Raw genomic sequence first — 72,089 nt, 5'->3', positions numbered from 1 at the left:
CTTTAAAGGATTAATTCAATTTATTGTCCCACATTCAGTCCATCACTGCCTCCAAGCATCGGTTCAACACCTCAACTGCCTCTCCTGATTCAGATGGAATAGAGAGGTAGAGCTGGGTGTCATCTGCATATTGATGACATCTCACTCCAAATCTGCTGATGGCAGCTCCCAGTGGCTTTCTAGAGATGTTTAATAACACTGGGGGCCAGATGGACCCCTGAGCAACACCACAGGATAATTCTCATGCACACGCACCTAAAAACACCATATTTAGTGGGAAAATCACTAGATTGACAACAGTGATGGTCAGAGGCAATATGCTTCTGAATACCAGTTGCTGGAAAGCTCAGCAGGGGAGAGTGCTCTTGTACTCAGGTCCTACTTGTGGGTTTCTCTGTTGGCTACTCTGAAATCAAGATGCTCAACTAGATGGGTCCTTGGCCTGATCTAGCAGGCTTTTCTTACTTCCTTATGCGAGGGAGAGAATATGACAGAGATACAGAGAGAATGAGAGGGAAGGAGGGGAAAGAGAGATAAATTCATTATTTTCATTCTAAGTGTAATTGAAAAATAAGGAAAAAACATCAAATAGCTTACTATTTTGAATGAATACTCTAAACTACCCTTCCCCAAACTGATACCTTCCAGGTGTTTTTGGACTTCAACTACTCTTTGCATCGTTGTTACAATTGGAGCTGCAGTATTTGCTCCACTTTTAAGTTTATCATTATCATCCTCACCATCATTTAAGTTACTACAAGAGGAGGCAGGGAGCAACCTATTGTGGGCAAAAAAAGCTGAGATGTTATTCTTGTTGTAGATGATGATGATGATTAATTCTACCACTCTTAGTGGTAGACTTATGCTTTCATACTCATTATTGTGTGTATGTCACCGAGGCACATTGTTTTTTAAAAAAGCTTGAAATTCTAAATAAACAATCTTTCCCACCTTCCACCCACTGAGTTTCTGAGAAACTGGGCCATATTTCACTTAAGCTAGAGTAATTAGTAATTTGTTTAATTGCTCAAACCCATTGGCCGCCGCAATATAGTACAAATACAAATGCATATACAGATATAAATTCAAAGTAAATATACTAGTGTTAAATTATAAAACAGAACATGACATAAATTGATTTTAAAAAAGGGGTCACCAGCCAACCTATATTTAAAAAATTTGAAAACATCAGAAGTCAGGACAGCTCCTGTGCCACCACTAATTGTTTTACATATTTGGCTCTGATTTTCCCCACGGCCAAAGCAAAGTTGGCCACTTGTTGCGTTAAAAAAATGTTGCTGCCGACTAGGAGGTTACATATTTGTTCCACAGGGGGCCTACTTGATATAGGATGAATAATGGAATGTAGATAGTGAGCAATGTCCTCAACTTCTCCCGATTTGCAGATACATAAGCGCAGGTGAATTGGGGTTTTGGCATATCTCCCTTCAAGCATAGCTGTGGGCATGGTTTGGAGGCGTAAAGCCATGAGAGATCTTCTCAATAGAGGTACAGTTAGAAAAGTAAGGTATTGCTCCATGATGATGGACGTTTTAAATCAAGGGTACCAAAATGAGGGGGATAATTGGGTGGAAGAGTAAAGGACCCATCTTTTGGAGTACAAATAGATTATTTCCTTCAATAGTTGTTTAGCTCGCATAGAGGGGTGGGAGGGTGGGAAATCTATGTTAATCCCATAAGCAGACAAAGTAGATTTAGTCCGGTTTAGCCAGGTGTTATAAGGAGGGATCTGTGATTGTTCAAGAAAACATTTCTTAGCGACACGGGAATCACTCATGCATGCAAGTCTTAGCCAATATGTGGCAAGGGCCACGTGAGCCAGGGATTCTATAGGGTAAAGGCCTGTCTCTAACCTTAAGAAGGATACAGGCGTGCCTTGTGGAATTGCCAAAATAAATTGGATAAAAGCATTTTGGACTTTCTCTAAGGGGGAGATGTTAGCATGTCCCCAAATCTCTGCACCATAGAGGAGCTGCGGAATTATTTTCTTGCGAAAAACCTCTACGGAAGAGGGTACCAGGCTTCCTCCTTTGAGTTTAAAGAAATGACACAGCAGTTGGGAAGAGTGGGCAACCTTCAACTAGAGTGTTATTCATACAGGCAATGCTACACCCATAGTCAATAGTATTGTTGTCTCCCTCATAGTGTGAATGTAATGAAGTAGGATTTATCTTTTGTTGTTCTAGACTTGTTTTAAAGTTTTAAGGTAAAGTGTGACTGTTAAAACAAATTCCCATTGCCTGGAGTCATCCATCTACAATAATAAAAGAAGGAGGTTGCTGGTTAGCAAAGAACCTTTTGTAATATTTTCCCCTGGTGGTTCTAGAATTCCTGTTCCTAAAATTCTCCCATGAAAGACCAGAATGGCTTGCCTTATATATACATACATCTATGTATGTATGTATAGAGATTAGATAGATAGATAGATAGATAGATAGATAGATAGATAGATAGATAGATAGATAGATAGATAGATAGATAGATAGATAGATAGATAGATAGATAGATAGATAGATATAAAGGAATAAGTCTGTTTCAGCAGCCATCAGGGAAATTAATCTAAAGTTTTGGGAAAAGATACACATAATTTATGTCTCTTAAATGGAAGAATTAAATAACAGTCCTTTAACACCACCTGGTGGAAATTTATGGAATATACCACTCATCATGAAATGCATAAATAACTTTCAAGTATAGCTAAAATGATATGGTTATTGTGATAACATACACTCAAATAATGACACGTAAAGGCTCAAGATACGTTTTGTAAACTCCAGTTGGGCAGGATTATAGATTTTGTTACTTTATGTTATGCTGTTATAGTGTATATAACCCCTCCTCCCCCTGGCTCTTGGGCAGGCAACATGGCCTGGACTTTGGCCAATTGGTCAGCAGCCTGATGGTACAAAGCATCTAGTGTCCCTGAAGCATGCCCATCCACATGCCCTACAAATACCTGGATATGTGGTAGTAGACTCTTGATTTTCCACCACAACTCTTGGCCCCACAAAGGGCAGTTCTGAATGCAAAATCCATCCTGCTTCCATTTAGGGAACCATGTTGTCAACCCTTTATACACTGCCCATTAATCAGTGTGTGTGTGTGTGTGTGTGTGTGTGTGTGTGTATATATGCCTCATCAGTATGCTGTTCCACTGCATACTCAGTCACCATCATCACTGCCATAAGTTCATGACTGGATTTTTCTTTCCCAGCTCTAAACAACGTGACCTGCTTTTTAGGATTGATGGCTGCAGCTCACCATATCCTTTCCCTGGTATTGGACTGACCCATCTGTGAACCAAGTTTCTCTGTATGTTACTTGAGCATATGGTGGAGCATCCCTCACCAGAGTGTCCCCTAATTCCAGCACAGGATCTTCCTGAATCTCTTCCCCTGTAGGTGCCAAAGCTAATACCTGCTCCTGGAGAGCACTCACTCTCTGGGAGCCTGGTTTTGCTCTTTCTGAAATATACCATTTCCATTTAACTATGGAGGCCTGCTGTGCAAGCCCACACATGAGCTGGCTGACTCATCTTTCACCCATGTCATCAGTGGGATGGAGGGCCTCAAAGTGACTGGGTCTTGCTCAGTCATTCTCTCAGTATCTACCAAGGCCCAATAGCATGCTAGCAGCTGTATCTCAAAAGGGGCTTAGTTAACATTGGGAAACCACCAGGACCAAATTCCCAGAGGCACTTGCTTGTCTTTGGGCCCTTTCTGCCACAAGCTCCACACTGCCACTTCAGAGATTGGAGACTCCTGCAATTGAAAAGGATGTCATTTAATGTAGGGTCCCAAGGGCAAAACAGCTGCCACTGCTGTTTTAGACCCAATTAAGGCACGTTGCTGCATCTCCCCCCACTCAAACTGAGCCGTCTTACATGTCACTTGGTAAATAGGCCACAGAATCTGGGCTAGATGGGGAATATGCTGCCTCCAAAAGCCGATCAGGCCAACCAAACATTGAGCCTCCACTTTGGATATTGTAGCCTGCAAGATAGCAGTTATATTGAGTACTTTCACAGGTCCTGCCCAAACTACCCCAGGAACTGCACCTGCTGTGCAGGCCCTGAATTTTCTTAGGATTGATCTCCCATCCTCCAGACCTCATGTGGTCAATTACAGTTGTTAACCCCTGATGCACCTCCTCTTCAGTGGGCCCAGATATGATGTCATCTATGCAATAATCCAGAAACAAGGCTGGGCTCAAAGCAATCTGTTTCAGATCCCTTGCCACTACACCATGGCACAAGGTAGGACTGTGCAGGTACTCCCAAGGAAGCACCTGAATTGTGTATTGTTGCCCCTCTCAGGTGAAATTAAATTGATCCTGAGAGGCAGGATCAATTGGGATTGAAAAGAAAGCTTTAGCCAAAACTATAACTGCATGCCAGACTCCAGCATTTTTCTCTATCTGTTCCAGCAAAGTTATCATATCTGGCATAGCTGCCACTAGGGGCAGGGCTTGTATGTTCAGCTGATAGAAATCCAGTGTGACCGTCCAAGTCTCATCCGGTTTCTTGAGGAGCCAAATGGGGGAGTTAAAAGGAGATACCTCTGGACTAATAACCCCCACTTGTAACAATTCTTGAATAGTTTCAGAAATTTCCTTGTGCCCCCCTGGTAACTGGTATCGCTTTACACTCATGGGCTTGTCAGGTGGGGGAATTTTCAAAGGGGTCAATTTGGTCCTTCCCACTATGATAGCTCAAACCTCAAATGTAAAGCAACCTATTGAAGTATAAAACTCCTGCCCCTTTAGAAAATCCATTCCAATAATATATTTTGGGACCTGGGAAAGCAGTACAGTGGTACAACTGGGGGACAAATGTCCTAACACCAAACACAAACGCACTTGGGTAATGTGCTCCTCTCCATCTCCATAAGCACTGATGTATTCTGTGGGCCTCTGGTGTTTATCTGGACAGCTATGAATTAAGGTCACTTCTGCCCCTGTATTTAGTGAAGCCATCACTTGCTGGGTGTTGTTCCTTGACCAGTAAATAGTTAATAGCATATGTGAGCATGGGTCTCCAGGGATGGCTGTCTTTATTAGCCTTACCACTGGAGGCTTATCACACCACTAATCCATAGTTTGGGGTATCCCCCACCCCCCTCTTTCGTTAGGCTGTAGGGGATGGAAATGTTCTTCTGGCAGGGCTATTGGGGTAGCACCCCTGTCCTGCTGTGCTTTCCCTCACTCCCCTTTTAACAGCACACTTTCCTTTCCACATCTAATACAAATCAGCTGTGGGAAGGCTATCTATGTCAGCTTTTAACACCCCACACTCTAGTAGGTCTGCAAACATTTGTCGCTGTGTTACCTTTTCCTTCTGAGGTGGACCCTGCACTGGTCACATGACAGTCATGGGTGTGGCCATCCTGCAGTCTCAAATGCACACACACACATACAGGCACAAACAACACATTTCTCAGCTGATCCATAGAGAACAGCTGAGGGGAGTTATCACACCTCTTTTTGCCACCACTGCAATATTTGATGGGGTTTTGTGAGGGGGGCTGAAAGAATTTTTAACTTTCATATGTTTTATATTGATACATGATTTGTATTTTTGATGTTTCTTGTCTTGTGAACTGCCCAGAGAGCTTCGGCTATGGGGCGGTCTATAAGTTTAATGAAATAAATAAATAAATTGTTTGAGGGGCTCAGCTTAAGTCCCCATGGGTGGGAATAACCACTTTTGTTCTAAATAATGGAATGTCCCCCCATCCTTCAGAGTGCAATAGATAGGACAGATATCAAACCAATACAGATTATTATTATACACATCACCAGCACAGTTTGAAGAATTAGATTTTTTTTTCAGAAATGTTTTATTTCATTTTTGGTATACAAATATAAACATTACATAATATATGACAAAAATATTTAATAAATAAAATAGAAAAAGGGGGTGTTCATGGAGAAAAATCAGGGAATATTAATGCAGTGTAATTTATGAGCAATTCAGTATAACGTGCAATTATATAGTATTCCAAACTATAAGAGGTTTGGTTAACAGTATTCACATCTTGTGCAAGATATTTCAGGATGCCAAAGCCAGTGCTCAATTAGAAACAATCCACTAATGCAGCATTCCTGACAGAGGGCCACCAGCCTTTCTCTAAAGACTTCCAAGATGCTTCTATATCAACCTTTGAGAAATTCTGTTTTACTGTGTAACAGCTCATGCTATTTGGAGCCTAAAGGTGCAGGGGCTACCTTCAGGATCAACACTCAGCTAAACATACCCAACTCTTTCAATCATTCCTCACAGGCCTTCCATTTTATATCATTAAAGCTGTATACAAAATTCATCTTTGCAGACTAAAACTAGAGAAAGTATTCAAAGAAAAGTGCCTAAACCCTAATAGCTTTGACATAGCATTTTTAATCTCTTTGTTTCTCATGCTGTAGATTATTGGATTTATCAAGGGTGGAACCATTGAATATATCATAGACAATGCCAAATCCAGAAGTGATGGAGTGTTAGAAGTAGGCTTGAGGTAAATAAAGGATCCAGTGGATACAGCTATGGAGAAAACAATGAGGTGAGGAAGGCATGTTGAGAAGGCTTTCTGCCTTCCTTCAATAGAGGGAATTCTCAGCACTGAGGTGAAGATGTGCACATAGGTTATAACAATGAAGATAAAACATCCTGACCCAATGACAACACTTAACACAACAGCTCCAATTTCAATTAGGTACAAGTCAGAGCAAGCCAGCTTAAGTAACTGTGGGATTTCACAGAAAAACTGATTGACAACATTGGAGCAAAAAGGGGATGCAAAGGTTCCTCCGGCATGTAACACCCCATAAAGAAAGCCGCTGATCCATACACTAGCAACCATTTGGATGCAGGCTTGCTTATTCATCAGCATCTCATATTGTAATGGATTGCAGATAGCAATGTAGCGATCATATGCCATGACTGTGAGAAGAGAGAAATCAGATGCTACAAAGAAAAGAAAGAAGAAGACTTGAGCAACACATCCGGAATAAGAAATGTGACGTGTGTTCATGAGGGAATTGGCCATGGATTTGGGGATAATGACCGAAACTTGACCCAGGTCCTGCATGGCCAAGTTCATCAGGAAGAAGTACATTGGGGTATGCAGGTGGTGGTCAAAGACAACTGCAGAGATGATGAGAAGATTTCCGGTAACTGTTGCCAGATAAAAAGCAAGGAACACAAAGAAGTGTAGAATTTGTAGCTCCTGAACCTCTGAGAATTCCAGCAGTAGAAATTCTGTCAGAGAGGACTGATTAACTATGCTTTGTACTTTTGCATCCATGTTGCCTGTGAAAGGAAGCAAAAGGGCAATTGTTACAATGAGACATTAATATTGTTTACCTGACTTCCATTATCTATCCTCTGGTAACTTCTTTGCTGGATTGGTGCAATGCATTATACATGGGGATGCCTTTGCAGATGGTTCAGAAACTGCAGCTGATGCAGAATTCGGTACCAGGCTGCTGACTGGGGCAAGATTGTCTGAACACATAACGCTAATCCTGGCACAACTGTATTTGCTACCATATAATCATAGAGTAGCAGAGGTGGAAGGGGCCTGTAAGGCCATCAAGTCAAACAGCCTGCTCAATGCAGGAATCCAACTTAAAGCATATCCAACAGGCGGCTGTCCAGCTGCATCTTGAATGCCTCCAATTAGTTTCTGACCCCTTTTTAAAGCTCAGGATCCCAATACTTCAAGGACAGCATCTCCCCACATGAGCCAAACTGTACCCTGTGTTATTCATCTGAGGACCTCCTCTGTGTCCACCCTCCAAGAGAGGTGCTGAGGGTGGTGACATGAGAACAGGTCTTCTCAGTGGTGACTCCCAGTTTATGGAATGCTCTTCCTAGGGAGGCATGCTTGGTACCATCGCTATCTGATGTCAGGCGCCAGCCAAATATAAATAAATAAATCCAAACCTTGTTCACCCAGGCATTGGACTTTAATTTTCTGCTTTCCTTTTAGTGGGGTGGCAGTTTGTGTATGTTTGTGTGTTTTAAAGTATGTTTGAGTGTCAATTTCTCCTAATGCAAACAACCTTGCATGCAACATTGCCTAATACACATTTGCAAAGCCATTTTTCCTAATATAATACATTTTTCTATGTTGTTTTCACTGATATGTGTATTTATATTCACACTGTATCCTACTATACTTGGCTGGAGAATTGCGCTGCAAATGTTGAAGAAAGTGTGAATTTTAAAATGCATGTGTTGTGGTTAGCATAGCATTCTAGAAACTGCAGATTTGGTAAGTTCACCTTTAAATGCAAACTGGATGGCATTTCTCCCTCATCTCTACGCCACAATAATGAATGCAAAAATGTCAGTAGTGAAATTCACATCCAATGCGACATCTCTACCCAATCATTTTCCTGCATTACCCTAAAAGTGTAAAAGTAATCTGCCTGCTAAAGTGTAAAGGCAAAAGGCCATTTCACAACATTAGAAACAGGTTGATGATGGGGAGAATTTGAGAGTGAGGATGAATGAAGAGAGATGCACTTGCCGGATTATCACTGACAAGGGCTGACTCACCACAGCCAGAACTGTTCATTTTATCATTCCACAAGTTAGGGGAGAGGATTTTACTTTGCTTCACTTTATTTTTTATCAAGCATAGGTGCATGTTCAAGCAACTGCCATAAGCTTAAAACATACTACTTCTGTGTATAGGATTGGGGAAACGCCTTAACACAGTGACAGGGCAGATGCTCACAGTACATAGAACAAGTCTACAGTTCAATCCCAGGCATCTCCATCCAGAACAGAGGGCTGACCAGTCTTCTAGGTGTAACACTGTCAAATATCCGACCTATCTCACTACCTCTATGTAAAGGGTCAGAGAAACACTCTTAATTTTTTCATACAGACTTCCATGGAACATGTCAGGCATGTCCAAGAAGGACTGGGAAAAGATCACTGTGTGACATCCTGGAGAGCTGCTGTCCTACAATATAGGTCAGCTTTTCTCAACCTGGTGACCGCCAGAGGTTTTGAATTACATCTCCTGGTCTCTAATTATTTATAATGCAGGCTGGTGCTGATTAGAGTAGTAGGCTAACACATCTGGAGGTTATCAGGTTTGGGAAGGCTGGTGTAGATAATATTGAGCTGGAGGTATGAATGACACATGACAATAACTGAACGTATTAAACGAGAGAGAAAATTTTGAAAGAAGGCTATGGTAAGAGATGAACAACTAAAGAAAAATGAAAGATGAGAAGGGAGCGGGTAGGAGTTTGAATTTGGTGAAACTGGCTCTTGTGATTGATACAAACAAAAAGTAACTAGGTTGGAATGGAAGGAAGGATTTTTAAATTGTTGTTATTTTTATTATTTAAATAAAATTATCATTGTTGTTATTTAAACAAATTTAGGCACCATGGGATAATGTGAAGTTATTCAGCAATCTGATATAAAAGCAATTCATGCATTCAGAGTATATCAGTCAATTCTTCAAGAGAATGTTACTAGGAATGTGCAAAACCCTCCTCTTGAACATTTAACTACTCATGTCAAAACCTTTAGGTATTTCCTTTACATTTCTCCCCTTAAAGCCCTTCATGTATCTTGACTGAGAAGGAACTCTAAATTCAGTTGAAAGTTCAATTTACATTAAATTTCATTGGCAGGTTTTAACATCAACTGTAGACGTCTGCGGTCAGAAATTCTACAACAGTCTTTCAATCCACATTGCAGTTCACCTGCTTATGTGAAAACATCTGAAAATATCCAGAAAACAGACAAATCACAAAAACTGAAACATTTTATATTGTGCCAAGTTCATGAATAGAAAGGGAACAGAGTGCCTATGTGGAGGAGAGAATATGACAAGAGAGATGGAGACAGGGGAATAGGGGATGAATGGAAATGAGAGATTCATACTTTTCATGAAAAGCACAATTGACAAAATAAGGGGGGAAAGCATTAAGTGGCTTACTATTTTTCTTCAATGATTTCTCTCTACTTCAGATTCTTTTTCTCCCCTAGTGAAGTTAGATGATTATATATCTGCTCAGCCATACATGTAATTTTAGGAAAAAATCCTCCTGCACTAGATCTATGAAGGAAATGAGAATTTGTCAACATGGGGAGGACATATATTAATAGCTCCTCTGTCTTCCTAGAGATTTGGTCTCACAGGAACACATCTCAGTGCTATAGCTGTACAAAAACAAAATTATCATTTGGTCATTTTGGCTAATACGATTAGGAAAGACTGTCAGTGCTTGAGTTCCTAAGAATGACTGAGCAGTGAAGAGTGGTATTTTTTTCCACTGTAGCTATATCAGCTGAATTCATTTACAAGCAATCCCTAGGGCATGAATAGCTCAAATTGACAATGTCAACAGTGAGCAGCCCCACATAAATGCATATGCAAGGATTGGTTCTGGTTAAACCCAGCATTGGCCATATAATACCAATAAACCTAAATGTTCTGCATGATTTTGGTGTGGACTGTCTTGCCACTCCAAACTCCTTTGGAATGAAATTTTAAAAAGATGGGGTAGAAAACATTTCTCCTATTGGCCTTAAAATTAAAATGCAGAGAAATTCACTAATAGGCAAAAAAACGATTGCAGTTTATGAACGCACTGATAGCCAACAGATATTTCTATCAACTTTAAAAAGCAGGGAAATTAGGCAGCTATAGTGAATGCACCAAGGGAGCACAAAACCTGACCTCTCTGAGATATTGTACTGCCCATCAAATTTGTACAAATACAAACAGAGTTTGGGTTCGTCTTTCACAGTCCAATCCACTTCCTGTATAGCTTGGAAGAAGTTGGTAACGTGTGCCTCTGAGCATATGGTGAGTGGTGGCAACACCTACCATCAGCCCAAATAACAGAAAGTAGACATGCACTGTGCTGATCTGATTTTAGCAAGGAGAAAGCAACAATATCAAGACAATAGGAACTCAGAGCATGGTGCAAGGTCAATAATAGAATTACAGGTACTCTGTGAACATGGCTGATTTTTAATTAATTTCAACCAATTATGAGACCACTGACAGAAAAATGTCCAGTAGGGATCTGGATTTTTTTTCTTGTTTTACACTCAGATTATCTCTGAGTGTTTTGTGTATCACTATGAAAACTTAAAGGGTTGTTAGGGAAGCACGTCTGAGGTCAGGACTATGAGTTTTGTAAGATTTCATTTTGAAATGAGTTTATGGGAAGCAGCAGAATGGCATGGGAGTATTTTCAACTTAACATGATGAAATGTGAAATATCCATGATGGCTAGAGTATACAGCCACTCTTGTGGCTGTATAATCCCAGTCTGCATCTATTTTGTAATTGTTTTTTAAGATGTTTTTAAAGCTTTCTTTTTTTTAAAAAAAGATATTTTGTTGTAATGTGTTTTGAAATATGTTTTGTTTTAATATATTTTACAATCTATTTTTAAGTGGTTTAAGATGTTTTAGAGTGTTTTAAGTGTTTAGTTTGCCAATCCTGGGCTCCTTCTGGGAGGAAGAGCGAGATACAAATTTAACAAACAAACAAACAACAACAATATATTAATAGCTTTTCTGTCTTCCTAGAGATTTGGTCTCACAGGAACACATCTCAGTGCTATAGCTGTACAGAAACAAAAGTAACTTTTGGTCATTTTGGCTAATATTTAAGTTGGGGTAGCACTTCTGCTGTGCTGCTTCCCTCACTCCCCTTTTAACAGCACACTTTCCTTTCCACATCTAATACAAATCAGCTGTGGGAAGGCTATCTATGTCAGCTTTTAACACCCCACACTCTAGTAGGTCTGCAAACATTTGTCGCTGTGTTACCTTTTCCTTCTGAGGTGGACCCTGCACTGGTCACATGGCAGTCATGGGTGTGGCCATCCTGCAGTCTCAAATGCACACACACACATACAGGGACAAACAATACATTTCTCAGCTGATCCATAGAGAACAGCTGAGGGGAGTTATCACACCTCTTTTTGCCACCACTGCAATATTTGATGGGGTTTTGTGAGGGGGGCTGAAAGAATTTTTAACTTTTATATGTTTTATATTGATACATGATTTGTATTTTTGATGTTTCTTGTCTTGTGAACTGCCCAGAGAGCTTCGGCTATGGGGCGGTCTATAAGTTTAATGAAATAAATATATTGTTTGAGGGGCTCAGCTTAAGTCCCCATGGGTGGGAATAACCACTTTTGTTCTAAATAATGGAATGTCCCCCCATCCTTCAGAGTGCAATAGATAGGACAGATATCAAACCAATACAGATTATTATTATACACATCACCAGCACAGTTTGAAGAATTAGATTTTTTTTTCAGAAATGTTTTATTTCATTTTTGGTATACAAATATAAACATTACATAATATATGACAAAAATATTTAATAAATAAAATAGAAAAAGGGGGTGTTCATGGAGAAAAATCAGGGAATATTAATGCAGTGTAATTTATGAGCAATTCAGTATAACGTGCAAATTATATAGTATTCCAAACTATAAGAGGTTTGGTTAACAGTATTCACATCTTGTGCAAGATATTTCAGGATGCCAAAGCCAGTGCTCAATTAGAAACAATCCACTAATGCAGCATTCCTGACAGAGGGCCACCAGCCTTTCTCTAAAGACTTCCAAGATGCTTCTATATCAACCTTTGAGAAATTCTGTTTTACTGTGTAACAGCTCATGCTATTTGGAGCCTAAAGGTGCAGGGGCTACCTTCAGGATCAACACTCAGCTAAACATACCCAACTCTTTCAATCATTCCTCACAGGCCTTCCATTTTATATCATTAAAGCTGTATACAAAATTCATCTTTGCAGACTAAAACTAGAGAAAGTATTCAAAGAAAAGTGCCTAAACCCTAATAGCTTTGACATAGCATTTTTAATCTCTTTGTTTCTCATGCTGTAGATTATTGGATTTATCAAGGGTGGAACCATTGAATATATCATAGACAATGCCAAATCCAGAAGTGATGGAGTGTTAGAAGTAGGCTTGAGGTAAATAAAGGATCCAGTGGATACAGCTATGGAGAAAACAATGAGGTGAGGAAGGCATGTTGAGAAGACTTTTTGCCTTCCTTCAATAGAGGAGATTCTCAGCACTGAGGTGAAGATGTGCACGTAGGTTATAACAATGAAGATAAAACATCCCAAGCCAATGACAGCACTTAACACAACAGCTCCAATTTCAATTAGGTACAAGTCAGAGCAAGCCAGCTTAAGTAACTGTGGGATTTCACAGAAAAACTGATTGACAACATTGGAGCAAAAAGGGGATGCAAAGGTTCCTCCGGCATGTAACACCCCATAAAGAAAGCCGCTGATCCATACACTAGCAACCATTTGGATGCAGGCTTGCTTATTCATCAGCATCTCATATTGTAATGGATTGCAGATAGCAATGTAGCGATCATATGCCATGACTGTGAGAAGAGAGAAATCAGATGCTACAAAGAAAAGAAAGAAGAAGACTTGAGCAACACATCCGGAATAAGAAATGTGACGTGTGTTCATGAGGGAATTGGCCATGGATTTGGGGATAATGACCGAAACTTGACCCAGGTCCTGCATGGCCAAGTTCATCAGGAAGAAGTACATTGGGGTATGCAGGTGGTGGTCAAAGACAACTGCAGAGATGATGAGAAGATTTCCGGTAACTGTTGCCAGATAAAAAGCAAGGAACACAAAGAAGTGTAGAATTTGTAGCTCCTGAACCTCTGAGAATTCCAGCAGTAGAAATTCTGTCAGAGAGGACTGATTAACTATGCTTTGTACTTTTGCATCCATGTTGCCTGTGAAAGGAAGCAAAAGGGCAATTGTTACAATGAGACATTAATATTGTTTACCTGACTTCCATTATCTATCCTCTGGTAACTTCTTTGCTGGATTGGTGCAATGCATTATACATGGGGATGCCTTTGCAGATGGTTCAGAAACTGCAGCTGATGCAGAATTCGGTACCAGGCTGCTGACTGGGGCAAGATTGTCTGAACACATAACGCTAATCCTGGCACAACTGTATTTGCTACCATATAATCATAGAGTAGCAGAGGTGGAAGGGGCCTGTAAGGCCATCAAGTCAAACAGCCTGCTCAATGCAGGAATCCAACTTAAAGCATATCCAACAGGCGGCTGTCCAGCTGCATCTTGAATGCCTCCAATTAGTTTCTGACCCCTTTTTAAAGCTCAGGATCCCAATACTTCAAGGACAGCATCTCCCCACATGAACCAAACTGTACCCTGTGTTATTCATCTGAGGACCTCCTCTGTGTCCACCCTCCAAGAGAGGTGCTGAGGGTGGTGACATGAGAACAGGTCTTCTCAGTGGTGACTCCCAGTTTATGGAATGCTCTTCCTAAGGAGGCATGCTTGGTACCATCGCTATCTGATGTCAGGCGCCAGCCAAATATAAATAAATAAATCCAAACCTTGTTCACCCAGGCATTGGACTTTAATTTTCTGCTTTCCTTTTAGTGGGGTGGCAGTTTGTGTATGTTTGTGTGTTTTAAAGTATGTTTGAGTGTCAATTTCTCCTAATGCAAACAACCTTGCATGCAACATTGCCTAATACACATTTGCAAAGCCATTTTTCCTAATATAATACATTTTTGTATGTTGTTTTCACTGATATATGTATTTATATGCACACTGTATCCTAGTATACTTGGCTGGAGAATTGCGCTGCAAATGTTGAAGAAAGTGTGAATTTTAAAATGCATGTGTTGTGGTTAGCATAGCATTCTAGAAACTGCAGATTTGGTAAGTTCACCTTTAAATGCAAACTGGATGGCATTTCTCCCTCATCTCTATGCCACAATAATGAATGCAAAAATGTCAGTACTGAAATACACAGCCAATGCAACATCCCTAGCCAATCATTTTTCTGCATTACCCTAAAAGTGTAAAAGTAATCTGCCTGCTAAAGTGTAAAGGCAAAAGGCCATTTCACAACATTAGAAACAGGTTGATGATGGGGAGAATTTGAGAGTGAGGATGAATGAAGAGAGATGCACTTGCCGGATTATCATTGACAAGGGCTGACTCACCACAGCCAGAACTGTTCATTTTATCATTCCACAAGTTAGGGGAGAGGATTTTACTTTGCTTCACTTGATTTTTTATCAAGCACAGGTGCATGTTCAAGCAACTGCCATAAGCTTAAAACATACTACTTCTGTGTATAGGATTGGAGAAACACCTTAACACAGTGACAGGGCAGATGCTCACAGTACATAGAACAAGTCTACAGTTCAATCCCAGGCATCTCCATCCAGAACAGAGGGCTGACCAGTCTTCTCGGTGTCACAATGTCAAATATCCGACCTTTCTGCCACTGAGTTTCTGAGTGTCTGAATTAACCCCCTATTTCACATACACAACTGTCTTGTTCCAAATTCATAGCCAATATGGAATACCTCGCCAATCATATTGCTGCCTCTCTAATAGTGTAAACAAAATCTGTCAGCTCATCTGCAAACAGATAAGACCATTTTATAAAATATTAGATACAAGGATGTTGGAGCAAATTGGAGAATGAGAGTAAGTGAGTAGAGATACACTGGCCAGGGTATGATTGACTAGGGCTACCTCGCCACAGCCCAAACTGGTCATTGTGACGCCCTTCCCTGGCTCTCCCTGTCAGGTTCCTACCTGCTCGTGGCTACTGCCTGTCACTAGGCACCACCAGGGACTCCACCAGTCCGGACTGTCCTTTTTTATGGTTTCCCTCTCCGCTCTAGCACAGATCTTAATAGGTCCCCCTGCTAGGCAGCACCACCAGTCACATCCTATAACCAGTATCCCCAGAGACTCTGCCTGAGTCTCTCTCAATCAGGTTACCTCTGTGACTGCATGCTTAAACTGTCCCAATCCCTTTGATCTATACAGAATGCATATTTCTGTTTTGCTCTGAATACTTGTGGTGTTATATTCTTCCCTTCACCGCTGCCACCATTGGTTATTATTACCCTTCTGCCTTTGTATTTACCTTACCCTCCCTTCTGGTCTGTGAAACCCCAGCCAAGGATCAGGCCTTTGTTAAAGCAAATAAGTATTTATTTATATAACAAAGATAACAAGATTACTTTATAAAGGCACATAAGCATATGGTTTCATCTATTACTATTCCAAACTCCATCTCCCTCCTTCTCCACACTCTCCTGACAAAACCCCTCTCAAACAACTCTCAAAAACCCACCAAAAAAACCCACTCACGTCCACCCAGATTTAACTGTCATCCTTCCATTTAAACACTCAGCCAATCATCCAGCATTCTACTGCCCATTCACTCCCCCCTCCACTTTCATTCCACTTACCATGTATCTCATATACAAACAGCACTTACCATATACACATTAATACAGGAACATCACAGTCATCTGTAACATTCTGCAGGATAATGAAGAGGGTTTTGTTATTTCTTTGCTTCCCTTGATTTGTTATCAGCCACAGATGCTTGGGAAAATCATAGTAAGCTTATATCTCACTACCTCTATGTAAAGGGTCAGAGAAACACTCTTAATTTTTTGACACAGACTTCCATGGAACATATCAGGCATCTCCAAGAAGAACTGGGAAAAGATTACTGTGTGACATCCTGGAGAGCTGCTGTTCTCCAATATAGGTCAGCTTTTCTCAACCTGGTGACCGCCAGAGGTTTTGAATTACATCTCCTAGTCTCTAATTATTTATCATGTAGGCTGGTGCTGATTAGAGTAATAGGCTAACACATCTGGAGGTTATCAGGTTTGGGAAGGCTGGTGTAGATAATATTGAGCTGGAGGTATGAATGACACGTGACAATAACTGAACGTATTAAACGAGAGAGAAAATTTTGAAAGAAGGCTATGGTAAGAGATGAACAACTAAAGAAAAATGAAAGATGAGAAGGGAGTGGGTAGGAGTTTGAATTTGGTGAAACTGGCACTTGTGACTGATACAAACAAAAAGTAACTAGGTTGGAATGGAAAGAAGGATTTTTAAATTGTTGTTATTTTTATTATTTAAATAAAATTATCATTGTTGTTATTTAAACAAATTTAGGCACCATGGGATAATGTGAAGTTATTCAGCAATCTGATATAAAAGCAATTCATGCATTCAGAATATATCAGTCAATTCTTCAAGAGAATGTTACTAGGAATGTGCAAAACCCTCCTCTTGAGCATTTAACTACTCATGTCAAAACTTTTAGGTATTTCTTTTACATTTCTCCCCTTAAAGCCCTTCATGTATCTTGACTGAGAAGGAACTCTAAATTCAGTTGAAAGTTCAATTTACATTAAATTTCATTGGCAGGTTTTAACATCAACTGTAGACGTCTGCGGTCAGAAATTCTACAACAGTCTTTCAATCCACATTGCAGTTCACCTGCTTATGTGAAAATATCTGAAAATATCCAGAAAACAGACAAATCACAAAAACTGTAATATTTTGTATTGTGCCAAATTCATGAATTGAAAGGGAACAGAGTGCCTATGTGGAGGAGAGAATATGACAAGAGAGATGGAGACAGGGGAATAGGGGATGAATGGAAATGAGAGATTCATACTTTTCATGAAAAGCACAATTGACAAAATAAGGGGGGAAAGCATTAAGTGGCTTACTATTTTTCTTCAGTGATTTCTCTCCAGATTCTTTTTCTCCCTTAGTGAAATTAGATGATTATACATCTGCACAGCCATACATGTAATTTTAGGAAAAAACCCTCCTGCACTAGATCTGTGAAGGAAATGAGAATTTGTCAACATGGGGAGGACATATATTAATAGCTCTTCTGTCTTCCTAGAGATTTGGTCTCACAGGAACACATCTCAGTGCTATAGCTGTACAAAAACAAAATTATATTTTGGTCATTTTGGCTAATATGATTAGGAAAGACTGTCAGTGCTTGAGTTCCTAAGAATGACCGAGCAGTGAAGAGTGGTATTTTTTTCCATCGTAGCTATATCAGCTGAACTCATTTACAAGCAATCCCTAGGGCATGAATACCTCAAATTGACAATGTCAACAGTGAGGAGCCCCACATAAATGCATAGGCAAGGATTGGTTCTGGTTAAACCCAGCATTGGCCATATAGTACCAATACACCTAAATGTTCTGCATGATTTCACACTAGACCCAGACGGTTTCCCTTCACAAGCTATCAACCTTTGGGAAAAGGGTTGCCTGTTGGGCTATATTAGGTATAATCTGAGAATGAAAATATCAGGGCCAGATATGTGTGGCCTTTTCCTTCAGCAGGAGTGTGATCCATCCCAAGCAGGCAATCGACCAATTATACTTAGAACTCAATGTTAAAATGCTGAGGGAGAATATAACCGGTAGCATAGCTTGGAAAAGTTACTTTTTTGAACTACAACTCCCATCGGCCCAATCCAGTGGCCATGCTGGTTGGGGCTGATGGAAGTTGTAGTTTAAAAAAGTAACTTTTCCAAGCTCTGACCGGTAGGTGGCATGATAGAACCCTTATCTCCAATGGGTTACAATATAATGCTTCCCCATCCACAGAATGTTGGTGTGGACTGTTTTGCCACTCCTAACTCCTTTGGAATGAAATTTTAAAAAGATGGGGTAGAAAACTTTTCTCCTATTAGCCTTAACATTAAAATGCAGAGAAATTCACTAATAGGCAAAAAACCGTGCAGTTTATGAATGCACTAATAGACAACAGATATTTCTATCAAACTTTAAAAAGCAGGAAAATTCCCGTCCTGTGCCTGGTACCTGCCGAGCAAAGGGGCAAGTTTGCGGCCGCAGCCGAAGCCCAGGCCACCATCATGGGGTGTGTGTGCACACAGCGCGCTGTTGCGCCATCGTGACACACAGAAAGGAAGTGGGGCAGCGTAAGGCTATTTAAGGCCACTCCACCAGCCTCCCGCCCTCCTTTGAATTTTGGCTGCGGCAGCAGCGGTGCGGCTCGCTCTCCGGTGCACGTGTCTTGGCGCTGCGAGTGGTAGCGAGGCACCTAGCTCAGCGGGGTTGAGGCAGCGAGCCCTTGGCCGCTGGAGGCCCTTCAGCGTCGGTGGGGATCTGGCAGTGGGGCTTGGTGCTGTGAGTGGCAACAGCAGCGAGGTGCCTGGTTCGGCGGGGTTGAGGATGCAAGCTCTTGGCTGCAGGAGGCCCAACAGCGGTGGCGGCGGCAGCGGCCTCGGCCCTCCCATAGTGGGAGCAGCAGCAGGAGTAGGGCTCCTGGCCGGGGAGGCCTTCCGTAGGTATCGAGGCTTGTGGGCATGGCGGCGGCACCAGCAACTTCTCAGGCGGCGGCGAGGCCTAGAGGAGGAGGCGGATCCAAGGCCTTACGGGCAGCACAAGAGCGGCAGCAAAAAATAAACAAACAAGCCGGAAGGATAGCAGAGGCTGCTCAAGGAAAGGGTCCCTTCCCAGCTAAGCTCAAGGTGCTATGGACCTTGCTGGCAGACTGCCCAGTTTATGGGAAGACTCATTTTATGGTGCGGTTTTCTTTATTAGGCGGTTTTTTCTGGATCCTATACGATGGCCCCTGGCTTGCCCTTATGGCCGGCAATCTTAAATCAGTCTTTGGTACAGACGCACTGGTCCAGGGGACGATTGATAAAGACATACAGTTGGGCAGGGTTATTGGCCCCTGCCCATCATCACTACAAGTGGGGTCAGTCATTAATGGCTTCATACCGGATAGTCTATGCACAGTGCACTACACTGCATTTAATATGGTGCACGCCTGTGGCAGAGGTGCCTTATGGGCAACTGTGGCAGCTAATCTGCCTGCATTGCCAGCTGTTGAGTTTTGCCTTTTAGGTCGACTATGCAGCAGAGCATTACCTATGGGCTGCTGTATTCTTGTATGGAGCACTTCAGCTCCTTCTTGGAAGGGACAGTCAGGAGACGAGAGGGCTCAGAAGCAGTGGGGCACTATTTTCATGATTTACGGTTCACGGGTAGGGCAGGCTTTGGGTGCAGGTTAGCACCTGATGGCACCATTTATAGCATGGCTATGAGCTAGGGGGTTCCTTTGGCAGCTGGAAAAATGGACGATCCTGCTCCAGGGTTCACCGGGTTTATGGTGCCATAACAGGGATTTCACAGCCTTACCACAGGTTCAGGGTTCGTTTTTGTTTTGTTTTGGCTGCCTTATGCGCCAACCTATGGTGTGCCCCCTGTTTTTCCTGCAGTGTGTCAATGATGTTTCAGTTAGAGGAGGGACCGACTCTGGGGGGGGGAACTGCTAGTCCCATACCACACACTGGGAGATGGGGGAGAGGAGTCGGAGATGGCCATATGCCTATCTGTTGCTCCAGCATGCTCACCAGTTATCAGATGGGAAGAGGGGATTTCTGGGAGTTATGGGCTGACAGGGGCTATGCAAAGTGTGGCCTGCTGGCAGGGGGCCTTTGGGACCATTCAGACTGCTTGGAATACGCATGTGCGGGCTGGCCGGCCCATGCACACCACCGTACCCCTTAACCTCATCCTCCGTGTTCACCTGACCTGCCAGGGATTGTTGGTCAGGGAGGTGCCCTGTGACCAGCAGTTGCATGCAGCGGCCCTCACACTTAATTTTGGAGCCTTCCGGATGGGGTGGGAGTGTTTGGGTCCAGGTCAGACTTCAGGCAGACCAGGGGCGCAAGAGGCAGATCATTATTTTATCCTGCCCCAGGACTGGACACTTGTCCCATGAGGGCGTCATGGTGTTTTGGCCTGTGGCTACAGGCCCGATTGCCTGATATTCAGGTGGAGGGATCTTCCCTCATAAAGTTTCTGTCTAGCCTCGCACAGCCTAGGAGCAGACGCATGGGGGTTTTGGGGGAAAGGCTCCTATGGAATTGGGGCTGCATACCCGGCAGGGGAATTGCCTACTTGGAGTACATTCACCCCTGGGGCGAGTCTGAAGGTCCAGGACCCAACTGTTCATGATTGTTTCTGTTTTTGGCAGGTTGCTGGATGGGGATGAAGCAGATGTGCAGCCTACTCTGCAGCCATGGCATGATCTGCTAGGCTGGCCATGGGGCCGCAAATGCACATTGGTTCACAGCTGGGTCTCTGTCTGCCTAGCAATGGGGAGCCTGAGAGCCTTGAAGTTTTAGAATCCCCCCAGACATTCCCAGGACCTCCCTTCTCTGCAGCTCAGAGCAAGAGGGAGGGCTGATCACAGCAGAAAGGCGGAGAGATGGTTTACCCTCAGCTCCTTCTTTATCACCCATAGTGGAATCGGAAACTTCAGAAGAGGAGGAGGTGATGCCTCCCCACTCACCACGCACACGCAGACGGTTGAAAAGACAGGAGAGAAGGGGGGGAAGGCGGGCAGTACCTGAGGGGCAGTTAAGGAGGAGCGAAAGGTTGCGCGCCCGTTTAGCCCCTTCTTAAAGAACAGGCGGGAAGCAGCCCCTTGCTCTGTCAACTTTCTCCCAATGTCGCAGGACCTGTATCCCTGTATTGCTTCATGAGAAAGCGCAGTCTTTGTTTGGACATTACTCTAATAAAACACGAATTAACTACAACCTCTGGTCTGGTTCCTGAGTCGCATCCTGGGCCTGACAGCTTGACAGAGCCACCTAAATCACCCTCAATGCTCTCTTCACTTGACTGGGACAAGATGTCAAAGGGAGCAGCGGAGGGGACGAACCCCACTTCTGAGACGGAAGAAGTGAAACCCTTGAGGACTAAGGTAGCTGAATTGCAGACGGATGTCCAAACCCTGCTAGCAGCAGTCAAGGCGCTGAAGACAGATAATCAAACCTTGAAGGCCACGATAGACCAGATGCAAACAGCCCCTCCAGCTGCCGCAGTAAAGGTTCCCATTGGATTGCCCCCAAAATACGCGGGACAAAGTGATCAGTTGGCAACTTTCGTGGCTCAATGTGAGTTATATCTGGATGTCAGGCACATGGAGTTTCCAGACAATGGGGCTAAAGTGGCCTTCGTGATTAGCCTCCTGGAGGGAGAAGCTGCAAAATGGGTGACTCCGTATCTCATGAGAAAAGATACTGTCTTAAGAAGGTACAGAGGATTTATACAGGAGATGACCGAGATGTTCCAAGACCCGCAAAGAGCTGAAACAGTAGCGCGGCAACTAGGCGCTCTGAAGCAAGCTAAAGGGACTGTTTCCGAGTACACTAACGCTTTTAAAATTCTGTCCCAGGAAACTGGTTACAATGACGCCGCCCTGATGTTTATGTACCGGAGTGGATTAAATGCTGAAATCCTGGATGAGTTGGCCAGGACCTCCCGCCCCGCTGACCTACCAGGGCTCATCCGGCTATGCCTACAGATAGATCACTGGATGGAAGGAAGGCGCCTGGAAAGGAAGCAGGAGGTCCCGAGATACTCAGCCTCGGCATCTCGCAGCAAGACCCTTCCCTCTGCAGGAATGGCAGGTAATGCAGCTGAGGGACAGGGAGGGGCTAGGCCAAGACTGTCGGAAGAAGAAAAGGAAAGACGCCGCCGAGAACGTTTATGCTTTTATTGTTCAAAGCCGGGCCATGTGGCCAGAGACTGTGGACTAAAAGGGGGGAAAGCCGAGCCATCGGGAAACTAGAACACCCAGTCCACGTGCAGGCCGGTGGACTGGGGGCAGCGTTGTATAAAGGCCCCCCAACGATCCAACCTCCCTCAAAGGGGGTGTTGGTCTTGCCTATTCAGATTACAACTTCCAGAGGAGTGGTGTTTAATTCCACTGCCTTAATTGACAGTGGAGCCTCCACAAATTTTATTGATGCAAAGTTAGTCAAGCGTCATGGAATTTCCCGGTGGAAACTGAATGCTCCCCTAGCTGTGGAGACTATCGATGGGAGACCCCTGAAGTCAGGAGGGGTGACACAAGCCACGGAGGAAGTGAAACTTCAAATCCCCAGGCACGAAGAGTTCATTTCGCTATACGTGTCAGATCTCTCGAACTTTGAGGTGATTCTGGGAATGCCCTGGCTAGCAAAGCATGAACCCACAATAAGTTGGAAGGAGGCGATGGTGTGGTTCACCTCACAGTATTGCCAGGAGAACTGTCAACCTGAAGGAATCAAGAACACCTTAGCGGGGGCAGTGCAAGAGATCGAGCAAGTGACCCTGCCGCCAAAATATGAAGAATTCAAAGATGTGTTTGATGAAAAGGAGGCAGAGACTTTACCCCCCCACCGCCCTTACAACTGTGCGATTGATCTAGTGCCAGGAGCCAGCATTCCATCAGGGAGAATCTACTCTCTCACAGAGAATGAGAGGGAGGCCCTGAAGGAATTCCTGGATAAAAACCTGAGACGAGGATTCATACGCCCCTCACAATCCCCTGCTGGAGCGCCACTATTGTTTGTGAAAAAGAAGGGGAGGGAACCCAGACCCTGTAACGACTATCGCACATTTAACCAGATCACCATCCCCAACAGCTACCCGCTGACCCTGATCTCAGAGTTGTTGGACCGACTGCGCTCTGTAAAAATCTTCACGAAGTTGGATTTGAGAGGAGCGTACAATCTGATCAGGATGAAGCAGGGAGATGAATGGAAAACAGGGTTTTTGACCGCTTACGGACAGTATGAATACCTGGTCATGCCTTTCAGACTTTGTGGAAGTCCAGGAATTTTTCAAAAATTCATGAACGACGTGTTTAGAGACTTGTTGGACACATATGTAATCTGTTACTTAGATGATATCCTGGTGTTCTCAAAGAACCAGGAAGACCACGACCAGCATGTGAAGACGGTGTTGCAGAGACTGAGAGAAAATCACCTGTATGCTAAATTAGAGAAATGTGGATTTGACCTCAAGTCTCTAGACTTCCTTGGATATTGAATCTCAGCGGAAGGTGTGGAGATGGACCCAGGGAAAGTAAGCTGTATATTGGACTGGGGCCAACCTGTCACCAAAAAGGATGTACAACGGTTTTTGGGGTTTGCCAATTATTACAGAAAGTTCATTCCAGGGTTTTCCAAATTGACAGCTCCTCTGACTGACTGTTTAAGGGGAAAGAAGAAGTTTCAATGGACAGAGAATGCCACCCAGGCCTTTGAGGAGCTGAAGAGAAGGTTCACTTCCGAGCCCATTCTGCACTTTGCTGACCCAACCCGCCCTTTCATCGTGGAAGCAGATGCTTCAGATTTTGCTATCAGGGGGGTCCTTCTGCAATTAGACCAAGAAGGAAAGGAGCTGCACCCCTGTGCGTACTTCTCTCAGAAGTTAAAGCCTGCAGAGAAGAATTACACAGTTTGGGAGAAGGAGCTGCTGGCCATCAAGGACTCTTTTGAAAACTGGAGACAATACCTAGAGGGGGCCCCTCATCAGATCGAAGTGCGCTCCAACCACAAGAACCTGGAAAGCCTCCAAACTGCCAGAAAGCTGAGCCAGAGACAAATAAGATGGTCCCAGTTCTTCACCAGGTTTAACTTGAAGATCACTTACCAAGCCCAAGCCAAAAACCAGAGAGCTGATGCCTTATCCAGACAGCCACAGTACAAAGAAAGTGAATCCGAGGACCAGCCTCAGTACGTGATCCCACCAGAGAAATTAATGTTGGGATCATGCCAGTCTTTGTGGGAAGAGGAACTCAAAAAGGCACAACAAGAAGATGCAGACATACTAAAATATGGGCAGGAGATGGGACAAAGTCAAGACTCAGAAGTAACCTTTCACTGGAGGAATGACTATTATGGTTCAAAACAGCCAGATATGTGCCAGAAGGAGAATTAAGGCTCAGAATCCTACGCCAGTGCCATGATTCCATCACAGCGGGACACTTTGGGATTTACAAGACCATTCAGAACGTGGCCAAGGACTTCTGGTGGCCTAAAATGCGTAGGGATATTGAAAGCTATGTAAAGTCCTGCTCTGTCTGTCTGCGGACAAAAACACAAACAAGAAAACCAGCAGGACTGTTACAACTGCTACCTGTCCCACATGAACCCTGGAAGGATCTCTCCATGGATTTTATAACTGATCTACCCAAATCCCAAGGAATGACAGCCGTTTTAGTCGTGGTAGATCTACTCACCAAAATGGCGCATTTCCTCCCTTGTGCAGGGGCCTTAGAGGCTAAGGAAACGGCCAAGTTATTCATAAAAGAAGTCTACCGACTGCATGGGTTGCCAAACAGTGTAGTCTCAGACCGAGGAACTCAGTTCACAGCCAAATTTTGGAGAGCAATGTGGAAACAGTTGCAGACGGAATTAAAACTCTCCTCCGCCCATCACCCCCAGACAGATGGGCAAACGGAACGCTTGAATGCCGTTTTGGAAAGATATTTAAGAAGTTATGTGTCCTATCAACAGACTGACTGGGTATCATATTTGCATTTTGCAGAGTTCGACTACAACAATTCTCTACACTCCAGCACTCAACAAACCCCGTTCTTCGCAAATTATGGATTCCATCCTAAAGTCTTTCCAAGCAGCTCAGAAGGAATGCTGGTACCGGCAGCTGAGAACTTCCTTAAGGAATTGCAAGCGGAGCAACAGACACTGAAACAGCAGTTAAACGAAGCCAAAACGGAGTACAAGCGAGTTGCTGACCTGCACAGGAAGGAGCCCCCCCCTTCAACCGGGAGACCAGGTATGGCTGTCCACCCGTTTCCTCCAGATGCCGGGCAAATGTAGAAAATTACAAGACAAAAGGGTGGGTCCTTTTGAAATAGAAACTCAAATTAATCCCGTGGCGTACCGGCTGAAGCTACCTGACATGTTTAAAATACATCCTGTGTTTCATCGATCCCTCTTGACGAAAGCTGCCCCTCCCAGTGAGCTGCGGCCGGAGGAGCCTCCTGGGTCCCCACTCCTGATAAATGAGCAGCTTGAGTTTGAAGTTGAGGAAATCTTGGATTCCAGGATCAGACGCCACAAGCTGCAGTATTTGATTCACTGGAAGGGCTATGGAGTGGCTGACAGATCATGGGAAAATGCAGATGATGTGCATGCTCCAGAGTTAGTAAAACTTTTCCATCAACGTTTTCCTCACCGCCCCAAGCCAGACAGGGGGAGGGGGGCACAGCTTGAGAAGGGGGATGGTGTCAGGAGGATGAGCTGGGCTCCTAGGGGGTTGGAAGAAGAGGATTCAGATGGCTGGCAGAGGGAGGAGGGAGGAACTTACCCTCTGTGGAGCGAAGCCGAAACAGAGGACATGCCAGAGATAGGGTCGCCTAGCAACGGGGAGCCTGAGAGCCTTGAAGTTTTAGAATCCCCCCAGACATTCCCAGGCCCTCCCTTCTCCGCAGCTCAGAGCAAGAGGGAGGGCTGATCACAGCAGAAAGGCGGAGAGATGGTTTACCCTCAGCTTCTTCTTTATCACCCATAGTGGAATCGGACACTTCAGAAGAGGAGGAGGTGATGCCTCCCCCCTCACCACGCACACGCAGACAGTTGAAAAGACAGGAGAGAAGGGGGGGAAGGCGGGCAGTACCTGAGGGGGAGTTAAGGAGGAGCGAAAGGTTGCGCGCCCGTTTAGCCCCTTCTTAAAGAACAGGCGGGAAGCAGCCCCTTGCTCTGTCAACTTTCTCCCAATGTCGCAGGACCTGTATCCCTGTATTGCTTCATGAGAAAGCCCAGTCTTTGTTTGGACATTACTCTAATAAAACACGAATTAACTACAACCTCTGGTCTGGTTCCTGAGTCGCATCCTGGGCCTGACAGTCTCTGATGGTGGGCCACAGTTTGGTGGCTGGGTCGACAAAGTATGCACTGGGATGGTCTCCTACCCATTTTGTTCCAGCAGGGTTCAGGGTGGAAGGTTCCGCAGGTGGTGGTCATTCCCCTGGGTGGGAATGACCTTGGTTACTCAAGGGCAAGGCCCTCAGTGGCAGGCATGTGAGGACATGCAGTTGAGGCCACGATAGCCTCTGGTTGTCTGCCGTGGTCAGACATGGAGGGCAAGGCCCTCAGTGGCAGGCATGTGAGGACATGCTGTTGAGGCTACGATAGCCTCTGGTCATCTGCTGGAGGGCAAGGACCTTGATGGCAGGCATGTGAGGACATGCAGTTTGTGAGGCAACAATGGCATCTTCTTGACGGATCTGCAGAGGGGTCTGCACAAGATGCTTATTGGGTGTGGGGTAAAGGGAGACTAAGCAGAGGTTTTGTCCCCCTTTTGTGGCAAGGAAGTGCGGGGGAAAGGTAAAAAGGGAAAGGGCAGCTAGGTGACACCTTTAGGCACCTTTGGGGGTGATTGGCGGTTCGGGGGACTGCAGCTCAGGGCTATACGGCCCGGGGGCAGAACACGGGCCGCCTTTGGGGCCAACGTGCCTCATCCGCTCGGAGTTTCAGGACTCCAGGGGGCGGTGATGCGGGTTGGACCCCCTACACATCTTCAGGGTGTGGCCTGAGCTGGGGTCTGGCACAGGGCAGCCCCGGGCTCAAGCAAGGGTTTGGTTGCCCTATGGCTGCAAGCAGGCTTTGCCTGGATCATCAGAATGCTCCCGCACTTGATTTCCCCTCTGCAGGTTCATTATTCTAATTGATTCTGTTTAATAAAGTGGCCCATGATTTAACCCAATGAATGGTGTTTGTGTCTTATTTCGGCAATAGGCCGCAATCAGCAGCTATAGTGAATGCACCATGGGAGCAGGAGACCTGAACTACTCTCTGAGATATTGTACTGCCCTTCAAATGTGTACAAATGCAAACACAATTTGGGTTCGTCTTTCACAGTCCAATCCACTTCCTGTGTAGCTTGGAAGAAGTTGGTAACGTGTGCCTCTGAGCATATGGTGAGTGGTGGCAACACCTACCATCAGCCCAAATAACAGAAAGTAGACATGCACTGTGCTGATCTGATTTTAGCAAGGAGAAAGCAACAATATCAAGACAATAGGAACTCAGAGCATGGTGCAAGGTCAATAATAGAATTACAGGTACTCTGTGAACATGGCTGATTTTTAATTAATTTCAACCAATTATGAGACCACTGACAGAAAAATGTCCAGTAGGGATCTGGATTTTTTTTCTTGTTTTACACTCAGATTATCTCTGAGTGTTTTGTGTATCACTATGAAAACCTAAAGGGTTGTTAAGGAAGCACATCTGAATTCAGGACTATGAGTTTTGTAAGATTTCATTTTGAAATGAGCTTATGGGAAGCAGCAGAATGGCATGGGGGTATTTTCATTTTAACATGATGAAATGTGAAATATCCATGATGGCTAGAGTATACAGCCACTCTTGTGGCTGTATAATCCCAGTCTGCATCTATTTTGTAATTGTTTTTTAAGATGTTTTTAAAGCTTTCTTTTTTTTAAAAAAAGATATTTTGTTGTAATGTGTTTTGAAATATGTTTTGTTTTAATATATTTTACAATCTATTTTTAAGATGTTTAAGATGTTTTAGAGTGTTTTAAGTGTTTAGTTTGCCAATCCTGGGCTCCTTCTGGGAGGAAGAGCGAGATACAAATTTAACAAACAAAAAACAACAATATGACAGTGGAACCAATTACCTAGTGAGAAGGTGGCCTGGATGCTTTCAAGAAGCAGCTGAACAGTCGCCTGTCAGGTATGCTTTAATTTGGACTCCTGCACTGAACAGGGGGTTGGACTCATGGCCTTATAGACACCTTCCAACCCTACTATTCTATGAGTCTATACGTTTATGAGGTGCTATTCACTTCTAACATTAGTGCTGTCCATGCCATAAGGACTGTTTTTTCTATGAGTATCGACACATAACTTTTCATCAACCTCCACAACAGGCACCGGGAGAGGGAGAAATAGTTCTGGCCTTTTAGTTAGTTACGGGGACATAGCAATATGGAAGGGGGTGTTTGGAGAAAAGTCACAATTACTTCTACTCCCTCCTTACATGAGGAAGGTGTCTCTTTCCTACCCACGTATCCCTCTGCTCAGTTCAAAGAAAGTGGCTAGCAAGGGTTAGGATCCCAAGGAGATGCTATAAAGATGGTTGCTATATCCCATTCCAGCTCAAAGAAGTTCCAGCTGCCATACATTGTTCTCTGCCTCCCCTCTGATCTTATCCTCATAACAACACAACACGTAGCCAATAATAAATGATAATGAAAGTTGTAGTCCCAAAATACCTGGTAGGCACTAGGTTCAAGAAGGCTGTTAAAACCACTACATGACAGTGATTCTAACTGTTTGCAGAATAATGATAAAAGTAATAAAAGCTGGGATCAAAATTAATAATAATAGGAAAAGACTGGAGAGGACAGGACTCATTGCAAACATACCCCTTCAGTGGTGATGTGCAACTTCAATCACCATCATGCCAGCCTTATCTAGCCAAGAAGTAGTTTCTGTATAATGGCTTTTATTGCCAGTGATCCTGGCCTAATAGCAATATGCATGAGGTATATTGGGTTCCCAAATATTTGAGAGGCTTAGGAGGAAGTAGAGAGGATTTATCAGTACACCTTGCTATTTTTTCCTGAAAGAAAACTGTATATAACTGCCTCCTGCTTTGCACCCCTTATATTAGAGCCCATGACATGCCATCGCTGAGTCTACCAGATGGGACATGTAGTGAGGATATAACAATTAAAGTTATATTGACCAGCTCAAGCCATTGTAATCCCAAACTCAGCAGGGAAGAGTAGGCCAAAAAACAAAACAAAATTCAACTGCCATGTGAAGATCTGCATGGAAGTGCTTTCAGCCAAAGGGCTCCTCCCAGCATGCAACTCAACTTTATAGGGGCCAGGGAGCATCTCAATCAGCCAGACCAAGAGATGGGTGGGACTGTGACGCCCTTCCCTGGCTTTCCCTGTCAGGTTCCTACCTGGTCGTGGTTACTACCTGTCACTAGGCACCACCAGGGACTCCACCAGTCCGGACTGTCCTTTTTATGGTTTCTCTCCCTGCTCTAGCATAGACCTCACCAGATCCCCCTGCTAGGCAGCACCACCAGTCACGTCCTATAACCAGTATTCCCAGAGACTCTGCCTGAGTCTCTCTATCAGGTTATCTCTGTGACTGCGCGCTTAAGCTGTCCCAATCCCTTTGTATCAATGCAGATAATTCTGGTTTGCTCTGGATACTTGTGGTGTTATATTCTTCCCTTCACCGCTGCCACCATTTGTTACTGTTTCCCTTCAGCCTTGGTCATTACCTTACCCTCCCTCTGGGTCTGTGAAACCCCAGCCAAGGATCAGGCCTTTGCTAAACCAAATAAGTATTTATTTATATAACAAAGATAACAAGATTACTTTATAAAGGCACATAAGCATATGGTTTCATCTATTACTATTCCGAACTCCACCTCCCTCCTTCTCCACACTCTCCTGACAAACACCTCTCAAACACCTCTCAAAAACCCACCAAAACAACCCACTCACGTCCACCCAGATATAACTGTCATCATTCCATTTATACTCTCAGCCATTCTAAACACTCAGCCAATCATCCAGCATTCTACTGCCCATTCACTCCCCCCTCCTCTTTCATTCCACTTACCATGTATCTCCTATACAAACAGCACTTACCATATTTACATTAATACAGGAACATCACAGGGACATGGAACAGCTTCATCTGCCTGGGACTGATGAAGTTCTCTTGGAGTTGTTGAGCTTAAATAGCCCGTAGTTAGCAGTCATGGCATGAGGGGAATGGAAAAGACACTGAGACCCTGCTACACTGTGGCTTTCCTGTAACATCTTCCTCTAGTTCTTGAGAGGCACAAGAGACTTGGAGAAAAGGCTTTCCTGATCACCCAGACCCTGTAGGGCAAGGTCACTGTCTGACTGGCCCATTGGCATTGGCCCTTGAATTTCCTGCAAAGAGGTCAGCAGGCTCGACTAGGACCATTCACTTAAGAAAGAAACTAGTTTGACTACTTCAGCAGATTCTACTACCACAAACTCTAGATTTACAGATATAAAACAGCAGACTTGGAAGGGACCCAAAGACATCATCCAAGCCTGCCCCCAGTCCTAAAACAAAATATTAGAGATCCTGTCATAGAGCTTTTTGTGCTAGTACCAGCCAATTAAACTTAGCCTGGAAGCTAACTGGTAGCCAGTTCAATTCATTCAGCAGCAGTGTAATCCAAATATGGAGAAAACAATTTGGGTGTGTGTGTGTATATAAGAGATGAGACAAGCAGGGAGTCTGCTATCCCATGGATATCCTGCAGTTTCTTCCACTGCTACCTGGGAGATACAGGGGTGTTGGAGAAGGGGCTTCCCTAATCATCCAAGCTCTCTGGGGCATTGTTATTGTGGGACTGGCCCACTTTGGGTGACCCTAGAGTTTCCTCAAAAGGGTCCAGCAAAAGAACCCATGGATGTATTACTCCCCAAACCTCATAACCATGAGGAAGGGGTTACTGGAGTGCTACAGGGCTCAGAAGTGAGAATCTAGTCCCCCTCCCAAAAGACACTGGGAATCTGTGGTGGCTATCTTAGGTGAGGACCTCAGGAAGTACAGTCAGAAGGCCTTGAAAAGAACTTGTTGCTGTGACCTATGTGAGCACCTTTGTTGCCTGGGTAAAGGGAGGGGGATTCTGTAACAAAGGCTAAAGCCTCAATAAAGCCAGGTTGCAGGCTGGAGTGGGTAAAAACACTTACTGCAATCCTGTTCATTGTGATGGTAACTGGGATTCATGTTTGGACCTATTCCCCATGGAACATATGGATCAAAGGGCATTCAGTCAGCCACTTCCCCAGGAGGGGGGCACACCCTAAATAAGAGGCTCAGTGTGAATTAGATAGGGTAGAAGGTAGGAAGACTAATTAGTCTCACACTTACAAGATCCATCTTGCGTATTTGTTATGAGAGGTAAATTCCCTGCATAGGAGCTGCTAAAACTTCCTTTGATATGAATATAATTCCCTTATCTTACCTTTCTGTATCCTTTGCAATAAAATCATCTTCATTAATCAGAGCAAATCAAAAACAAATACTTTGTTCTGGGGAATGTGCACAATTCAAGATGAATCGAGTTTCTTGGTAACAACAGAGAAGCCAATGCTCCAGGGAGAGGCTCATTTCATGACATGGACTCTGGCACAGGACTTTCTCAGAAGATCCTATGCGCTGAGGAGAGGGTGTAATAAATGAACACATCTCTCCTATGGAACATAGGCCATTTTGGCTGTTGTAGGACAAAACTAGCACCATGAATTGGGACTGGAAGTGAATTCTTAGCCAGTAATGCAATTTCAGGATAGATGAAATGGGAGAAAATTGGTTCATGACTTTCAAAAGGCAGGGCACCACAATTTGCAATAGGTGACATTTTTGAAAACAACCCTACATATGAGTGCCATCATTCTCCCCTTTGTGGATAAGTTCTAAAAGGTTCCAGAATAGGACAGATGCTTTCTTCTAGGGATAGAATCTGGCCCCCGCCACCAATTCACCACCAATAAGCCCAGTGCCCTTCCACCCTCCAGAAAGAGGAGGTAGAGTGGACCCTCCCCCAGCTCAAACGATACAGAGGAGGTTATGGCAGCAGCCTCCACAGTCGAAACAGCATGGAGAAGGAAGAACAGGAGGTGCCACGCTGTGAGGAAAGCAACAGGTTGCAGGCTGGGGTGGACAAAACATCTGCTTAATTCCACTTCCCCCCGCCCCCGCATGAAGGCCAGCTTTCTTGCTCTCTCATCAGTTTTCTATAGCTTTTGCTGTGGCTCTTGAATATTGTTTGTATAGCATTAAAGGATCTCAATACATTCACCCATGACCAACCCTGCAGTGGTCACATGACAGACATGGGTGCAGCCTGTGATGTTCCTATATATTAGTGTATATATGGTAAGTGCTGGTTGTTTAGAGTATACATGGTAAGTAGTGAAAGAGGAGAGGGAGTGAATGGGCAATAGAATGCTTGATGATTGGCTGAATGTTTAAAATGGCTGACAGTATAAATGAAAGGATGACAGGTAAATCTGGGTGAATGTGAGGTGGTGAATTGTGGAATCTGGGGGGAGAAGAGAAAGAGTGGATTGCTTGGTGGGGTTTAGAGAGTTGTTTACCAGGAGGGAGGTGGAGTTCAGATTAGTATTGAGTAAAACCATATACTTATGTGCCTTAAGAAGAAATCTTGTTAATCTTGTTAGCTTTGTTATCTGTAATAAATACTTAATTTGGTTTACCAAAGGCCTGATCCTTGGCTGGGGTTTCACAGACCAGAAGGGAGGGTAAGCTAATGACCAAGGCTGAAGGGGAACTGTAACAAACGGTGGCAGTGGTGAAGAGAATAACAATACCAGTATTCAGAGTCTCTGGGAATACTAGTATTGGGACGTTACTGGTGGTTGCCTAGCAGGGGGATCTGTTGAGATCTGTGCTAGAGCGGGGAGAGAAATCATAAGAGAGAGCGGTCCGGACTGGTGGAGTCCCTGGTGGTGCCTAGTGACAGGCAGTAACCACGAGCAGGTAGGAACCTGACAGGGAGAGCCAGGGAAGGACGCCTCACATGTGGTGTCAGTAGCGGTGGGATACGAACAACAGAGAATCCAGATACGAACCAAAGAGAGTCCCAAAGACATGTGGTGACAAAGGAGACTACGTCACAGGTGTTGGCTGTAGCAGTGAGATACGAATACTAGACAATCCCTAATAGTTGTGCGGCAAATAGAAATAACAAAACAAGATTTCTTGTGAGAGTGACTGGCAAAGAGTGTGTGGCAAAGAGTGAGTGAACTCAAACACCATGGCTGAATACATAAAAATGAAAAGAGAGGAGCTGGTGGAGAAGTGCATAACATTCAATTTACCTCATGAGGGTAAAGGGGTAGATGAATTGAGGGTAGCACTTATAGGATTTGCAACTGCCCAGCAAAAACAACCTGTCAGAGAAGAGACCCCAGAAGGATATTTAAGCAATCCCGCTTATATAGAGTACTTGAGAGAGAAGTTGAGGATGGAAGGTGCAGAGAAGGAAAAACAGAGAGAGTTGGAAGCTGACAGATTGAGGATGGAGGCTGAGGAAAAAGACAAGCAGAGAGAGTTGGAAGCTGAGAGATTGAGGATGGAGACTGAGGAAAAAGATAAACAGCGGGAGTTGGAAGCTGAGAGATTGAGGATGGAAGGTGCAGAGAAGGAAAAACAGAGGGAGTTGGAAATTGAGAGAATGAGATTGGGATTTGAGGAGAGGGAGAAGCAACGAGCATTGGATGCTGAATTACAAGTAGAAAAGTTAAAATTTGATAGAGAGAAATTTCACTCTGAGGAGACAAGGAAAGACAGAGAGGGAGCAAAAATAAAAATTACTCCAAAGGACTTTGCTGTCTATGAGCCTGGTCAAGATCCTCAAATTTACCTCAGCACCTTTGAAAAAGCAGCTCAGTTGTGGGGGCTACCTGAAGATAAATACATGCAGTATTTATCAAACCTGATTAAAGGGGAATTGGCTGAGGTATACCAATATTTCCCCTCAGACAGGCCCGTCACCTATGCTGAATTCAAGGAAGCAGTGTTTAAAAGATTCAGACTGGGGCCTGATTATTTTAGAAAGCTTTTCAGAAACTGCCAGATACAGACAGGGAGGTCTTTTGTGGAACTGGGAGCAAAGTTGATGGATATATTTGGAAAGTGGATGAGTAGTGCCAAAGCTCAGTCAGTGGAAGAGGTGAAAAACCTCATGATACTGGATCAATTATACCATCAGTTACCACCAGAAATAAGGCTCCTGGTCAAAGACCGTTCCCCTACATCTGTGCAGGAGGCCGCAGAGATGGCGGATCACTTCACCTCTAATAGAACTGGCTGGGTGGGGAAAACATCAAGAGAGTTTAAACCCAGACCATATAGTGCTGGCAGAAGGGATGTGATACCACAGCGAGTGAGTCCTCCATTAAAATCTGAAGGGCACAGGACACCCCAGAGTAGATCTGTGTACCCTAAAAGTGAGGAGAAATTATGCTACAAATGTGGTAGACCAGGGCACCTACGTTTTCAATGTGAGGTTGCCAACCCCATTAGTAATCCTGCTCAGACAAAGGCAGTGAAAACAGAGCCCAAGGCTTTAGAAACAGCGAAAAAGGTTCAGTTTTGCCAGATAAACTGGACAGAAGTAACAGACCTTGATTCAAGTCTGAGAGAGGAAGTGAGTGTACAAGGGGCAACTTATTGGGCATTGCTTGACACTGGTGCCGCTCAGACGTTACTGAGGCCAGATTTAATAAAATCTGAGGTAATATTACCTCAGGAAACTGTGACTATCCAAGGAGTGAGGGGTCAACCAGAAAGTTTGCCTGTGGCCCTGGTGGAAATGACTTGGAGAGGCCGAGAGGGCCGATATAAAGTAGGCATTAATGCCCAGCAACAAGAACCAGTAATACTGGGAAGGGATGTAATGGGCGCCCAAGGAAAGATCTATGTAGTGACCAGACAGCAAATTGGCAGAGAAAAAGAAGCCATATTAAGGGGGGCTGAAACAAACAAGGTGGAATCTGTTAACCAGTCTCAGGTCACCATAGCAACCACTAGCAGGCCTGCTGAAGAAGACAAACTGTATCAAGTGGTCTCTGGGGAAGAAGCAGAGCAATTCAGGGAAGAGCTGCATAAAGATATCAGTTTGAAGCAGGTAAAGGAACAAGCCCTGACCCAACAGATTCCTTTCACTGACAAACTGAGGAATCAAGTTGTGTGTGAATGGGATTTTATATAGACTGTGGATGCCTGCTGAGAGAAAGGATGAATGTGAACCAGTGAAGCAATTGATAGTACCTAGCAAATACAGAACCAGATTGCTATAGGTAGCCCACGATGTCCCATGTGCAGGACATCTGGGAATAAAAAAGACCAAGAGGAGATTGGCTGCACATTATTATTGGCCAAATATCTCCAAGGATGTAAAACAACATTGTCTATCTCGTGGAATATGCCAAAAGGTGGGAAAGAGTGGAGTAAAGACCAAGGCACCCTTAAAGCCCCTTCCTATAATTGGACAACCCTTTTATAGAGTGGGAATAGATTTGGTGGGCCCTTTTTCCAAACCCACAAGGCATGGCAAGAAATATCTAGTGGTGGTGGTGGATTTTGCCACCAGGTACCCAGACGCAGAAGCACTGAGATCTGTAGAAGCCCCTGTAGTGGCAGAGGCTTTATTAAAAATCTTTATGAGGCTGGGTTTCCCTCATGAAGTGCTGACAGATCAAGGCAGTGTATTCATGGGAGAAGTGATGCAATGTATGTGGAAATGTTGTGGTCTAAAACATCTAAAGACCACTACTTACCATCCCGCCACTAATGGGCTAACAGAGAGATTCAATGGAGTTTTGAAGGGCATGATAAGAAGCTATGTTCAAGATCACCCACAAGACTGGGATGAATGGTTGGGATGCTTCTTATTTGCATACAGAGAAGTCCCTCAGGAGTCAACAGGCTTCTCACCCTTTGAACTCATGTTCACTAGAAAAGTGAGGGGACCTATGGAACTGCTAAAAAATTCATGGGAAGGAACTCTGGGAGAGTACAAAACTTCTGTAGTAGATTTTGTATTGGAATTCCACAATAAATTAACATCAATGATGGAAGTGGTGAAAGAGAATTTGAGTCATGCACAGGAGAAGCAAAGTTACTGGTATGACAGAACAGCCAGAGAACGTGTGTATGATGTGGGAGATATGGTGTTCATACCCAGGAAACATGACAAATTACAGGCTAACTGGGAAGGACCATATACCATCAGAGAAAGGCTTGACACAGTGACATATGTAATCACCACAGACCAATTAAACAAAAGCAAAGTAGTTCATGTAAATATGTTGAAGCCTTACCATACCAGGGATGCACAGGTGTTGCAAGTTACCTTATTCCCTGAGGGAAGTGGGCCTGAACTTCCAGATTTGGTACAGGAAAGCAAAGACAAAGGAGGGGTAGATCAAGTGGAATGGTCAGAGGAGGTAGAGGAGGAAGTAAAAGAAGAGATTCTGAGAGTTTTGAAAACCTATAGGAATCTCTTTAGCAACAAACCTGGCCGAACCAGTATAGTTATACATTCCATTGATACTGGAGATCATGCCCCAATCAGATCTGTTCCGTACCGTGTGAATGGGAAAGTTTTGAATGAGATCAAAAAGGAGGTGGAAGATATGCTGGAATTAGGAGTGATCAGGGAATCCATCAGTCCCTGGGCCTCAAGTATTGTCCTGGTTCCGAAAAAAGATGGAACGACAAGGTTTTGCATTGATTATCGGCTAATCAATAAAATTACTGTCCCAGATGCGTATCCTATGCCTAGGGTAGACGCTAAGTTAGAGTTATTGGGGGCAGCAACCATTATCTCTACACTAGATCTCTGTAAAGGATTTTGGCAAATGGAACTAGACGAGCAATCCAGAGCCAAAACTGCCTTCAGTACACCAGATGGGTTATATGAATTTGTGACCTTACCCATGGGACTAAGGAACTCACCAAGTTCATTTCAAAGGCTAATCAATACTGTGTTGCGAGGCATGTCAGATTTTGCAGTGGCCTATATCGATGACGTGGCCATTTTTAGCAAGTCGGTGCCTGAGCATGTCCAACACCTGACAACAGTATTGGAGGCCTTAAGAGAAGCAGGCCTCACAATAAAAGCTAAGAAATGCCAGTTTGGACTAAAGGAAGTAATCTATTTAGGACATAAGGTGGGGAGTGGGAAAATCACCCCCTTATGGAGCAAGGTGGAGGCAATACAAGTGTGGCCAATCCCCTTAACCAAAAAACAAGTAAGGGCATTTCTGGGTGTGGCTGGTTTTTATAGGAAGTTTGTGAGAAATTTTTGGGAAATAGCAACCCCCTTGCATGAATTGACCAGGAAGAAGTGTTCTGAGCGTGTGGTATGGACGGATGAATGTCAGAAGGCTTTTGATCTGCTGAAGCAAGCCTTGTGCCAAGGACCCATATTAATAGCACCAGACTATGAGAAACCATTCATCGTGGCTACAGATGCGTCAGACCTCGCGCTGGGAGTCGTCTTGCTACAGGAGAGAGAAGGCACCAGACATCCAGTGGCGTACCTGAGTCGCAAGCTGACGCCGAGGGAAAAAAACTATTTGTCGGTCCAGAAGGAGTGCCTAGCGGTCGTGTGGGGACTGAACAAGTTGCGCCCATACGTGTGGGGACGAAGATTCACAGTGACTACGGATCATCGGGCCTTGTTATGGTTGCAGACTATGAAAAACCATAACACTATGCTGCAGAGGTGGTCCTGGGCCCTACAGGACTATCAAGTGGACTTCCAGTTCATCAAAGGCAAGGACAATGTACTGGCCGATGGACTTTCCAGGCAAGTGGCTGGGACTGCAGTGACGTGACCAGACAGAGGAACAAAGAAAGACATTTTCCCCATAGAGACTTTTATTTGTTAACGCGACGTATAAATCCTGGAACAGGAATAATACTCTGCTGTTGTTTAAGGGGGGGGAAATGTGATGTTCCTATATATTAGTGTATATATGGTAAGTGCTGGTTGTTTAGAGTATACATGGTAAGTAGTGAAAGAGGAGGGGGAGTGAATGGGCAATAAAATGCTTGATGATTGGTTGAATGTTTAAAATGGCTGACAGTATAAATGAAAGGATGACAGGTAAATCTGGGTGAATGTGAGGTGGTGAATTGTGGAATCTGGGGGGAGAAGAGAAAGAGTGGATTGCTTGGTGGGGTTTAGAGAGTTGTTTACCAGGAGGGAGGTGGAGTTCGGATTAGTATTGAGTAAAACCATATGCTTATGTGCCTTAAGAAGAAATCTTGTTAATCTTGTTAGCGTTGTTATCTGTAATAAATACTTAATTTGGTTTACCAAAGGCCTGATCCTTGGCTGGGGTTTCACAGACCAGAAGGGAGGGTAAGCTAATGACCAAGGCTGAAGGGGAACTGTAACAAATGGTGGCAGCGGTGAAGAGAATAACAATACCAGTATTCAGAGTCTCTGGGAATACTAGTATTGGGACGTTACTGGTGGTTGCCTAGCAGGGGGATCTGTTGAGATCTGTGCTAGAGCGGGGAGAGAAATCATAAGAGAGAGCAGTCCGGACTGGTGGAGTCCCTGGTGGTGCCTAGAGACAGGCAGTAACCACGAGCAGGTAGGAACCTGACAGGGAGAGCCAGTGAAGGACGCCTCACACAGCCATCCTACAGTCTCAAATGCACACACACACACACATACAGGCACAAGCAACACACTTCTCAGCTGATCCATACATATCAGCTGGGTGGAGGTATCACTACTCATTTTGCCACCACTGCCATATTTGATGAGGTTTTGTGAGGAGGGCTGAAATAATTGTTTGAGGGGCTCAGATTACATCCCCTGGGGTGGGGTAACCATCCTTGTACTAAATAATGGAATATCCCTCTATCCTTCAGAGAGCAATTCATATTATAGATATCAAACTAATATGGATTACACAGATCACCAGCACAGTTTGAAGAATTAGATTATTTTTCAAAAAAAAATTCTATTTTAGGTATACAGTTATCTGTACATTATAAAATAGTACATGAGAAACAAATAAATATTTAATGAACAGAATGCAAAAAATTGGGTGTTCATGGAGAACAAAAAGGCAATATTAATGTACTGTAATTTATGAACAATTCAGTATAATGTGGAATTATACAATATTCCAAACGATAAGAGGTCTACTTTACAATATTCACATTTTGTGCAAGATATTTCAGGACACCAGAGCCAGTGCTCAACTAAAAAAGAAATGTGTGCAATTAGCAGGTGTATAATAATATAAAATTTCCAAATACCCTGAATTTTACAGCATAAAGATTGGCAAGTAGCATAAATATCTCAAAAATATTATTTCCCACTGGGAGCTTGGAAATATTGCAGATGTATAGGAAAATCCATTAGACATGGAAACAAATATCCTTGTCCCTTAAACCAGAGCCCCCACCCTAACTTGAATGGGCCTTAAACTGAAATTCATACTCATCTACCTCTGGAAATAAAGCTCATAGAATTCACAGGCAACTGTGTCTGAGCTGACATGCATAGGATTGCACTGTAATTCTTTATAATTGTGGAAAGGCAACAAAAAATAAATTCAGACAAGACTACACCTATAGTGAATACCAGCCAATGTGAGATGGCCAAAAAAAAAAAAAAAGTGAACAGCGCAGCAGCACCGGAGGAATGGAAAGTGGCTGACTTTGTGATGCAAAGAGAATGTTGTTTCTATACCCAAATGTACCTATCAATGAATTAGTGTATGTCACAGCATCAGAGTTAGGAGAGACCTCAAAGATCATCTTGTACAACCTTTTCTGTTCATTCAGGAAATCCACTAATACAGCATTCCTGACAGATGGCCACAAGTCTTTCTCTAAAAAGTTCTAAGGTGCTTGTATATCACCTTTTGAGAAATCCTGTTTTACTGTCACACAGATCATGTTACTGGGAATCTATAGGTGCAGGGGCTACCTTCTGGATCAACACTCAGCCAAACATACCCAGTGTGACGTCCTTCCCTGGTTCTCCCTGTCAGGTTCCCACCTGCTTGTGGCTACTGCCTTTCACTAGGCACCACCAGGGATACCACCAGTCCGGACCATCCTTTATATGGTTTTTCACTCCGCTCTAGCACAGATCTCACTAGATCCCCCTGCTAGGCAGCACCACCAGTCACGTCCTATAACCAATACTCCCAGAGACTTTGCCTGAGTCTCTCTCTAGCTGGTTACTTTTGTGACTGTGTGCTTATGCTGTTCCCAACCCCCTTGTATCTTTATAGATAACGCATACAACTCTGGGTTGCTCTGGATACTAGAATTGTTATTATTCCTCCCTTCACTGCTGCCACCATTAGATACTGTTTCTGTTCAGCCTTGGTAATTACCTTGCCCTCCCTTCTGGTATGTATATCCCCCAGCCAAGGATCAGGCCTTTGGTAAACCAAATAAGTATTTATTAAATATCAAAAACAACAAGATTAGTTTTAGAATGTTTCACAAGCATATGGTTTCATCTATTCCTGTTTTGTACTTGACTTATTATTAATCAGAACTCCAACTCCCTCTTTCTCCACACTCCTGACCTCCACCCTCAAACACCTCTTTCTCCACACTCCCAACATCCACCCAGATTCAGCTGTCATTCTACCATTCATACTCCCAGCCATTCAAACACTCAACCAATCATCCAGCATTCTACTGCTCATGTACTCCCTCCTCCTCTTTCACTCCACTTACCATATGTCTTCTATATAAACAGCACTTACCATATTTACACTATAAGCAGGAACATCACACGCAGCTCTTTCAATCATTCCTTATTGGACTTCCAGTTTTATATCATTACAGCTATATACAAAATTCATCTTTGCAGAATAAGACTAGAGAAGGTATTCAAAGGAAAGTGCCTAAACCCTAATAGTTTTGACATAGCATTTTTAATCTCTTTGTTTCTCATGCTGTAGATTATTGGATTTATCAAGGGTGGAACCATTGAATATATCATAGACAATGCCATATCCAGATGTGATGGAGTGTTAGAAGTAGGCTTAAGGTAAGTAACAAAGCCAGTGCATAAAAATATGGAGACAACAGTGAGGTGAGGAAGGCATGTTGAGAAGGCCTTTTGCCTTCCTTCAGTAGACGGGATTCTCAGCACTGATGAGAAGATGTGCACGTAGGTTATAACAATGAAGACAAAACATCCTGACCCAATGACAACACTTAACACATCAGCTCCAATTTCAATTAGGTTCAAATCAGAGCAGACCAGCTTAAGTAACTGTGGGATTTCACAGAAAAACTGATTGACAACATTGGAGCAAAAAGGGGATGCAAAAGTTCCTCTGGCATGTAACACCCCATCAAGAATGCCGCTGATCCATACACTAGCAACCATTTGCATGCAGGCTTGCTTATTCATCAACATTTCATACTGTAATGGATTGCAGATAGCAGTGTAGCGATCATATGCCATGACTGTGAGGAGAAAGAAATCAGATGCTACAAAGAAAAGAAAGAAGAAGACTTGAGCAACACATCCAGAATAAGAAATGTGACGTGTGTTCATGAGGGAATTGGCCATGGATTTGGGGATAATGACCGAAACTTGACCCAGGTCCTGCATGGCCAAGTTCATCAGGAAGAAGTACATTGGGGTATACAGGTGGTGGTCAAAGACAACTGCAGAGATGATGAGAAGATTTCCGGTAACTGTTGCCAGATAAAAAGCAAGGAACACAAAGAAGTGTAGAATTTGTAGCTCCTGAACCTCTGAGAATTCCAGCAATAGAAATTCTGACAGAGAGGACTGATTAACTATGCTTTGCACCTTTGCATCCATGTTGCCTGTGAAGAGAGGCAGAAAGGCAATTGTTACAATGAGGCATTAATATTTTATACCTGTCTTTCATTGTCTATCCTCTGGTAACCTCTTGGTTAGGTTAATGCAATGCATTATATATGGGGACGCCTTTGCAGATGGTTCAGAAACTGCAGCTGATGCAGAATTCGGTACCAGGCTGCTGACTGGGGCAAGATTGTCTGAACACATAACGCTAATCCTGGCACGACTGTATTTGCTACCATATAATCATAGAATAGTAGAATTGGAAGGGGCCTGTAAGGCCATCAAATCCAATGCCATCCTCAATGCAGGAATCCAGTTTACAACATACACAAGTGGCTGTCCAGGTGCGTCTTAAATGCCTCCAATTAGTTTCTGGCCCCTTTTTAAAGCTCTCAATCCAAATACTTCAAAGACATCATCTCCCCACATGGTCTAACCTGGACCCTGCATTCTTCATCTGAGAACCTCCTCTGTGCGCACCCTTCAAGAGAGCTGGTGAGAGTGGTGACATGAGAACAGGTCTTCTCAGTGGTGACTCCCAGTTTATGGAATGCTCTTCCCAGGGAGGCATGCTTGGTACCATCACTACCTGATATTAGATGGCAGTCAAATATAAATAAATAAATAAAACCAAATCTTGTTCACACAGGCTTTTGGACTTAATTTTTCTGCTTTCCTTTTAGTGGATCGGAAGTTGTGTGTGTGTGTGTGTGTGTTTGTTTTAAGTCTGTGTGTGAATTTCTCCTAATACAAACAGCTTTGCCTGCAACATTGCCTAATACACATTTTCCCTAATATAATACATTTTTGTAAGTTGTTTTCACTAATATATGTATTTATATGCACACTTTATCCTAGTATACTTGGCTGGAGAAATGCACTGCAAATGTTGAAAAAGTGTGAATTTTGAAAGATGTCTCTGTTTTGGTTAGCATAATATTCCAAAAAGTGCAAATTTGGTAAGTTCACCATTAAATGCAAACTGAATGGCATTTCTTTCCAATTTTATTGCATTTTATTCCAATGTGATATAAAACAATTAATGCATTCACAGTATGTCAGTCAATTCTTCAAGAGAATATTACTAGGAATGTGCAAAACCCTCCTCTTGAACATTTAACTACTCTTAGATATTTCTTTTACATTTCTCCCTTTAAAGCCCTTCATGTATATTTACTGAGAAGGAACTCTAAATAAAGTTGAAAGTTCAATTTACATTAAATTTCATTGTCAGGTCTTGACACCAACTGTAGACCTCTGCAGTTAGAAATTCTACAGCAGAGTCTTGTAACCCACATTGCAGTTCATTGCTTATGTGAAAATATCTGAAAATATCCAGAAAATAGACAAATCACAAAAAACTAAAATACTTTATATAGTGCCAGATTCATGAATAGAAAGGAAGTTGGAGAACAGAGTGATTATGTGGAAGAGAGAATATGACAAGAGAGATGGAGAGAGAGGGAGAGGAGATGAACGGGGATGAGAAATTTGTTCTTTTCATGATAAGCGCAATTGAGAAAATAAGGGGGGAAAGCATTAAGTGGCTTACTATTTTTCTTCCATGATTTCTCTCTACTTCAGATTCTTTTTCTCCCCTAGTGAAGTTAGATGACTATACATCTGCCCAGCTATAAATGCAATTTTAGAAAACAATTCTCCTGCACTGCATCTATGAATGCAATGAGAATTTGTCAACACGGGGAGGACATATATTAATAGCTCTTTTGTCTTCCTAGAGATTTGCTCTCACAGGAACACATCTCAGTACTACAGCTGTACAGAAATTAACTTTCGGTTATTTTGGCTAATATGATTAGGAAAGACTGTCAGTGCTTGAATTCATGAGGATGACAGAGCAGTGAAGAGTGGTATTTTTTTCCACTGTAGCTATATCAGCTGAACTCATTTACAAGCAATCCCTAGGACATGAATAGCCCAAATTGACAATGTCAACAGTGAGGAGCCCCACATAAATCCATAGGCAAGAATTGGTTCTGGTTAAACCCAGCATTGGCCATATAGTACCAATACACCTAAATGTTCTGCATGATTTTGCACTACACCCAGATGGTTTCCCTTCACAAGCTATCAACCTTTGGCAAAAGCATTGCCTTTGGGACTCTATTAGGTAAAATCTGAGAATGAAAACATCAGGGCCAGATATGTGTGGCCTTTTCCTTCAGCAGGAGTGTGATCCATCCCAAGCAGGCAATTGACCAATTATACTTAGAACTCAAGGTTAAAATGCTGAGGGAGGATATAACTGGTAGATGTAACTAGGGGAGAATAATGAAACCTAAGACAGCCACCACAGATTCCCAGTGTCTTTCAGGAGGGTAACTAGATTCTCACTTCTGAGCCCTGTAGCTCTCCAGTAACCCCTTCCTCATGGTTATGAGGTTTGGGGAGTGATACATCCATGAGTTCTTTTGCTGGACCCTTTTGAGGAAACTCTAGGGTTACCCTAAGTGGGCCAGTCCCACAATAACCATGCCCCAGAGAGCTTGGATGGTTAGGGAAGCCCCTTCTCCAACACCCCTGTATCTCCCAGGTAGCAGTGGAAGAAATTGCAGGATATCCAGCGAATAGCAGACTCCCTGCTTGTCTCATCTCTTACACACACACACGCACGCATGCACACACACACACACGCACGCATACACACACTCTGTTTTCTCCATATTTGTATTACACTGCTGCTGAAGGAGTTGAACTGGCTACCAGTTAGCTTCCAGGCTAAGTTTAATTGGCTGGTACTAGCACAAAAAGCTCTATGACAGGATCTCTAATATTTTGTTTTAGGACTGGGGGCAGGCTTGGATGATGTCTTTGGGTCCCTTCCAAGTCTGCTGTTTTATATCTGTAAATCTAGAGTTTGTGGTAGTAGGATCTGCTGAAGTAGTCAAACTAGTTTCTTTCTTAAGTGAATGGTCCTAGTTGAGCCTGCCGACCCCTTTGCAGGAAATTCAAGGGCCAATGCCAATGGGCCAGTCCGACAGTGACCTTGCCCTACAGGGTCTGGGTGATCAGGAAAGCCTCTTCTCCAAGTCTCTTGTGCCTCTCAAGAACTAGAGGAAGATGTTACAGGAAAGCCACAGTGTAGCAGGGTCTCAGTGTCTTTTCCATTTCCCTCATGCCATGACTGCTAACTATGGGCTATTTAAGCTCAACAACTCCAAGAGAACTTCATCAGTCCCAGGCAGAAGAAGCTGTTCCATGTCCCACCCATCTCTTGGTCTGGCTGATTGAGATGCTCCCTAGCCCCTATAAAGCTGGGTTGCATGCTGGGAGGAGCCCTTTGGCCGAAAGCACTCCCATGCAGATCTTCAAATGGCGGTTGAATTTTGTTTTGTTTTTTTGCCTACTCTTCCCTGCTGAGTTTGGGATTACAATGGCTTGAGCTGGTCAATATAACTTTAATTGTTATATCCTCACTACATGTCCCATCTGGTAGACTCAGGGATGGCATGTCATGGGCTGTAATATAAGGGGTGCAAAGCAGGAGGCAGTTATATACAGTTTTCTTTCAGGAAAAAATAGCAAGGTGTACTGATAAATCCTCTCTACTTCCTCCTAAGCCTCTCAAATATTTGGGAACCCAATATACCTCATGCATATTGCTATTAGGCCAGGATCACTGGCAATAAAAGCCATTATACAGAAACTACTTCTTGGCTAGATAAGGCTGGCATGATGGTGATTGAAGTTGCACATCACCAGTGAAGGGGTATGTTTGCAATGAGTCCTGTCCTCTCCAGTCTTTTCCTATTATTATTAATTTTGATCCCAGCTTTTATTACTTTTATCATTATCCTGCAAACAGTTAGAATCACTGTCATGTAGTGGTTTTAACAGCCTTCTTGAACCTAGTGCCCACCAGGTATTTTGGGACTACAACTTTCATTATCATTTATTATTGGCTACGTGTTGTGGTGTTATGAGGATAAGATCAGAGGGGAGGCAGAGAACAATGTATGGCAGCTGGAACTTCTTTGAGCTGGAATGGGATATAGCAACCATCTTCATAGCACCTCCTTGACATCCTAACCCTTGCTAGCCACTTTCTTTGAACTGAGCAGAGGGATACGTGGGTAGGAAAGAGACACCTTCCTCATGTAAGGAGGGAGTAGAAGTAATTGTGACTTTTCTCCAAACACCCCCTTCCATATTGCTATGTCCCCGTAACTAACTAAAAGGCCAGAACTATTTCTCCCTCTCCCGGTGCCTGTTGTGGAGGTTGATGAAAAGTTATGTGTCGATACTCATAGAAAAAACAGTCCTTATGGCATGGATAGCGCTAATGTTAGAAGTGAATAGCACCTCATAAACGTATAGACTCATAGAATAGTAGGGTTGGAAGGTGTCTATAAGGTCATGAGTCCAACCCCCTGTTCAGTGGAGGAATCCAAATTAAAGCATACCTGACAGGCGACTGTTCAGCTGCTTCTTGAAAGCATCCAGGCCACCTTCTCACTAGGTAATTGGTTCCACTGTCATATTGTTGTTTGTTTGTTTGTTTGTTAAATTTGTATCTCGCCCTTTCTCCCAGAAGGAGCCCAGGATTGGCAAACTAAACACTTAAAACACTCTAAAACATCTTAAACCGCTTAAAAATAGATTGTAAAAGATATTAAAACAAAACCTATTACAAAACACATTATAACAAAATATCTTTTTTTAAAAAAAGAAAGCTTTAAAAACATCTTAAAAAACAATTACAAAATAGATGCAGACTGGGATTATACAGCCACAAGAGTGGCTGTATACTCTAGCCATCATGGATTTTTCACATTCCATCATGTTAAAATGAAAATACCCCCATGCCATTCTGCTGCTTCCCATAAGCTCATTTCAAAATGAAATCTTACAAAACTCATAGTCCTGACCTCAGACGTGCTTCCTTAACAACCCTTTAAGTTTTCATACTGATACACAAAACACTCAGAGGTAATCTGGAGTTCAAAGTGTAAAACAAGAAAAAAAAATCCAGATCCCTATTGTACATTTTTCTGTCAGTGGTCTCATAATTGGTTGAAATTAATTAAAAATCAGCCATGTTCACGGAGTACCTGTAATTCTCTTATTCACCTTGCCCCATGCTCAGAGTTCCTATTGTCTTGATATTGTTGCTTTCTCCCTGCTAAAATCAGATCAGCACAGTGCATTTCTACTTTCTGTTATTTGGACTGATTGTAGGTGTTGCCACCACTCACCATATGCTCACCCTGCTTTTCAAAGTTTGATAGAAATATCTGTTGTCTATTAGTGCATTCATAAACTGCAAGGTTTTTTGCCTATTAGTGAATTTACCACTCTTCACTGCTCGGTCATTCTTATGAACTCAAGCACTGACAGTCTTTCCTAATCATATTAGCCAAAATGACCGAAAGTTAATTTTGTTTCTATAGCACTGAGACATGTTCCTGTGAGAGCAAATCTCTAGGAAGACAAAATAGCTATTAATATATGTTCTCCCCATGCCGACAAATTCTCATTTCCTTCATAGATCTAGTGCAGGAGGATTTTTTCCTAAAATTACACGTATGGCTGTGCAGATATATAATCATCTAACTTCACTAGGGGAGAAAAATAATCTGGAGAGAAATCATTGAAGAAAAATAGTAAGCCACTAATGCTTCCTCCCTTATTTTGTCAATTGTGCTTATCATGAAAAGTATGAATCTCTCATTTCCATTCATCCCCTATTCCCCTGTCTCCATCTCTCTTGTCATATTCTCTCCTCCACATAGTCATTCTGTTCCTTTTCCATTCATGAATTTGGCACAATACAAAATGTTTCAGTTTTTGTGATTTGTCTGTTTTCTGGATATTTTCAGATATTTTCACATAAGCAGGTGAACTGCAATGTGGATTGAAAGACTGTTGTAGAATTTCTGACCGCAGACGTCTACAGTTGATGTTAAAACCTGCCAATGAAATTTAATATAAATTGAACTTTCAACTGAATTTAGAGTTCCTTCTCAGTCAAGATACATGAAGGGCTTTAAGGGGAGAAATGTAAAAGAAATACCTAAAAGTTTTGACATGAGTAGTTAAATGTTCAAGAGGAGGGTTTTGCACATTCCTAGTAACATTCTCTTGAAAAATTGACTGATATATTGTGAATGCATGAATTGTTTTTATATCAGATTGCTGAATAACTTCCCATTATCCCACGTGGAGCCTGAATTTGTTTAAATAACAACAATGATAATTTTATTTAAATAATAAAAATAACAACAATTTAAAAATCCTTCTTTCCATTCCAACCTAGTTACTTTTTGTTTGTATCAGTCACAAGTGCCAGTTTCACCAAATTCAAACTCCTACCCACTCCCTTCTCATCATTCATTTTTCTTTAGTTGTTCATCTCTTACCATAGCCTTCTTTCAAAATTTTCTCTCTGGTTTAATATGTTCAGTTATTGTCATGTGTCATTCATACCTCTAGCTCAATATTATCTACACCAGCCTTCCCAAACCTGATAACCTCCAGATGTGTTAGCCTACTACTCTAATCAGCACCAGCCTACATGATAAATAATTAGAGACTAGGAGATGTAGTTCAAAACCTCTGGCGGGTTGAGAAAAGCTGACCTATATTGTAGGACAGCAGCTCTCCAGGATGTCACACAGTGATCTTTTCCCAGTCCTTCTTGGAGATGCCTGCCATGTTCCAGGGAAGTCTGTGCTGTGTCAAAAAATTAAGAGTGTTTCTCTGACCCTTTACATAGAGGTAGTGAGATATAAGCTTACTATGATTTTCCCAAGCATCTGTGGCTGATAACAAATCAAGGGAAGCAAAGAAGTAACAAAACCCTCTTCATTACTCTGCAGAATGTTACAGATGACCAGTTCGGGCTGTGGTGAGGTAGCCCTAGTCAATCATCCCCTGGCCAGTGTATCTCTATTCACTTACTCTCACTCTCCAATTTGCCCCAACATCCTTGTATCTAATATTTTATAAAATGGTCTTTTCTGTTTGCAGATGAGCTGACAGATTTTGTTTACACTATTAGAGAGGCAGCAATATGATTGGCGAGGTATTCCGTATTGGCTATGAATTTGGAACAAGACAATTGTGTATGTGAAATAGGGGGTTAATTCAGACACTCAGAAACTCAGTGGCGGAAAGGTCGGATATTTGACAGTGTGACACCTAGAAGACTGGTCAGCCCTCTGTTCTGGATGGAGATGCCTGGGATTGAACTGTAGACTTGTTCTATGTACTGTGAGCATCTGCCCTGTCACTGTGTTAAGGTGTTTCTCCAATCCTATACACAGAAGTAGTATGTTTTAAGCTTATGGCAGTTGCTTGAACATGCACCTGTGCTTGATAAAAAAAATCATGTGAAGCAAAGTAAAATCCTCTCCCCTAATTTGTGGAATGATAAAATGAACAGTTCTGGCTGTGGTGAGTCAGCCCTTGTCAATGATAATCTGGCAAGTATATCTCTCATCATTCACCCTCACTCTCAAATTCTCCCCATCATCTACCTGTTTCTAATGTTGTGAAATGGCCTTTTGCCTTTACACTTTAGCAGGCAGATTACTTTTACACTTTTAGGGTAATGCAGAAAAATGATTGGCTAGGGATGTTGCATTGGCTGTGTATTTCAGTACTGACATTTTTGCATTCATTATTGTAGTGTAGAGATGAGGGAGAAATGCCATCCAGTTTGCATTTAAAGGTGAACTTACCAAATTTGCACTTTCTGGAATGCTATGCTAACCACAACACATGCATTTTAAAATTCACACTTTTTTCAACATTTGCAGCGCAATTCTCCAGCCAAGTATACTAGGATACAGTGTGCATATAAATACATATATTAGTGAAAACAACATACAAAAGTGTATTATATCAGGTAAAATGGCTTTGCAAATGTGTATTAGGCAATGTTGCATGCAAAGTTGCTTGCATTAGGAGAAATTCACACTCAAACATACATTAAAACACACAAACATAAACATACACAAACTGCCACCCCACTAAAAGGAAAGCAGAAAATTAAAGTCCAATGCCTGGGTGAACAAGGTTTGGATTTATTTATTTATATTTGGCTGGCGCCTGACATCAGATAGTGATGGTACCAAGCATGCCTCCCTAGGAAGAGCATTCCATAAACTGGGAGTCACCACTGAGAAGACGTGTTCTCATGTCACCACCCTCAGCACCTCTCTTGGAGGGTGGACACAGAGGAAGTCCTCAGATGAATAACACAGGGTACAGTTTGGTTCATGTGGGGAGATGCTGTCCTTGAAGTATTGGGATCCTGAGCTTTAAAAAGGGGTCAGAAACTAATTGGAGGCATTCAAGATGCAGCTGGACAGCCGCCTGTTGGATATGCTTTAAGTTGGATTCCTGCATTGAGCAGGCTGTTTGACTTGATGGCCTTACAGGCCCCTTCCACCTCTGCTACTCTATGATTATATGGTAGCAAATACAGTTGTGCCAGGATTAGCGTTATGTGTTCAGACAATCTTGCCCCAGTCAGCAGCCTGGTACCGAATTCTGCATCAGCTGCAGTTTCTGAACCATCTGCAAAGGCATCCCCATGTATAATGCATTGCACCAATCCAGCAAAGAAGTTACCAGAGGATAGATAATGAAAGTCAGGTAAAAAATGTTAATGTCTCATTGTAACAATTGCCCTTTTGCTTCCTTTCACAGGCAACATGGATGCAAAAGTACAAAGCATAGTTAATCAGTCCTCTCTGACAGAATTTCTACTGCTGGAATTCTCAGAGGTTCAGGAGCTACAAATTCTACACTTCTTTGTGTTCCTTGCTTTTTATCTGGCAACAGTTACCGGAAATCTTCTCATCATCTCTGCAGTTGTCTTTGACCACCACCTGCATACCCCAATGTACTTCCTCCTGATGAACTTGGCCATGCAAGACCTGGGTCAAGTTTCGGTCATTATCCCCAAATCCATGGCCAATTCCCTCATGAACACACGTCACATTTCTTATTCTGGATGTGTTGCTCAAGTCTTCTTCTTTCTTTTCTTTGTAGCATCTGATTTCTCTCTTCTCACAGTCATGGCATATGATCGCTACATTGCTATCTGCAATCCATTACAGTATGAAATGTTGATGAATAAGCAAGCCTGCATCCAAATGGTTGCTAGTGTATGGATCAGCGGCTTTCTTTATGGGGTGTTACATGCCGGAGGAACCTTTGCATCCCCTTTTTGCTCCAATGTTGTCAATCAGTTTTTCTGTGAAGTCCCACAGTTACTTAAGCTGGCTTGCTCTGACTTGTACCTAATTGAAATTGGAGCTGTTGTGTTAAGTGTTGTCATTGGGTCAGGATGTTTTATCTTCATCATTATAACCTACGTGCACATCTTCACCTCAGTGCTGAGAATCTCCTCTATTGAAGGAAGGCAAAAATCCTTCTCAACATGTCTTCCCCACCTCATTGTTTTCTCCATATTTGTAACCACTGGCTTTGTTACTTACCTCAAGCCTACTTCTAACACTCCATCACATCTGGATTTGGCATTGTCTATGATATATTCAATGGTTCCACCCTTGATAAATCCAATAATCTACAGCATGAGAAACAAAGAGATTAAAAATGCTATGTCAAAGCTATTAGGGTTTAGGCACTTTTCTTTGAATACCTTCTCTAGTTTTAGTCTGCAAAGATGAATTTTGTATACAGCTTTAATGTTGTAAAATGGAAGGCCTGTGAGGAATGATTGAAAGAGTTGGGTATGTTTAGCTGAGTGTTGATCCTGAAGGTAGCCCCTGCACCTTTAGGATCTGAATAGCATGAGCTGTTACACAGTAAAACAGAATTTCTCAAAAGATGATATAAAAGCATCTTAGATATCTTTAGAGAAAGGCTGGTGGCCATATGTCAGGAATGCTGTATTAGTGGATTTTTTCTAATTGAGTACTGGCTTTGGCATCCTGAAATATCTTGCACAAAATGTGAATATTGTTAACCAAACATCTTAACGTTTGGATTATTATAAAATTCCACATTATACTGAGTTGCTCATAAGTTACACCGCATTAATATTGCCTGATTTTTCTCCATGAACACCCCCTTTTTGTATTTTATTTATTAAATATGTGTTGGTTTGCTTGTCATGTGTTATGTAATGTTTACATTTGTATACCAAAAATGAAATAAAACATTTCAGAAAAAAATCTAATTCTTCAAACTATGCTGGTGATGTGTATAATTCGTATCAGTTTGATTCCTGTCCTATCTGGAGCACTCTGAAGGATGGAGGGATATTCCATTATTTGGAACAAAAGTGGATACCCCAGCCCACGGGGACTTAAGCTGAGCCCCTCAAACAATTCTTTCAGAATTGAAACAATCCCTCACAAAACCGCATCAAATATGGCAATGGTGGCAAAACGAGGTGTGATACCTCCTTCAGCTGTTCTCTATGGATCAACTAAGAAATGTGTTGTTTTTGCCTGTGTGTGTGTGTGTGTGTGTGTGTGTGTGTGTGTGCATTTGAGACTGTAGGATGGCCACACCCATGACTTTCATGTGCCCCCTGCAGATTTGGTCAAGGGTGAATGTATTCAGATCCTGTAATGCTATGCCAACAATATGGGAAGCATCAGAATGGCATGGGGGTATTTTCAATTTAACATTGTGGAATGTGAAAAATTCACGCTGGCTATAGTATACAGCCACTCTCGTGGCTGTATAATAAAATAAATATAGCAATCTGAAAAATAAAACCACAATAATGCATCGACATATCATGGCACTGGAAGAATAATACCATTGAGCAGAGCAGTTGTAAATCTGTACTACTTTTGGAGACCTGCCCTTTCCTACTGCCTTATATGGAGCATGTTTTCTTAAAGAAAATAATGGGCATGTGCACTACTAATCAGTTCATATGTGGGGCTGAATTGCAGTCACTTATTGAGTTTCAGGAAGTGTGAAAGTTGAACTCACCTGCCCACAGGAGCTGGTATATTCCCATTAGTGTGTGAAAGGTTTTGTGCTTCACAATCATAAAGAGATGCATATGATGCAGGTGGGGGGAGAGAGCAGGGGTGGATGGGGCAGGGCGATTGAGTGAGTGAGCAAGTGGAGAGGGCAGGCAGAGGAAAGAGAGGGGTTGGGAGTGGGGCAATTGAGTGAGTGGGTGAGTGGAGAGGGCAGGCAGGGATGGGGGGCAGCAGGGCAATTGAGTGAGTGGAGAGGGCAGACGGGGGAGAGAGCAGGGATGCAGGAGAGACAGGGGGTGCAGGGTGGCAGGGCAATTGAGTGAGTGGAGATGACAGGCAGGGGTAGAGAGTGGGGGTGGGGGCAGGGTGATTGAGCGAGTGAGGGGGCAGGCAGGGGTAGAGAGTGGGGGTGGGGGGTAACACACACACACATCATCGTCACTCACACCCACAGCTCTTCACCTGAATTCTGCTGCTGCATTCTTCATCCTTGTCCCCCGGCTTTCTTCCTCCACCATCCATTTTTTTCTCTTTCCGCTCCACGACCACCTTGCTCTTCTCATGCCTCTTAACACAGAGCATGAGGGAAGAAAAACACTGCACAGAAGCCACATGTTGGAGGGAAAGGAAAGAACGCCTGGTTTCAACTGTGCTTGTGTGACGTTGTTGCACTGCAGCCAACTCAGAAAGGACAGGAAGGGGGGAGGCATGAGTTTCAGGCGCCTCCGCAGCCAGAAGAAGCAGAGTTGGGGATTGTTGTGTCTGAGCAGGATCATGCGGGAGGGGGGCAGCCTGCTCTCCAGCCAGTTTCCACAAGTAACGCCCTTTCCGAGGAGCCGAGCGCACCGCCCCCAGTTGATGCAGAGGACTTGTGGGGGGAAGCTTCAGAGACAGTGCCAGCTCCTCCCTTGCCAAGCAGTTCCCAGGAGGATTCCAGTGTGGCACAGCCCCCTTACCTCGAGCCTGTTGCTCGGGAGCAGGTGTCTTCAGATGAGCTGTTGGATGCACATCCCCTATCCCTCATTCCCGTCACCGCGAGAAACGGACAGGGCAAAGACAGGAATTACGAAGGAGTCAGAGATTACGTTCGAAAACATTTCCTATATAAGCCTGCCGCTCCCAGTGGGGGGTCGTTGAGTCAACTTCCTTCACACGCTGCAGAGCATGTCTAGAGTATAGTTAGGGAATCTAGTGAGTTAGCGTAGGGTTTCCTATGAAGCGCAATGCCTTTGATGTATCCATTACTCTAATAAAACGAGATTTACTTGCACACACACTCCAGCCTCATTCTTTCGGCTCTGGACGGAACAGACGTTAACATTCACTGTAATGCATTTTTTTTAAAAAAATAATTAAAAATAAACCATGCCTTTTTTTTTTTTTTTACTTTAAACCAACTGAAGATTAACCTCTTTGTTTGGGGCAAGCTTGGGGATTTGATTAGAGGTACTTTACAGTCATCTCTGATTTTTAATGAATTTCAACATATTATGAGAACTTCTGAGGAAAAAAGTCCAAACTGCTTCTTGTTATTTTCTCTCTCATTTTTCAGTTTAACTTGTGAATTCTCTGTGGGGGGTGTTTGTGTATCACCAAGAAAACTTTCAGGGTTGTAGAGCAAGCGATTCTGAATCCAACAGTATAAGACTTATAAGTTTTTGTTTTGAATTGGGACTATACAAAGCATCACAAAGGTGTGTGTGTGGGTTTTTTCATTTAACATGGTAGAACATGAAAAATCCCTGCTGGCTATAGTATACAGCCACTCTCGTGTCTGAATAATACTGATACTTGAATGTTAGATTTTGCTCTCTGTTCAGTTTTCCATAGTTTTTATTTGCAGTTTGTGGATATTGCCCGCATAGCCTTACAGGATCTGACCCCAGCCATCGTCAGCTAACCCTGCAGGGGTCACATGACAGTGATGGGTGCAGCAATGCCACACTCTCACATGCACACACACATGGAGGCACAGAGGACATACTTCTCAGCTGATCCATAGAGATGAGCTATGGGTAGGTATGAGCCATCTCTGCTCATCACTTGATCAGCCTGTTCATTTGAGGAATGGGCAATATAAATCCTCATAAAGGTGCTATTCTCAGCCATGCACAATGCCTGCTTCCTTTTTTATTCTTTTTACCACCATTGCCAAATTTAATGGGATTTGGGGAAGGAAGTTGAAAAATAGTTTGAGGAACTCAAATTAGGTCCTGGGGGGGGTAGCCACTCTTGTTCTAAATAATGGAATTTCTCTCTACTCTCCACTCTTCAGGGTACAATAGATAGGATAGATATCAAACTGATGTGGATTACTCATATCACCAGCCCATAATTTGAAGAATTAGTCTTTTATTGCATAGAGGGAAACGGGCTGGGAGCTGTAATTTAGAACAAACAATATTGCAGTTATGCAACTGTTGCACAATTTATTACCAGTTCAGCATAATGTTGTTATACAACATACGTAACAGGTCTAGATTACAACAGCCACATTTGTGAAAGCTATTTCAGTATACCCAATCTAGTCTTTAGCTAGAAAGGAAATGTGAGCATCTAACTGGTGTAGAATAGTATAACTCCCCCCACCTGACTTTTACAATGTAAAGATGGGCACATAGCATAAACATCACAAAAAAATCATTTCCACTGTGGGCTTGCAAATATTGCAGATGTAGGGGGGAACCAGGAGTTTATTAAAACATTAGAGAGGAAAACAAATGTTGCTTAAGCCAGAACCCCTAACCCAACTTAAATGTACCTTAATGCTGCAATCCATACTCTTATATCTCTGGAAGTACATCACTGAATTCAGGAGAAAAATATTTCTGTTGGCATGTATAGGGTTACGTTGGAATTTTGTGTAATTGTGGAAAGGTAACTAAAAATAAATTCAGACAAGACAACAGCAAGAGTAAATACTAACCAGTGTGAACTGACGGCAAAAAAGTGTGAATGGACATGTAGGAATAGAAGGAGGCTGACTTTGTGATACAAACAGATTTTTGTGTCTGCATATCCAAATGAACTTATTAATGAATTAAGTGTAAGAATCAGAACTTGGACAGACCTCCAAGATTACCTTCTTCAACACCCTGCTGATGCAAGAAATCCACTAATACAGCACCCCTGAAAGAGGGCCACGCAATCCAAACTTAAAAACTTATCAGACTCTATTCACCACTTTCTGAGAAATAATGTTCTACTGCCAAACAGATTATTCTATCTGGATTGTCTTCATAAAGTCTCATCAGAATGTGTTGCCTTGTAGTTTTTTGAACACACATCTAAACATACCCAACTCTCCCAGTATCCAACTCTTTCAATTCAACTCTGAGATTCTTCTGGAAGAAGGGCAGGATATAAAAATAATAAATAATATTTTCATTTAATATTATTTCTTGCAAACACTTTTTTTGAGCAACCAAAAAGACGATTGTTCACGTGGACATCACCAAATGGTCAATATAGGAATTAAATTGATAACTGGAAGCAGAGGATGGAGAAGTTCCATACTTTCTGTGAAAACAAGACCAGGAGCAGACAGCGATACAGATCATGAAAAGGTAATATTGAAACTCAGAGTAAAGCTAAAGAAGAACAACAAAGCAATCATCATGCCAAAATACTATTTAAATAACATCCCAGAAGAATATAAAGATCAAATAAGGAACAGATTTGAGGCTTTAAACTTAGTTGACAGAGAACCAGAAGAACTATGGACCGAAGTCACAGATATTATCAGGGAAGAATGCAAAAAGACAATACCTCTAGTTAAAAAGAAAGACCTCAATGGATGACTGATGAAATGCTTCAAATGGTTAAAGAAAGAAGGAAAGCAAAAGCAAAAGGACATAGAAACAAGCTCAGAACCCTAAATGCAATAATGCAGTGACTAGTACATAGGGGCATAGTGAACTATTATAATAGTTATTGTATAGAAATAGAAGAACACAACAAAAAGAGTTGAGCAAGAGCCCTATTCCAAAAGATTATAGAAATTAAAGGGAAATTTAAACTAAGAGTAGGGATGTTGAACAATCAACAGGGGAACACACTGACTGACCAAGATGAAATAAAAGGAAGATGGAAGCAATCAGAGCTTGGAAAAGTTACTTTTTTGAACTACAACTCTCATCAGCCCAATCCAGTGGCCATGCTGGCTGGGGCTGATGGGAGTTGTAGTTCAAAAAAGTGACTTTTCCAAGCTCTGGGAGCAATACACTGAAGAATTATATAAAAGAGATGCCATGATGACAGATTCATTCATGGAGGAACCATATGATGAAGACCAGAAATTTTAGAATGTGAGGTAAATGCTGCTCTTAAAATACTTGGAAGAAACAAATCACCAGGAATAGATGGCATACCAATAGAGTTGCTACAAGTTACTCAGACTGAATCTGTCCAAATTTTGACAAACATTTGTCAACAGATATGGAAAAGAAAACAATGGCCCATAGACTGGAAGCATTCAATATATATCCAATTTCCAAAGAAAGTGGATCCCAGGGAATGCAGTAATTATTGAACTATTGCCTTAATATCCAATGCAAGTAAAGTAATGCTCAAGATTCTACAACGAAGGCTCTTACCATATATGTAGCGAGAAATGCAGATGTCCAAACTGGATTTAGAAAAGGAAGAGGTACCAGAGACCATATCACAAACATACATTGGATAATGGAATGGAATTGCAGAAGAAAATAATCCTGTACATTATAGGTTAAAGCAAAGCCTTTGATTGTGTAGATGGAATGATTTAAAAGAAATGGGGGTGCCACAGCATCTGATTGTTCTGATGCACACCCTATACTCTGGATAAGAGGCTACTGTAAGGACAGAATATGGAGAAACCAATTGGTTCCCAATCGGAAAGGGTGTGAGACAGGGGTGTATTTTACACCCTACTTGTTTAATCTATACACAGAACATATCATACAGAAAGCAGGATTGGCCAAGATGAAGGAGGTGTGAAAATTGGAGGGAGAAATATCAATAATTTAAGATATGCAGACAATACCATACTACTAGCATAAACCAGTAATGATCTGATACGAATGCTGATGAAAGTTAAAGAGGAAAGCACAAGAGCAGGACAACAGTTGAATGTCAAGAAGACTAAAGTTATGTCAACAGAAGAGTTGTCTATGGTCCCAGGCTATGGTCTGAAGGCACATAAGGCTCCCTGCTGAAGCTAAGCAGGGTCAGGTCTGGTCAGTGCCTGGATGGGAGACCGCCTGGGAACCATATGTAAGCCGCCTTGGGTTTCATGAAAAAAGAAAGGTGGGGTATAAATGTAACAAATAAATAAATAAAGTTGACAACAAGGGCATTGAACTTGTCAAGGATTGGCACAGTCATTAACCAAAATGAAGACAATAGTCAAGAAATCAGAAGAAGACTAGGACTGGTGAGGGGAGCTATGAGAGAACTAAAAAAGGTCCTCAAATGCAAAGATGTATCACTGAACACTAAAGTCAGGATCATTCAGACCATGGTATTCCTGATCTCTATGTATGGATGTGAAAGATGGACAGTAAAAAAGTGGATAAGAGAAAAATCAACTCATTTGAAATGTGGTGTTGGAGGAGAGTTTTCCAGATACCATGGCCCACAAAAAAGACAAATAATTGAGTGTTAGAACAAATTAAACCAGAACTATCATTAGAAGATAAAATGATGAAAGTGGGTTTATCATACTTTGGACACGTCATGAGAAGACATGATTCACTAGAAAAAGACAATAATGCTGGGAAAAACAGAATGAAGTAGAAGAAGAGGAAGACCGAACAAGAGACGACTGATTCCATAAAGAAAGCCACAGACCTGAACTTACAAGATCTAAACAGGGTGGTTTATAACAGATGCTCTTGGAGGTCACTTACTCATAGGGTCGCAATAAATTGTAATCGACCTGAATGCACATAACAACAATATCATTCATCATAGGACTTCCAGTTTTCTATCATTAGAGCTATAAACAGAATTCACCTTCCCAAGACTTGAGAAGTTATTCAAAGAAAAGTGCCCCAGACCCAATAGCTTTGACAGAGCATTTTTAATCTCCTTGTTTCTCATGCTGTAGATTATTGGATTTATCAAAGGTGGAACCATTGAATATATTATAGAAAATGCCAAATCCAGATGTGATGGGGTGTTAGAAGTAGGCTTGAGGTAAGTAAAGAATCCAGTGGATACAAATATGGAGAAAACAATGAGGTGAGGAAGGCATGTTGAGAAGGCTTTCTGCCTTCCTTCAATAGAGGGGATTTTCAGCACTGAGGAGAAGATGTGCACATAGGTTATAATGATGAAGATAAAACAGCTAAATGCAATGACAATACTTATCACAACAGCTCCAATTTCAATTCGGTTCAAATCAGAGCAGACAATCTTAAGTAATGGTGGGACTTCACAGAAAAACTGATTAACAACATTGGAACAAAAAGGGGATGCAAAAGTGCCTCCAGTGTGTAACACTCCATAGACAAAGCCAATAATCCATACACTAGCAATCATTTTTATGCAGGCTGGCTTATTCATCACCATCTCATATTGTAATGGATTGCAAATAGCAATGTACCGATCATATGCCATGACTGTCAGAAGAGAGAAATCAAATGTTACAAAGAAGAGAAAGAAGAGGACTTGAGCAACACATCCGGAATACGAAATATGCCTGGTATTCATGAGAGAATTGGCCATGGATTTGGGGATAATGACTGAAACTTGGCCCAGGTCTTGCATGGCTAGCTTCATCAGGAAGAAGTACATGGGGGTGTGCAGGCGATGGTCAGAGGCAACTGCAGAAATGATTAGAAGGTTTCCTGTAACTGTTGCCAGATAAAAAACAAGGAATCCAAAGAAGTGGAGAATCTGAAGTTCTCAAACCTCTGAGAATTCCAGGAGAAGAAATTCCGAGTGAAAAGACTGAATAATGATGCTTTGTTTCTTCTCATCCATGTTGCCTGCGGAAGGAAGCAGAAAGACGCTTAAACTGAGAGCCAAGTAGGTAGGAGCTACTTATGCTATTTGTATTTGTACTTCCAGTTTTAAGATGATGATGATCATTTTACTAGTGCTGGACATACACTTGCAAACTCATCTGTGTATGTCACTGAAGTACAGTTTTATTTAAAAGCTTGAAACTCTAAATAAATAAATTACAAGTATACTATGTTTCAGCAATTGTTTTTTGAGTGTAAAGACTTTGGCCATATTGTTTCAAATTCACAATGAATAATACATCCTTAGCAAATAAAATGGTTGCTTCTGGCAGTTTTGTGAATGTAATGTGTCAGTTGAACTGTAAAATGGGGGGATGTTATTTCATACCATCTAAGAAACAAAGGTGATGAGGTGAATTTAAAGGTGAGGATATGTTAATAGAGATGCACTTGGCAGATGATCATTAAGAAAGGATAATTCACCACAAAAAAACACTGGCCATCATTATTCTTCCAGACAAAAAAAAGTGAAAAGGATTTTTGTACTTTGTTTCTCTTGATTATGCTTGGTAAAATGTAGTAAACATATAACTTCCTTCTTCTCTATATATGTTTGGTGAAAAGCTCTAGCTCAGTGACAGATTACATGGTTGCATGGAACAAGGCAACAGTTCATACCCTGGTGTCCCCAGGAACGACTGGAAAAGATCAGTCTGATATCCTACAAGAGCTATCAGTATACACCAACCTTCCCAACCTCCAGAACATTTGGACTACAACTCTCATCATTCCCAATCGTTTATTGTGCTGAGTGGGAGAGAAGGGTGCTGTAATTCAAAATCAGGGGAGGAAGGGTTGGAGAAGGCTGGGGTAAGCATTGTGAACTAGAGGGACCAATGATCTGACTGAGCATGAGACAGCTTCCCATGTGGCAATGGCTGTCTGTCAACCAGAGATAAGGTTTTGAAAGAAGGGGAAATTGCTGCATATAAATGGTAGATGATCTGGCAAAGGAAAATGAAGGATGGCTTGGAAGAGTCTGTATGTGGTGAAACTGGCACTTGTGTGTGATATAATGACTATCTGGGTTGAAATAGGAAAAAAAAGTTTTGTTTTTTTTTTTGAGAGAGAGAGAGAAAGAGAGAGAGTTTTAGGTTCCACTGGGGATAATGTGAAGCTATTCAGCAATAGCATACAAGCAATTCATACATTCACAATGTAACCCATGGATTTGGAGAGCAATGCATCTTAGATTTAGATTTCCATGAATTTAGTACAAAGAGAACATCTCCCTTCTACCAGCACTGGTTGTTAGGAGAGCTGTCCCACCATTTATAACAAAAATTACATATCCACAGTGTCAGGGAGTAATTACCTTGGCAAGAAGGAATAGCTTTCACTCTGCAGTTACACTAGGATGGGTCAGAGGGATTCCCTTGACAGAGCCCTGGGGGCAGTGTGGACAGCCAGCTGTGGAAGCCCTGGAACACATGGTGTTGCAATGCAGTCTGTATAGTTGCCCAAGACAGAAATTCATAGCAAACTGGCTGGGGAACAAAAACGATTGGACAGAAGAGGACATTTTGGACTTCCTGCTAACAAGCCAGCTTTATAACTGCAGTTCTATCTGTAAAAAGAAGTGGCCTCATTCTCATATGCTTGACTGCCAGCAAGATTCAAAACAATTAAAGAAGGGAGGAAAGGCGGGGGGGAGGCAGATAACAAATGATTGCTAATTTTCAGTTAAAGTATTAAGTTAAATTATAATTATATGCAGCATTTCACTTTTTGTGATGTGCTGTGGTTTGTTAGTACTGCTGCAGTGGGGAAGGCTGGATGCGGCCTTTTCTTTTTATTATGCTTCAAGTAATCTATGTTTTGTATAACCGATAGTCCTTGGCTAACTAATAAAGACTTTGGGCATTCACACTATATCTGTCCATTATTTTAGGGAATATTCACTAGGAATGCATGAACCTCCCCTCCACCCTAAACTTTTACTACTCTTATCAAATCATTTAGGACTTTCTTTAAAATTCCTTCTGTTGAAACTTCTCAGGAGTTTTGCCTGAGGAGGAAAGCTCACATTTAATTCCAGTTCACGATAAAGTAAATATCATTGGTGGCTAGAGATGCCTGCTGTAGATCTCTCTATATACAATTATACAACAGATTCATTTAATTCCTTGCATGGAAATAACTGAAAATAGAGAACTCACATAAGTCTAAGGATATTTCATTTATGCCAGATGGATGATTAGAGGGAGAAAGAGTTGCAGGAAAAAGTGTTTATGTGTAGAACAGAGTAGATCACTTAGATATGTGGGGAAGGGGGAAGAAGGGATGAGAGAGATCTATTCTTTTCAGTGTAAAATTATCTGAGAAACTTAAGATATTTTAAAAGTTACTTACAATTTTTCTTCACATATTTCTTTTTCTCTCAACTTGAAGTTCTTTTTCTCCTCCAGTGATGTTACATTACAGTGTATCTGTTATACATGCCACTGGTGGCTAGAGATGCCTGCTGTAGATTTCTCTATATTTGAAATTATATAACAGATGTCTTTCATTCCTTTTGTGAAAATAACTGAAAATAGAGAACTCAAGTAAGTCTAAGATTTTTTAAATTAATTAATCAATGAGAGACTGATGGATAGAGAGAGAAAGAGCTGCAGGAGAAAGTGTGTATATGTAGAACAGAGTAGATCATATAGATATGTGGGGAGGGGGAAGAAGGGATGAGAGTGATTCATTCTTTTCATTGTAAAAGAATCTGAGAAAATTCAATATTTTAATAGTTACTTACTATTTTTCTTCATGGATTTCTATTTCTCTCAACACGAAGTTCTTTTTCTCCTCCAGTGATGTTACATTACTGTGTATCTGTTATACATGCCGCTTTATAAAAATTGTCCTACACTCAGATCTATGATGTCTGTAAGAATATGTCAACATGAGGAAATTTATTAGCATCTCTTTTGTGTTCCTAGAGATTTGATCTCACAGGAATCCAACACATCTCAGAAGTAGAGGCACACAGAAACAAAATTAGCTTGCTATCAAAATTATTAACATGTCAGTGTTTGAGATCATGAGAATGACAGAACAGGAAGGGAGCTATTTTTTCCCATGCTAGTCATATCAAGTGTACTCTTTTGCAAGCAATCATTATAAGAATACAAGAAAAGCCTGCTGGATCAAGCTAGTAGCCCATCTATTCCAGCATCGTGTTCTCACAGTGGGCAACCAAATGCCCCTGGGAAGCCACAAGCAATACCTGAATACAAGACCACTCTCCCTTCCTGCGGCCACTGGAAACTGGTTTTCAGAAGCATACTACATCTGACTAGTAGCCACTGATAGCCTTATCCTTCATGAATTTGCCTAATCTTCTTTTAAAGCCATCCAAGTTGGTGGTCATCACTGCCTCTTGTGGAAGTGAATTCCATAGTTTAACTACAGTATGTGCTGTGTGAAGAAGTACTTTCTTTTGTCTGTCCTGAATCTTCCACAATTTAGTTTCATTGAATGTCTACAAGTTTTATGAGACGGAGAAAAACGTTTTTTGTATTCAATTTTTCCAACCCCTTACATTTTACACACTTCTATCATGCCACCTCTGACTTGCTTTTTCTTTAAACTTAAAAGCCCCAAATTGTGCAACCTATTTATTTATTTATTTATTAAATGTATATCCTGCTCCTCCTCCCAGTAGGAGCCCAGGATGGCAGGAGCCCCTGCCTTTATAGAGGAGTTGTTCCATGCTCTTCATCATTCTGGTGGAAGGAAGGAAGGAAGGAAGGAAGGAAGGAAGGAAGGAAGGAAGGAAGGAAGGAAGGAAGGAAGGAAGGAAGGAAGGAAGGAAGGAAGGAAGGAAGGAAGGAACACAACACGGTCACATTTGACTTCAAAAGAGGAAACTTCACAAAAATGAGGGGATTGGTAAAAAGAAAGCTGAAAAACAAAGTCCAGAGGGTCACATCACTCGAAAATGCTTGGAAGTTGTTTAAAAACACTATATTAGAAGCTCAACTGGAATGTATACCGCAGATCAGAAAAGGTACCGCCAGGGCCAAGAAGATGCCAGCATGGTTAACGAGCAAAGTCAAGGAAGCTCTTAAAGGCAAAAAGGCTTCCTTCAGAAAATGGAAGTCTTGTCCAAATGAAGAAAATAAAAAAGAACACAAAGTCTGGCAAAAGAAATGCAAGAAGACAATAAGGGATGCTAAAAAAGAATTTGAGGAGCACATTGCTAAGAACATAAAAACCAACAACAAAAAATTCTATAAATACATTCAAAGCAGGAGACCATCTAGGGAGGCGATTGGACCCTTGGATGATAAGGGAGTCAAAGGTGCACTAAAGAACCATAAGGAGATTGCAGAGAAGCTAAATGAATTTTTTGCATCTGTCTTCACAGTGGAAGATATAGGGCAGATCCCTGAACCTGAACTAACATTTGGAGGAAGGGATTCTGGGGAACTGAGACAAATAGTGGTAATGAGAGAGCAAGTTCTACATAGACAATATAAAAACTGACAAATCACTGGGCCCGGATGACATCTACCCGAGAGATTTCAAAGAACAGAAATGTGAAATTGCTGATCTGCTAACTAAAATATGTAACTTGTCCCTCAGGTCCTCCTCCATGCCTGAGGACTGGAAAGTGGCAAATGTAACACCAATCTTCAAAAAGGGATCCAGGGGAGATCCCGGAAATTACAGGCCAGTTAGCTTAACTTCTGTCCCTGGAAAACTGGTAGAAAGTATTATTAAAGCTAGATTAACTAAGCACATAGAAGAACAAGCCTTGCTGAAGCAGAGCCAGCATGGCTTCTGCAAAGGAAAGTCTTGTCTCAGTAACCTATTAGAATTCTTTGAGAGTGTCAACAAGCATATAGATAGAGGTGATCCAGTGGACATAGTGTACTTAGACTTTCAAAAAGCTTTAGACAAGGTACCTCACCAAAGACTTCTGAGGAAGCTTAGCAGTCATGGAATAAGAGGAGAGCAGACTTCCGGGAAGGGTGACTTCGCTTATGCCTGCTTTTGAGATGGGCTCCTGCCTCAAAAGAAGCTTATTCAGATATAAATCAGTCAGAAAATTTTTTTTTGACTGATGAAATTTCTCCCGGGCAGGGAGAAACGTAGAGATCAACCTCAAAAGCCTGTTTTGGTTGGGAGGACTGGATTTCATTAATTTATGAGAAAAGGTCCAGCCAGCAATGCCGGACGGACTTCCGAACAAGCTCTATCTGATTAATGTGATACATTTATCTTTTCTTCAAAGAGAAAACGGACTAACAGGCAAGCACCCTTCTTTCTATTATTTTTTTTACTTGGTTTAAATTGTTGCAGCAAAAAGAGATTTGTCAAATGAATCAGCTTTAAAGAACTTCTGGCTGAGCTATAACTCTTCTCTGTTATTCACGAAATTAACAGCTTATCTCTGTTTCTATTGCAAAAAGCTGTCCTGGAAGTGCATTCTAAAGATATAAACAGAAGAGGGATTTCTATTCCGAGGAACATTATATTATCTGGGACTATTCTCTTTTTGGTCTATTTTATTTTGACGAATCTGCTTCTTCACGACGCCACTAACTGTTTTGATGCTGGGAACTAAATTTGTTTTGTATTCTTGAACATAGAGAGATAAGGCAGGCTGCTCTGTTTATGCTGTGATGTCATCAAGCCTGGAATATTAACCCAATTGTTGCTGAAATAAGAAGTGGTTCTTCTTTATTTTTGTTTTGTTTTGTTTTCGTGGTTTTAAAAATGGCAATCAAGAAAGTGGCTGAGAATCTGGAAGTAATCATGTTTCAGAAAATAGTGGATGAGATTGAGATAATGAAACAAACCCTGCGACAGGGCAGTAAGTAGCTGAAAATTGAACTGAGCAAAATGACGCAGGAGCTTAAAGAAATAGGGGATCCTGTGAGAGAGGAGAATGAGATCAGAGATGAGAAAAGAAAAAATAAAGGGAAGATACAAGCCCTGGAGATTGGAACAAATGTGGAATTGGAAAAAGATCTGGAGTTTATGGATATTAGAAATAAAATCTACTGTTTGGAATTTAACGTTATCTCTGAAGAAATTAATGAAGATATTAGAGATAAAGTTATCAATGGCTTGGATAATCTTCTGGACTGGAATGACGTGATGGAGCTTGATATAGAGAAAATCTATGGAATTAACTGCAGCCATGTGACAATGGAAAAACTCTCAAGAGATGAACCACTGCATTTTGTAAAAAAGAAGAACAGAGATATGACTTTACAACAATATTTCAGCAACTTATTCAGAATTGATGGCAAGAAAATATTTGGGATAGAGGAAATTCCCATCAGACTCTTATTATATGACTATGGTTATGACAGCAAGAATACTGATAATGGAAGATTGGACACTGAAATTACTGGACTTAACAGGACTATTGAAGATGGAAGATGGAATTAATAGGGATAATGGAATAATGGCTATTGAAATTAATGGACCTAACAGATTTTGATGAGATGGATTAATCGATATGTTTATTTGGACTATGGTTATGACAATAAGATTATTATTATTATTAATGAGATGGATTAATCGACATGTTTATTAGGAGAAAAATTGATAGATATATTTCTTAAAGAATTGAAACCTCTCTTTGACTTTTTGTGGAAAGAATAAAGTAATGTTTATGAGATTTGATGATTAATTAAGATAACTACTGGAGGAAAGTGATTTTATAATATAATTTTAGAGACAGGATTGTTATATATTGTAGACCTATAACTGATTTGATCTGCGACAAATGGGAAGTCAACATTTTATTTTTTTGTTTAATCATTTTTGTTTTGTTTTGTTTTTTGTCTTTGAATGTTTTATGATTTTGTTTTGTATGTTTTATGAAAATTTGAATAAAAATTATTGTAAAAAAAAAGGAATAAGAGGAGAGCAGAGCTTGGAAAAGTTACTTTTTTGAACTACAACTCCCATCAGCCCCAGCCAGCATGGCCACTGAATTGGGCTGATGGGAGTTGTAGTTCAAAAAAGTAACTTTTCCAAGCTCTGGAGGAGAGGTCCTCTTGTGGATAAGGAATTGGGTAAGAAGCAGAAAGCAGAGAGTAGGAATAAATGGGCAGTTCTCCCAATGGAGGACTGTAGAAAGTGGAGTCCCTCAAGGATCAGTATTGGGACCTGTACTTTTCAACTTGTTCATTAATGACCTAGAATTAGGAGTGAGCAGTGAAGTGGCCAAGTTTGCCGACAATACCAAATTGTTCAGGGTTGTTAAAACAAAAAGGGATTGCGAAGAGCTCCAAAAAGACCTCTCCAAACTGTGTGAATGGGTGGGAAAATGGCAAATGCAATTCAATATAAACAAGTGTAAAATTATGTATATTGGAGCAAAAAATCTTAATTTCACATAAACACTCATGGGGTCTGAACTGGAGGTGACTGACCAGGAGAGAGACCTCGGGGTTGTAGTGGACAGCACGATGAAAATGTCGACCCAGTGTGCGGCAGCTGTGAAAAAGGCAAATTCCATGCTAGCAAAAATTAGGAAAGGTATTGAAAATAAAACAGCCGATATCATAATGCCGTTTTATAAATCTATGGTGCGGCCACATTTGGAATACTGTGTACAGTTCTGGTCGCCTCATCTCAAAAAGGATATTATAGAGTTGGAAAAGGTTCAGAAGAGGGTAACCAGAATGATCAAGGGGATGGAGCAACTCCCTTATGAGGAAAGGTTGCAGCATTTGGGGCTTTTTAGTCTAGAGAAAAGGTGGGTCAGAGGAGACATGATAGAAGTGTATAAAATTATGCATGGCATTGAGAAAGTGGATAGAGAAAAGTTTTTCTCCCTCTCTCATAATACTAGAACTCGTGGACATTCAAAGAAGCTGAATGTTGGAAGATTCAGGACAGACAAAAGGAAGTACTTCTTTACTCAGCGCATAGTTAAACTATAGAATTTGCTCCCACAAGACGCAGTGATGGCACCAGCATGGATGGCTTTAAAAGAAGATTGGACAAATCCGTGGAAGACAGGGCTATCAATGGCTACTAGCCATGATGGCTGTGCTCTGCCACCCTAGTCAGAGGAAGCATGCTTCTGAAAACCAATTGCCGGAAGCCTCAGGAGGGAAGAATGTTCTGGCACTCAGGTCCTGCTTGTGGGCTTCCCCCAGGCACCTGGTTGGCCACTGTAAGAACAGGATGCTGGACTAGATGGGCCACTGGCCTGATCCAGCAGGCTCTTCTTATGTTCTTATGTTCTTATTGCCTCTCCAGTATTCCAGGCAATAGTATTGTCCCCACACCCAAGAAGACTCGTGACACAAGTTGGAATAATGTTATATTTATTAAATATAACATTCTACATCAAATGCAGATAAGCCAATTCATCAGATTAAATTGCTTCGGGCAGGTGAGGCCACCTATATATGTGGGAATACTCCCACGCCTTCTAAAGGCAAATAACTCTCTTCAGACCTTAACTCCATAGTCAAGGACGTGGGGGAAAACCTCCCTCCTTGCTGCTGAAGTCAGCTGTGGTTCCAACCCCTGCACCATGGCCCCGCCGTACAGGCGTTCACCATGATGCGCAAGCAGGTCCCACAAGGACACTCCTCAGTTCGCCACCAGGCATTAAGCTTTGATGGTTCCCTGGGGAGTGCCCCTTACCTGTATACCTTAACCGCCTCAAAATAACCCCATATACCTCACCTTCCCAAATTTCATGCCACAAGAGGGGATCAGCTCAAGCTTGGTCCCCTCAACCCAAGGAAAAAAAAAAACTCCCCAAACCCAACCTCAAATCCTCTAAAAACAAATCACATCCCCACTCTGACAGGTGGACGCCGTCGTCCCTAAACAATTGAGGGGAATAAAACCTTATCCTGGCATGGGTTATGCATGCCCCCCCAAGGGACAAAACCAAATCCCTAACCTTCCTATTCACCCATTTGCACGACCTATCGATCTTATTTGGGTGAAGAGCCCCCCTCCATACTCGTCTCACGAGCATAGCTGACCACACCAAAATTAGAGTAGGATAAGAACACCTAAGCCACGTGAGATCACGAGTGACCCTGAGCAGCAAGTCCATACTGGGGCGCCTCACAAGGTCGTTCTCTCCCAAGTGAATTAACAAAATGTGAGGCGGGGCCGCTGACGCCATGGTACGGCACACCAATGGCAACAACGCATCCCATAACATGCCCCTCTGCGCCTCCCAGCTAACTATCGCTGATGCAGAAAGCTGCAGCTGCGTTCCGGAAAACGACGAAGAGGCTCTCCGATGTGCCCAAAACAAGATGAAAAGGCCACACAGAACGATCCGCACAGGAACTGGAAGACTTAAAATACCTAAAGAAAAACAAAATTAAATACAATATTAATACCGAACATAAGACTGAAAAGCGGAGGAATGCCACCTGCCAATCGCTTGGATGTCGCTAACGCTCATGCCCACGAGGGCAGCGGCCGTGGCCGTTCCAATCTGAAATGAATGCAGCCCATAGACTCCAGCATCGCGACCAGTGGCCAACAAGGCCTGCCGAACAACAGCCCAAAATTGGAACTGAGTCAGGGCAGAACCATCCACATGTATAAATAGATAACGCAGGCCCGCTGGCCTTAGAAGCAGGAATTGACGCATTGCAGACACAGGGCATAATTCCAAAACTTGGCAGCTGCGTAAAGACACAAGACTGCCACGGCTCGCAGGGAAAACCTAACCATATCAGCACCTAACGTGCAATTGCCTGAGCATAAGGCTCTGTAAGACACATCGCGCTTAGAGAGGACTAACACTTCACTAGGGCGAAAGCACCATAGAACATCATCAGAGTTACTGCGGCGAAAAGATGCTCTTCATACTGGGATGAGCATAAAGAACGAAACAATGCCAGGATCTGGAGGAGGACATCGGGCGTGATTGGCCTCCTCCGGTCAGCGGGCCTGGGAGCGGAACGTGACCAACCCTCAAGGACCTTTCTGACCCTAAAATCTACAGAATGATCCGGCAGTCCCCGTGCCTTAGAGATAAAGGCCAGCACAGAGAGGTGCCCAGCGATAGTGGAAACAGAAGAGCCGTGCCCTCTCAAATGCAACATATACTGTAACAATTGATCCGCAGGAATAGGCCACGCCATAGGTAAAGCAGCACTGATTCTGAAAGCTTGGAACTTCGCAAAAGAATGCTGATACACTTTCTGAGTACTGGGAGCAAGAGCAGATGCAATAGCGGCCCCAACTTCTAAGCACCAAAAAGCTCCACAGGAAAGGAGGTAACGCTGGGTCGTATAGCCTGAATACTATCTGGACACATGCCCACGAGGGCGATGGTCGCTGCCGGTCCACTTTGAAAAGAAATACGTTAGTGCGAATCCATCCAGATGTATGAACAGGTAACGCCGGCTTGTATGACCAGAAAGCTGCCAGAAAGCAGGTCTATGAGGGCAGCGGCACCAGCTGCTCCTGTATGGAAGAAATATAACCCTTCCCCTCGGGTATCACACCCACGGGCCCTCATGGCCCTGGGAATATACCAAAATTAGAATTTAGTCAATGCATAGCCATTGATGCATATAAAAAGATAGCGCTGGCCCGCTGGCCTGACAGAAAGAAAGCTCCTTTAGAGCAAAACCAGACACCAGGTGGGCCATGGGTAGCACCTCAGCTACAACACCCAGCTACTACCCCCCTGGTCCGTAGTGAGTATATGCACTGAAAACATCACAGAAATGTAAGTGCAGGGCTCCACATGAAGTGACATGCCTTGAAGGCTAAGATATTACCAGGGCAAAAGGCTCCCTACAAACCATTAAGGCCACTTCCAGGAATAACTTTCCCTCGTAAAGAGGGAAACACAAAGTGCTGATGGAAGGCAGGAGCATCATGAGTACATCAGGGGTAAATGGCCACATAGAGTCGGGCGGCCTTAGGGTGGAGCGCCACAATCACCTTTGAATTTCATGAAGTGGGTTTCAGAATGTGCTTGGCATGGAAATTAAAGGCCAGGCAGAAAGGTGGGCGGATATATTCCTTATGATAACACCCTGCCCCTTTTAGGAGAACATGAACTATGAAGGTGTAAAACTGATATCGGCCACGCCCAAAGTGGGGGATACCAAGATGGCACAGACGCATCTGTCTGCAAACCCAGAACATGCCGAGCCATGAGCAAAATATAAGAGTGTACATTGCAGAGCACACACATGCACAAGGCACATGGCACAAGTAGAGCTAGGGGTCTGGGAATTTACCAAAGAACCAATAGCCAGGCTGGACTGAAAACTTACCATTTAATTCTGAAGGGCAGAAGGCCACACATGTACCACAAGCACTATTGGAAAAATAGCCCAAGAAAATAAAATCCAGGGGGAACCCCATGCCCCTCATGGAAGCCAGCCATTTCTCAGCACACCAAAGGACCTGAAATTAACACCAAAATTCCAGCCACCAACTGCATCAAAGCTTACCTGCAGTGCATCCTCCAGGACAAGTCCGCTTCTCCCAAACAAAGAATGGCTGCTGAGGTCCTTCAAAAAGTAAGCCACAGGGGATATCCACACACCTCCTATCTGAGACACCACTGAAATAGAAACGTGAGCACACCACTTCCGTGTTCTCACAAAGTCACTGAATTAATGCTTTGTCAGAAGGAAATGACCTAAAAGGTAAGTACAAGTGCCCAAGCAACTCCTACATATCAAAATATTCCTGCCATACTCCTGCTGAATAAATAAGTTTTTATCAGCTAATCCGCTACTAGAGATCCTTAAAGAAAATTACAATTAAACTTAATCCTACAAAAAAGCCATACATCTGATTCAGCGAACTTATAATCTTTTCAATTTAATCATTAGCATAAACCTCTTAGCTCATAATGACAGCCACAATAATGAATTTTAACTGGCTAAGAGCATTTCCTTTAAACTTACATGGCATACATTGCCTTTCACTGAATCTCACCATATTGACATATTTTAAAGTGTTCTTGCACTCGGGTCCTGCTAGTGGGGTTCCCCCAGGCAACTGGT

At 42.5% G+C, this 72,089-nt stretch overlaps 4 protein-coding genes and 1 pseudogene across 6 annotated transcripts; 1 reads left to right on the top strand and 4 right to left on the bottom strand.

The window, feature by feature from the left end:
- Positions 1 to 6,044: 6,044 nt before the first annotated feature.
- Positions 6,045 to 10,070, bottom strand: LOC133366058 (olfactory receptor 14A16-like). Of its 2 annotated transcripts, none has more exons than XM_061588717.1 (2): positions 9,984 to 10,070; positions 6,045 to 7,324 (listed from the first exon to the last, which is right to left on the bottom strand). In XM_061588717.1, the coding sequence occupies exon 2, from the start codon at positions 7,317 to 7,319 to the stop codon at positions 6,339 to 6,341; it is 981 nt and encodes a 326-aa protein (XP_061444701.1). In that variant the 5' UTR covers positions 7,320 to 7,324; positions 9,984 to 10,070; the 3' UTR covers positions 6,045 to 6,338. The 2 variants fall into 2 exon arrangements, with proteins under 2 accessions (XP_061444701.1, XP_061444702.1); XM_061588718.1 differs by lacking the exon at positions 9,984 to 10,070 and adding an exon at positions 7,961 to 8,000.
- Positions 10,071 to 12,422: 2,352 nt separating this feature from the next.
- Positions 12,423 to 16,651, bottom strand: LOC133366103 (olfactory receptor 14A16-like). 2 transcript variants are annotated; one of them, XM_061588833.1, is made up of 2 exons: positions 16,360 to 16,651; positions 12,423 to 13,807 (listed from the first exon to the last, which is right to left on the bottom strand). In XM_061588833.1, exon 2 carries the CDS (start codon positions 13,800 to 13,802, stop codon positions 12,822 to 12,824), a length of 981 nt encoding a protein of 326 aa, XP_061444817.1. In that variant the 5' UTR covers positions 13,803 to 13,807; positions 16,360 to 16,651; the 3' UTR covers positions 12,423 to 12,821. The 2 variants fall into 2 exon arrangements, with proteins under 2 accessions (XP_061444817.1, XP_061444818.1); XM_061588834.1 differs by lacking the exon at positions 16,360 to 16,651 and adding an exon at positions 14,444 to 14,483.
- A 24,523-nt stretch (positions 16,652 to 41,174) lies between these two features.
- Positions 41,175 to 42,155, bottom strand: LOC133367751 (olfactory receptor 14A16-like). The gene has a single exon (XM_061591851.1). The coding sequence runs from the start codon at positions 42,153 to 42,155 to the stop codon at positions 41,175 to 41,177; it is 981 nt and encodes a 326-aa protein (XP_061447835.1).
- Positions 42,156 to 50,161: 8,006 nt separating this feature from the next.
- Positions 50,162 to 51,823, top strand: LOC133367750 (olfactory receptor 14A16-like). Its single transcript, XM_061591850.1, has 2 exons — positions 50,162 to 50,201; positions 50,838 to 51,823. The coding sequence occupies exon 2, from the start codon at positions 50,843 to 50,845 to the stop codon at positions 51,821 to 51,823; it is 981 nt and encodes a 326-aa protein (XP_061447834.1). The 5' UTR covers positions 50,162 to 50,201; positions 50,838 to 50,842.
- Positions 51,824 to 59,047: 7,224 nt separating this feature from the next.
- LOC133367749 (olfactory receptor 14A16-like) lies at positions 59,048 to 60,067 on the bottom strand (annotated as a pseudogene).
- Positions 60,068 to 72,089: the final 12,022 nt, after the last annotated feature.

Source organism: Rhineura floridana, chromosome 11 (genome assembly GCF_030035675.1).
Source record: "Rhineura floridana isolate rRhiFlo1 chromosome 11, rRhiFlo1.hap2, whole genome shotgun sequence".
Classification (NCBI taxonomy): Eukaryota; Metazoa; Chordata; class Lepidosauria; order Squamata; family Rhineuridae; genus Rhineura; species Rhineura floridana.
The sequence above is the reverse complement of the archived record's forward strand: the minus strand, read 5'-3'. Positions and strand labels throughout refer to the sequence as shown.

Excerpts from the sequence above, each read along its gene's own strand:
- LOC133366058 (XM_061588717.1), bottom strand. The coding sequence starts at position 7,319 with ATGGATGCAAAAGTACAAAGCATAGTTAATCAGTCCTCTCTGACAGAA.
- LOC133367751 (XM_061591851.1), bottom strand. The coding sequence starts at position 42,155 with ATGGATGCAAAGGTGCAAAGCATAGTTAATCAGTCCTCTCTGTCAGAA.
- LOC133366103 (XM_061588833.1), bottom strand. The coding sequence starts at position 13,802 with ATGGATGCAAAAGTACAAAGCATAGTTAATCAGTCCTCTCTGACAGAA.
- LOC133367750 (XM_061591850.1), top strand. The coding sequence starts at position 50,843 with ATGGATGCAAAAGTACAAAGCATAGTTAATCAGTCCTCTCTGACAGAA.